This window comes from Elephas maximus, chromosome 10, assembly GCF_024166365.1.
Source record: "Elephas maximus indicus isolate mEleMax1 chromosome 10, mEleMax1 primary haplotype, whole genome shotgun sequence".
Taxonomy (NCBI): Eukaryota; Metazoa; Chordata; class Mammalia; order Proboscidea; family Elephantidae; genus Elephas; species Elephas maximus.
Genome location: NC_064828.1, coordinates 2,205,249 through 2,273,928, shown reverse-complemented (window position 1 = coordinate 2,273,928; position 68,680 = coordinate 2,205,249).

Here is a 68,680-nt window from a genome sequence, read left to right as displayed (position 1 = left end):
CACAGGAATGTATGTCACTTTCAGTTCTTTGCCAGCAACGGAGCTCAGAGGCAACGTCAGATTGTGTGTATCTCAGGGAGAGAAAGAACACTGTGACTTCCCCCGTTCCTCTGACGAAAGCGGTTAGAGGGAGAAAAGCGTCCTTTGCTTTCGCTTTCCCGCAATGAGCTCGGCAGATCTGCCCTTCGCGAAGGGCCGTTTTCCCCCGGAGAACGGCCTCGCCGTAGCCCGGTTCTGGAAGTGGAACGAGTATGCAGTGTTAGCGTTCAGCTATTGTGAAGGCTCGCTTTGGCCCAGGGCAAACGAAGCGCCGGGGGAAATCTTAGCAGAGCCCGGCGCCTTTCCACGGTTCAAAGCGTGGAACTGCAGACTCTTTTGCAAAGAAGAGAGCGCCCAGGCAACAGCAGCCCGCACGTTTCTCAGTGAAAGGGAGAACTCCCTGACTTCATCCGGTCCTCTGAGCAAAGCAGGCAGAGGGAGAGAAACTTTCTTTCCTTCCTCTTTCCTGCCACAAATTACTCATTTGCTCGTGCAAACGCAGGGCTTCTTCGGAAAAACTACGCCGCGGTGCAGGGATCCTTCCAGAGGAGCAACGACATAGTTTGAGCTGGAAGGGCTTGGCAGAGCAGCCGGGGAGAAAAGGCCTCTTGCTATTCTCTTTTCTTTCTGCCTGAATGCGGTCAATTCGCACTTGCCAAAGCAAGGTTTCCCAGCACAAACTACAAAGCAGCAGCTCTCTCCTGGCAGAGGAAATCCCATGCAGTTCTGCCCTGGCGAGCTCGTGTTGCTACAGTGAGGCCCAGGGAAATCACACTGCCTAGAGAAATCCTAGCAAAGCCCTGTGTTTCCCCACAGGAATGTATGTCACTTTCAGTTCTTTGCCAGCAACGGAGCTCAGAGGCAACGTCAGATTGTGTGTATCTCAGGGAGAGAAAGAACACTGTGACTTCCCCCGTTCCTCTGACGAAAGCGGTTAGAGGGAGAAAAGCGTCCTTTGCTTTCGCTTTCCCGCAATAAGCTCGGCAGATCTGCCCTTCGCGAAGGGCCGTTTTCCCCCGGAGAACGGCCTCGCCGTAGCCCGGTTCTGGAAGTGGAACGAGTATGCAGTGTTAGCGTTCAGCTATTGTGAAGGCTCGCTTTGGCCCAGGGCAAACGAAGCGCCGGGGGAAATCTTAGCAGAGCCCGGCGCCTTTCCACGGTTCAAAGCGTGGAACTGCAGACTCTTTTGCAAAGAAGAGAGCGCCCAGGCAACAGCAGCCCGCACGTTTCTCAGTGAAAGGGAGAACTCCCTGACTTCATCCGGTTCTCTGAGCAAAGCAGGCAGAGGGAGAGAAACTTTCTTTCCTTCCTCTTACCTGCCACGAATTCCTCATTTGCTCGTGCAAACGCAGGGCTTCTTCGGAAAAACTACGCCGCGGTGCAGGGATCCTTCCAGAGGAGCAACGACATAGTTTGAGCTGGAAGGGCTTGGCAGAGCAGCCGGGGACAAAAGGCCTCTTGCTATTCTCTTTTCTTTCTGCCTGAATGCGGTCAATTCGCACTTGCCAAAGCAAGGTTTCCCAGCACAAACTACAAAGCAGCAGCTCTCTCCTGGCAGAGGAAATCCCATGCAGTTCTGCCCTTGCGAGATCGTGTTGCTACAGTGAGGCCCAGGGAAAACACACTGCCTAGAGAAATCCTAGCAAAGCCCTGTGTTTCCCCACAGGAATGTATGTCACTTTCAGTTCTTTGCCAGCAACGGAGCTCAGAGGCAACGTCAGATTGTGTGTATCTCAGGGAGAGAAAGAACACTGTGACTTCCCCCGTTCCTCTGACGAAAGCGGTTAGAGGGAGAAAAGCGTCCTTTGCTTTCGCTTTCCCGCAATGAGCTCGGCAGATCTGCCCTTCGCGAAGGGCCGTTTTCCCCCGGAGAACGGCCTCGCCGTAGCCCGGTTCTGGAAGTGGAACGAGTATGCAGTGTTAGCGTTCAGCTATTGTGAAGGCTCGCTTTGGCCCAGGGCAAACGAAGCGCCGGGGGAAATCTTAGCAGAGCCCGGCGCCTTTCCACGGTTCAAAGCGTGGAACTGCAGACTCTTTTGCAAAGAAGAGAGCGCCCAGGCAACAGCAGCCCGCACGTTTCTCAGTGAAAGGGAGAACTCCCTGACTTCATCCGGTCCTCTGAGCAAAGCAGGCAGAGGGAGAGAAACTTTCTTTCCTTCCTCTTTCCTGCCACAAATTCCTCATTTGCTCGTGCAAACGCAGGGCTTCTTCGGAAAAACTACGCCGCGGTGCAGGGATCCTTCCAGAGGAGCAACGACATAGTTTGAGCTGGAAGGGCTTGGCAGAGCAGCCGGGGAGAAAAGGCCTCTTGCTATTCTCTTTTCTTTCTGCCTGAATGCGGTCAATTCGCACTTGCCAAAGCAAGGTTTCCCAGCACAAACTCCAAAGCAGCAGCTCTCTCCTGGCAGAGGAAATCCCACGCAGTTCTGCCCTTGCGAGATCGTGTTGCTACTGTGAGGCCCAGGGAAAACACACTGCCTAGAGAAATCCTAGCAAAGCCCTGTGTTTCCCCACAGGAATGTATGTCACTTTCAGTTCTTTGCCAGCAACGGAGCTCAGAGGCAACGTCAGATTGTGTGTATCTCAGGGAGAGAAAGAACACTGTGACTTCCCCCGTTCCTCTGACGAAAGCGGTTAGAGGGAGAAAAGCGTCCTTTGCTTTCGCTTTCCCGCAATGAGCTCGGCAGATCTGCCCTTCGCGAAGGGCCGTTTTCCCCCGGAGAACGGCCTCGCCGTAGCCCGGTTCTGGAAGTGGAACGAGTATGCAGTGTTAGCGTTCAGCTATTGTGAAGGCTCGCTTTGGCCCAGGGCAAACGAAGCGCCGGGGGAAATCTTAGCAGAGCCCGGCGCCTTTCCACGGTTCAAAGCGTGGAACTGCAGACTCTTTTGCAAAGAAGAGAGCGCCCAGGCAACAGCAGCCCGCACGTTTCTCAGTGAAAGGGAGAACTCCCTGACTTCATCCGGTCCTCTGAGCAAAGCAGGCAGAGGGAGAGAAACTTTCTTTCCTTCCTCTTTCCTGCCACAAATTCCTCATTTGCTCGTGCAAACGCAGGGCTTCTTCGGAAAAACTACGCCGCGGTGCAGGGATCCTTCCAGAGGAGCAACGACATAGTTTGAGCTGGAAGGGCTTGGCAGAGCAGCCGGGGAGAAAAGGCCTCTTGCTATTCTCTTTTCTTTCTGCCTGAATGCGGTCAATTCGCACTTGCCAAAGCAAGGTTTCCCAGCACAAACTACAAAGCAGCAGCTCTCTCCTGGCAGAGGAAATCCCATGCAGTTCTGCCCTGGCGAGATCGTGTTGCTACAGTGAGGCCCAGGGAAATCACACTGCCTAGAGAAATCCTAGCAAAGCCCTGTGTTTCCCCACAGGAATGTATGTCACTTTCAGTTCTTTGCCAGCAACGGAGCTCAGAGGCAACGTCAGATTGTGTGTATCTCAGGGAGAGAAAGAACACTGTGACTTCCCCCGTTCCTCTGACGAAAGCGGTTAGAGGGAGAAAAGCGTCCTTTGCTTTCGCTTTCCCGCAATAAGCTCGGCAGATCTGCCCTTCGCGAAGGGCCGTTTTCCCCCGGAGAACGGCCTCGCCGTAGCCCGGTTCTGGAAGTGGAACGAGTATGCAGTGTTAGCGTTCAGCTATTGTGAAGGCTCGCTTTGGCCCAGGGCAAACGAAGCGCCGGGGGAAATCTTAGCAGAGCCCGGCGCCTTTCCACGGTTCAAAGCGTGGAACTGCAGACTCTTTTGCAAAGAAGAGAGCGCCCAGGCAACAGCAGCCCGCACGTTTCTCAGTGAAAGGGAGAACTCCCTGACTTCATCCGGTTCTCTGAGCAAAGCAGGCAGAGGGAGAGAAACTTTCTTTCCTTCCTCTTACCTGCCACGAATTCCTCATTTGCTCGTGCAAACGCAGGGCTTCTTCGGAAAAACTACGCCGCGGTGCAGGGATCCTTCCAGAGGAGCAACGACATAGTTTGAGCTGGAAGGGCTTGGCAGAGCAGCCGGGGACAAAAGGCCTCTTGCTATTCTCTTTTCTTTCTGCCTGAATGCGGTCAATTCGCACTTGCCAAAGCAAGGTTTCCCAGCACAAACTACAAAGCAGCAGCTCTCTCCTGGCAGAGGAAATCCCATGCAGTTCTGCCCTTGCGAGATCGTGTTGCTACAGTGAGGCCCAGGGAAAACACACTGCCTAGAGAAATCCTAGCAAAGCCCTGTGTTTCCCCACAGGAATGTATGTCACTTTCAGTTCTTTGCCAGCAACGGAGCTCAGAGGCAACGTCAGATTGTGTGTATCTCAGGGAGAGAAAGAACACTGTGACTTCCCCCGTTCCTCTGACGAAAGCGGTTAGAGGGAGAAAAGCGTCCTTTGCTTTCGCTTTCCCGCAATGAGCTCGGCAGATCTGCCCTTCGCGAAGGGCCGTTTTCCCCCGGAGAACGGCCTCGCCGTAGCCCGGTTCTGGAAGTGGAACGAGTATGCAGTGTTAGCGTTCAGCTATTGTGAAGGCTCGCTTTGGCCCAGGGCAAACGAAGCGCCGGGGGAAATCTTAGCAGAGCCCGGCGCCTTTCCACGGTTCAAAGCGTGGAACTGCAGACTCTTTTGCAAAGAAGAGAGCGCCCAGGCAACAGCAGCCCGCACGTTTCTCAGTGAAAGGGAGAACTCCCTGACTTCATCCGGTCCTCTGAGCAAAGCAGGCAGAGGGAGAGAAACTTTCTTTCCTTCCTCTTTCCTGCCACAAATTCCTCATTTGCTCGTGCAAACGCAGGGCTTCTTCGGAAAAACTACGCCGCGGTGCAGGGATCCTTCCAGAGGAGCAACGACATAGTTTGAGCTGGAAGGGCTTGGCAGAGCAGCCGGGGAGAAAAGGCCTCTTGCTATTCTCTTTTCTTTCTGCCTGAATGCGGTCAATTCGCACTTGCCAAAGCAAGGTTTCCCAGCACAAACTCCAAAGCAGCAGCTCTCTCCTGGCAGAGGAAATCCCACGCAGTTCTGCCCTTGCGAGATCGTGTTGCTACTGTGAGGCCCAGGGAAAACACACTGCCTAGAGAAATCCTAGCAAAGCCCTGTGTTTCCCCACAGGAATGTATGTCACTTTCAGTTCTTTGCCAGCAACGGAGCTCAGAGGCAACGTCAGATTGTGTGTATCTCAGGGAGAGAAAGAACACTGTGACTTCCCCCGTTCCTCTGACGAAAGCGGTTAGAGGGAGAAAAGCGTCCTTTGCTTTCGCTTTCCCGCAATGAGCTCGGCAGATCTGCCCTTCGCGAAGGGCCGTTTTCCCCCGGAGAACGGCCTCGCCGTAGCCCGGTTCTGGAAGTGGAACGAGTATGCAGTGTTAGCGTTCAGCTATTGTGAAGGCTCGCTTTGGCCCAGGGCAAACGAAGCGCCGGGGGAAATCTTAGCAGAGCCCGGCGCCTTTCCACGGTTCAAAGCGTGGAACTGCAGACTCTTTTGCAAAGAAGAGAGCGCCCAGGCAACAGCAGCCCGCACGTTTCTCAGTGAAAGGGAGAACTCCCTGACTTCATCCGGTCCTCTGAGCAAAGCAGGCAGAGGGAGAGAAACTTTCTTTCCTTCCTCTTTCCTGCCACGAATTCCTCATTTGCTCGTGCAAACGCAGGGCTTCTTCGGAAAAACTACGCCGCGGTGCAGGGATCCTTCCAGAGGAGCAACGACATAGTTTGAGCTGGAAGGGCTTGGCAGAGCAGCCGGGGAGAAAAGGCCTCTTGCTATTCTCTTTTCTTTCTGCCTGAATGCGGTCAATTCGCACTTGCCAAAGCAAGGTTTCCCAGCACAAACTACAAAGCAGCAGCTCTCTCCTGGCAGAGGAAATCCCATGCAGTTCTGCCCTGGCGAGATCGTGTTGCTACAGTGAGGCCCAGGGAAAACACACTGCCTAGAGAAATCCTAGCAAAGCCCTGTGTTTCCCCACAGGAATGTATGTCACTTTCAGTTCTTTGCCAGCAACGGAGCTCAGAGGCAACGTCAGATTGTGTGTATCTCAGGGAGAGAAAGAACACTGTGACTTCCCCCGTTCCTCTGACGAAAGCGGTTAGAGGGAGAAAAGCGTCCTTTGCTTTCGCTTTCCCGCAATGAGCTCGGCAGATCTGCCCTTCGCGAAGGGCCGTTTTCCCCCGGAGAACGGCCTCGCCGTAGCCCGGTTCTGGAAGTGGAACGAGTATGCAGTGTTAGCGTTCAGCTATTGTGAAGGCTCGCTTTGGCCCAGGGCAAACGAAGCGCCGGGGGAAATCTTAGCAGAGCCCGGCGCCTTTCCACGGTTCAAAGCGTGGAACTGCAGACTCTTTTGCAAAGAAGAGAGCGCCCAGGCAACAGCAGCCCGCACGTTTCTCAGTGAAAGGGAGAACTCCCTGACTTCATCCGGTCCTCTGAGCAAAGCAGGCAGAGGGAGAGAAACTTTCTTTCCTTCCTCTTTCCTGCCACAAATTACTCATTTGCTCGTGCAAACGCAGGGCTTCTTCGGAAAAACTACGCCGCGGTGCAGGGATCCTTCCAGAGGAGCAACGACATAGTTTGAGCTGGAAGGGCTTGGCAGAGCAGCCGGGGAGAAAAGGCCTCTTGCTATTCTCTTTTCTTTCTGCCTGAATGCGGTCAATTCGCACTTGCCAAAGCAAGGTTTCCCAGCACAAACTCCAAAGCAGCAGCTCTCTCCTGGCAGAGGAAATCCCACGCAGTTCTGCCCTTGCGAGATCGTGTTGCTACTGTGAGGCCCAGGGAAAACACACTGCCTAGAGAAATCCTAGCAAAGCCCTGTGTTTCCCCACAGGAATGTATGTCACTTTCAGTTCTTTGCCAGCAACGGAGCTCAGAGGCAACGTCAGATTGTGTGTATCTCAGAGAGAGAAAGAACACTGTGACTTCCCCCGTTCCTCTGACGAAAGCGGTTAGAGGGAGAAAAGCGTCCTTTGCTTTCGCTTTCCCGCAATAAGCTCGGCAGATCTGCCCTTCGCGAAGGGCCGTTTTCCCCCGGAGAACGGCCTCGCCGTAGCCCGGTTCTGGAAGTGGAACGAGTATGCAGTGTTAGCGTTCAGCTATTGTGAAGGCTCGCTTTGGCCCAGGGCAAACGAAGCGCCGGGGGAAATCTTAGCAGAGCCCGGCGCCTTTCCACGGTTCAAAGCGTGGAACTGCAGACTCTTTTGCAAAGAAGAGAGCGCCCAGGCAACAGCAGCCCGCACGTTTCTCAGTGAAAGGGAGAACTCCCTGACTTCATCCGGTCCTCTGAGCAAAGCAGGCAGAGGGAGAGAAACTTTCTTTCCTTCCTCTTTCCTGCCACGAATTCCTCATTTGCTCGTGCAAACGCAGGGCTTCTTCGGAAAAACTACGCCGCGGTGCAGGGATCCTTCCAGAGGAGCAACGACATAGTTTGAGCTGGAAGGGCTTGGCAGAGCAGCCGGGGAGAAAAGGCCTCTTGCTATTCTCTTTTCTTTCTGCCTGAATGCGGTCAATTCGCACTTGCCAAAGCAAGGTTTCCCAGCACAAACTACAAAGCAGCAGCTCTCTCCTGGCAGAGGAAATCCCATGCAGTTCTGCCCTGGCGAGATCGTGTTGCTACAGTGAGGCCCAGGGAAAACACACTGCCTAGAGAAATCCTAGCAAAGCCCTGTGTTTCCCCACAGGAATGTATGTCACTTTCAGTTCTTTGCCAGCAACGGAGCTCAGAGGCAACGTCAGATTGTGTGTATCTCAGGGAGAGAAAGAACACTGTGACTTCCCCCGTTCCTCTGACGAAAGCGGTTAGAGGGAGAAAAGCGTCCTTTGCTTTCGCTTTCCCGCAATAAGCTCGGCAGATCTGCCCTTCGCGAAGGGCCGTTTTCCCCCGGAGAACGGCCTCGCCGTAGCCCGGTTCTGGAAGTGGAACGAGTATGCAGTGTTAGCGTTCAGCTATTGTGAAGGCTCGCTTTGGCCCAGGGCAAACGAAGCGCCGGGGGAAATCTTAGCAGAGCCCGGCGCCTTTCCACGGTTCAAAGCGTGGAACTGCAGACTCTTTTGCAAAGAAGAGAGCGCCCAGGCAACAGCAGCCCGCACGTTTCTCAGTGAAAGGGAGAACTCCCTGACTTCATCCGGTTCTCTGAGCAAAGCAGGCAGAGGGAGAGAAACTTTCTTTCCTTCCTCTTACCTGCCACGAATTCCTCATTTGCTCGTGCAAACGCAGGGCTTCTTCGGAAAAACTACGCCGCGGTGCAGGGATCCTTCCAGAGGAGCAACGACATAGTTTGAGCTGGAAGGGCTTGGCAGAGCAGCCGGGGAGAAAAGGCCTCTTGCTATTCTCTTTTCTTTCTGCCTGAATGCGGTCAATTCGCACTTGCCAAAGCAAGGTTTCCCAGCACAAACTACAAAGCAGCAGCTCTCTCCTGGCAGAGGAAATCCCATGCAGTTCTGCCCTTGCGAGATCGTGTTGCTACAGTGAGGCCCAGGGAAAACACACTGCCTAGAGAAATCCTAGCAAAGCCCTGTGTTTCCCCACAGGAATGTATGTCACTTTCAGTTCTTTGCCAGCAACGGAGCTCAGAGGCAACGTCAGATTGTGTGTATCTCAGGGAGAGAAAGAACACTGTGACTTCCCCCGTTCCTCTGACGAAAGCGGTTAGAGGGAGAAAAGCGTCCTTTGCTTTCGCTTTCCCGCAATGAGCTCGGCAGATCTGCCCTTCGCGAAGGGCCGTTTTCCCCCGGAGAACGGCCTCGCCGTAGCCCGGTTCTGGAAGTGGAACGAGTATGCAGTGTTAGCGTTCAGCTATTGTGAAGGCTCGCTTTGGCCCAGGGCAAACGAAGCGCCGGGGGAAATCTTAGCAGAGCCCGGCGCCTTTCCACGGTTCAAAGCGTGGAACTGCAGACTCTTTTGCAAAGAAGAGAGCGCCCAGGCAACAGCAGCCCGCACGTTTCTCAGTGAAAGGGAGAACTCCCTGACTTCATCCGGTCCTCTGAGCAAAGCAGGCAGAGGGAGAGAAACTTTCTTTCCTTCCTCTTTCCTGCCACAAATTCCTCATTTGCTCGTGCAAACGCAGGGCTTCTTCGGAAAAACTACGCCGCGGTGCAGGGATCCTTCCAGAGGAGCAACGACATAGTTTGAGCTGGAAGGGCTTGGCAGAGCAGCCGGGGAGAAAAGGCCTCTTGCTATTCTCTTTTCTTTCTGCCTGAATGCGGTCAATTCGCACTTGCCAAAGCAAGGTTTCCCAGCACAAACTCCAAAGCAGCAGCTCTCTCCTGGCAGAGGAAATCCCACGCAGTTCTGCCCTTGCGAGATCGTGTTGCTACTGTGAGGCCCAGGGAAAACACACTGCCTAGAGAAATCCTAGCAAAGCCCTGTGTTTCCCCACAGGAATGTATGTCACTTTCAGTTCTTTGCCAGCAACGGAGCTCAGAGGCAACGTCAGATTGTGTGTATCTCAGGGAGAGAAAGAACACTGTGACTTCCCCCGTTCCTCTGACGAAAGCGGTTAGAGGGAGAAAAGCGTCCTTTGCTTTCGCTTTCCCGCAATGAGCTCGGCAGATCTGCCCTTCGCGAAGGGCCGTTTTCCCCCGGAGAACGGCCTCGCCGTAGCCCGGTTCTGGAAGTGGAACGAGTATGCAGTGTTAGCGTTCAGCTATTGTGAAGGCTCGCTTTGGCCCAGGGCAAACGAAGCGCCGGGGGAAATCTTAGCAGAGCCCGGCGCCTTTCCACGGTTCAAAGCGTGGAACTGCAGACTCTTTTGCAAAGAAGAGAGCGCCCAGGCAACAGCAGCCCGCACGTTTCTCAGTGAAAGGGAGAACTCCCTGACTTCATCCGGTCCTCTGAGCAAAGCAGGCAGAGGGAGAGAAACTTTCTTTCCTTCCTCTTTCCTGCCACAAATTCCTCATTTGCTCGTGCAAACGCAGGGCTTCTTCGGAAAAACTACGCCGCGGTGCAGGGATCCTTCCAGAGGAGCAACGACATAGTTTGAGCTGGAAGGGCTTGGCAGAGCAGCCGGGGAGAAAAGGCCTCTTGCTATTCTCTTTTCTTTCTGCCTGAATGCGGTCAATTCGCACTTGCCAAAGCAAGGTTTCCCAGCACAAACTCCAAAGCAGCAGCTCTCTCCTGGCAGAGGAAATCCCACGCAGTTCTGCCCTTGCGAGATCGTGTTGCTACTGTGAGGCCCAGGGAAAACACACTGCCTAGAGAAATCCTAGCAAAGCCCTGTGTTTCCCCACAGGAATGTATGTCACTTTCAGTTCTTTGCCAGCAACGGAGCTCAGAGGCAACGTCAGATTGTGTGTATCTCAGGGAGAGAAAGAACACTGTGACTTCCCCCGTTCCTCTGACGAAAGCGGTTAGAGGGAGAAAAGCGTCCTTTGCTTTCGCTTTCCCGCAATAAGCTCGGCAGATCTGCCCTTCGCGAAGGGCCGTTTTCCCCCGGAGAACGGCCTCGCCGTAGCCCGGTTCTGGAAGTGGAACGAGTATGCAGTGTTAGCGTTCAGCTATTGTGAAGGCTCGCTTTGGCCCAGGGCAAACGAAGCGCCGGGGGAAATCTTAGCAGAGCCCGGCGCCTTTCCACGGTTCAAAGCGTGGAACTGCAGACTCTTTTGCAAAGAAGAGAGCGCCCAGGCAACAGCAGCCCGCACGTTTCTCAGTGAAAGGGAGAACTCCCTGACTTCATCCGGTCCTCTGAGCAAAGCAGGCAGAGGGAGAGAAACTTTCTTTCCTTCCTCTTTCCTGCCACGAATTCCTCATTTGCTCGTGCAAACGCAGGGCTTCTTCGGAAAAACTACGCCGCGGTGCAGGGATCCTTCCAGAGGAGCAACGACATAGTTTGAGCTGGAAGGGCTTGGCAGAGCAGCCGGGGAGAAAAGGCCTCTTGCTATTCTCTTTTCTTTCTGCCTGAATGCGGTCAATTCGCACTTGCCAAAGCAAGGTTTCCCAGCACAAACTACAAAGCAGCAGCTCTCTCCTGGCAGAGGAAATCCCATGCAGTTCTGCCCTGGCGAGATCGTGTTGCTACAGTGAGGCCCAGGGAAAACACACTGCCTAGAGAAATCCTAGCAAAGCCCTGTGTTTCCCCACAGGAATGTATGTCACTTTCAGTTCTTTGCCAGCAACGGAGCTCAGAGGCAACGTCAGATTGTGTGTATCTCAGGGAGAGAAAGAACACTGTGACTTCCCCCGTTCCTCTGACGAAAGCGGTTAGAGGGAGAAAAGCGTCCTTTGCTTTCGCTTTCCCGCAATAAGCTCGGCAGATCTGCCCTTCGCGAAGGGCCGTTTTCCCCCGGAGAACGGCCTCGCCGTAGCCCGGTTCTGGAAGTGGAACGAGTATGCAGTGTTAGCGTTCAGCTATTGTGAAGGCTCGCTTTGGCCCAGGGCAAACGAAGCGCCGGGGGAAATCTTAGCAGAGCCCGGCGCCTTTCCACGGTTCAAAGCGTGGAACTGCAGACTCTTTTGCAAAGAAGAGAGCGCCCAGGCAACAGCAGCCCGCACGTTTCTCAGTGAAAGGGAGAACTCCCTGACTTCATCCGGTTCTCTGAGCAAAGCAGGCAGAGGGAGAGAAACTTTCTTTCCTTCCTCTTACCTGCCACGAATTCCTCATTTGCTCGTGCAAACGCAGGGCTTCTTCGGAAAAACTACGCCGCGGTGCAGGGATCCTTCCAGAGGAGCAACGACATAGTTTGAGCTGGAAGGGCTTGGCAGAGCAGCCGGGGACAAAAGGCCTCTTGCTATTCTCTTTTCTTTCTGCCTGAATGCGGTCAATTCGCACTTGCCAAAGCAAGGTTTCCCAGCACAAACTCCAAAGCAGCAGCTCTCTCCTGGCAGAGGAAATCCCACGCAGTTCTGCCCTTGCGAGATCGTGTTGCTACTGTGAGGCCCAGGGAAAACACACTGCCTAGAGAAATCCTAGCAAAGCCCTGTGTTTCCCCACAGGAATGTATGTCACTTTCAGTTCTTTGCCAGCAACGGAGCTCAGAGGCAACGTCAGATTGTGTGTATCTCAGGGAGAGAAAGAACACTGTGACTTCCCCCGTTCCTCTGACGAAAGCGGTTAGAGGGAGAAAAGCGTCCTTTGCTTTCGCTTTCCCGCAATGAGCTCGGCAGATCTGCCCTTCGCGAAGGGCCGTTTTCCCCCGGAGAACGGCCTCGCCGTAGCCCGGTTCTGGAAGTGGAACGAGTATGCAGTGTTAGCGTTCAGCTATTGTGAAGGCTCGCTTTGGCCCAGGGCAAACGAAGCGCCGGGGGAAATCTTAGCAGAGCCCGGCGCCTTTCCACGGTTCAAAGCGTGGAACTGCAGACTCTTTTGCAAAGAAGAGAGCGCCCAGGCAACAGCAGCCCGCACGTTTCTCAGTGAAAGGGAGAACTCCCTGACTTCATCCGGTCCTCTGAGCAAAGCAGGCAGAGGGAGAGAAACTTTCTTTCCTTCCTCTTTCCTGCCACAAATTCCTCATTTGCTCGTGCAAACGCAGGGCTTCTTCGGAAAAACTACGCCGCGGTGCAGGGATCCTTCCAGAGGAGCAACGACATAGTTTGAGCTGGAAGGGCTTGGCAGAGCAGCCGGGGAGAAAAGGCCTCTTGCTATTCTCTTTTCTTTCTGCCTGAATGCGGTCAATTCGCACTTGCCAAAGCAAGGTTTCCCAGCACAAACTCCAAAGCAGCAGCTCTCTCCTGGCAGAGGAAATCCCACGCAGTTCTGCCCTTGCGAGATCGTGTTGCTACTGTGAGGCCCAGGGAAAACACACTGCCTAGAGAAATCCTAGCAAAGCCCTGTGTTTCCCCACAGGAATGTATGTCACTTTCAGTTCTTTGCCAGCAACGGAGCTCAGAGGCAACGTCAGATTGTGTGTATCTCAGGGAGAGAAAGAACACTGTGACTTCCCCCGTTCCTCTGACGAAAGCGGTTAGAGGGAGAAAAGCGTCCTTTGCTTTCGCTTTCCCGCAATAAGCTCGGCAGATCTGCCCTTCGCGAAGGGCCGTTTTCCCCCGGAGAACGGCCTCGCCGTAGCCCGGTTCTGGAAGTGGAACGAGTATGCAGTGTTAGCGTTCAGCTATTGTGAAGGCTCGCTTTGGCCCAGGGCAAACGAAGCGCCGGGGGAAATCTTAGCAGAGCCCGGCGCCTTTCCACGGTTCAAAGCGTGGAACTGCAGACTCTTTTGCAAAGAAGAGAGCGCCCAGGCAACAGCAGCCCGCACGTTTCTCAGTGAAAGGGAGAACTCCCTGACTTCATCCGGTCCTCTGAGCAAAGCAGGCAGAGGGAGAGAAACTTTCTTTCCTTCCTCTTTCCTGCCACGAATTCCTCATTTGCTCGTGCAAACGCAGGGCTTCTTCGGAAAAACTACGCCGCGGTGCAGGGATCCTTCCAGAGGAGCAACGACATAGTTTGAGCTGGAAGGGCTTGGCAGAGCAGCCGGGGAGAAAAGGCCTCTTGCTATTCTCTTTTCTTTCTGCCTGAATGCGGTCAATTCGCACTTGCCAAAGCAAGGTTTCCCAGCACAAACTACAAAGCAGCAGCTCTCTCCTGGCAGAGGAAATCCCATGCAGTTCTGCCCTGGCGAGATCGTGTTGCTACAGTGAGGCCCAGGGAAAACACACTGCCTAGAGAAATCCTAGCAAAGCCCTGTGTTTCCCCACAGGAATGTATGTCACTTTCAGTTCTTTGCCAGCAACGGAGCTCAGAGGCAACGTCAGATTGTGTGTATCTCAGGGAGAGAAAGAACACTGTGACTTCCCCCGTTCCTCTGACGAAAGCGGTTAGAGGGAGAAAAGCGTCCTTTGCTTTCGCTTTCCCGCAATAAGCTCGGCAGATCTGCCCTTCGCGAAGGGCCGTTTTCCCCCGGAGAACGGCCTCGCCGTAGCCCGGTTCTGGAAGTGGAACGAGTATGCAGTGTTAGCGTTCAGCTATTGTGAAGGCTCGCTTTGGCCCAGGGCAAACGAAGCGCCGGGGGAAATCTTAGCAGAGCCCGGCGCCTTTCCACGGTTCAAAGCGTGGAACTGCAGACTCTTTTGCAAAGAAGAGAGCGCCCAGGCAACAGCAGCCCGCACGTTTCTCAGTGAAAGGGAGAACTCCCTGACTTCATCCGGTTCTCTGAGCAAAGCAGGCAGAGGGAGAGAAACTTTCTTTCCTTCCTCTTACCTGCCACGAATTCCTCATTTGCTCGTGCAAACGCAGGGCTTCTTCGGAAAAACTACGCCGCGGTGCAGGGATCCTTCCAGAGGAGCAACGACATAGTTTGAGCTGGAAGGGCTTGGCAGAGCAGCCGGGGACAAAAGGCCTCTTGCTATTCTCTTTTCTTTCTGCCTGAATGCGGTCAATTCGCACTTGCCAAAGCAAGGTTTCCCAGCACAAACTACAAAGCAGCAGCTCTCTCCTGGCAGAGGAAATCCCATGCAGTTCTGCCCTTGCGAGATCGTGTTGCTACAGTGAGGCCCAGGGAAAACACACTGCCTAGAGAAATCCTAGCAAAGCCCTGTGTTTCCCCACAGGAATGTATGTCCGTTTCAGTTCTTTGCCAGCAACGGAGCTCAGAGGCAACGTCAGATTGTGTGTATCTCAGGGAGAGAAAGAACACTGTGACTTCCCCCGTTCCTCTGACGAAAGCGGTTAGAGGGAGAAAAGCGTCCTTTGCTTTCGCTTTCCCGCAATGAGCTCGGCAGATCTGCCCTTCGCGAAGGGCCGTTTTCCCCCGGAGAACGGCCTCGCCGTAGCCCGGTTCTGGAAGTGGAACGAGTATGCAGTGTTAGCGTTCAGCTATTGTGAAGGCTCGCTTTGGCCCAGGGCAAACGAAGCGCCGGGGGAAATCTTAGCAGAGCCCGGCGCCTTTCCACGGTTCAAAGCGTGGAACTGCAGACTCTTTTGCAAAGAAGAGAGCGCCCAGGCAACAGCAGCCCGCACGTTTCTCAGTGAAAGGGAGAACTCCCTGACTTCATCCGGTCCTCTGAGCAAAGCAGGCAGAGGGAGAGAAACTTTCTTTCCTTCCTCTTTCCTGCCACAAATTCCTCATTTGCTCGTGCAAACGCAGGGCTTCTTCGGAAAAACTACGCCGCGGTGCAGGGATCCTTCCAGAGGAGCAACGACATAGTTTGAGCTGGAAGGGCTTGGCAGAGCAGCCGGGGAGAAAAGGCCTCTTGCTATTCTCTTTTCTTTCTGCCTGAATGCGGTCAATTGGCACTTGCCAAAGCAAGGTTTCCCAGCACAAACTCCAAAGCAGCAGCTCTCTCCTGGCAGAGGAAATCCCATGCAGTTCTGCCCTTGCGAGATCGTGTTGCTACTGTGAGGCCCAGGGAAAACACACTGCCTAGAGAAATCCTAGCAAAGCCCTGTGTTTCCCCACAGGAATGTATGTCACTTTCAGTTCTTTGCCAGCAACGGAGCTCAGAGGCAACGTCAGATTGTGTGTATCTCAGGGAGAGAAAGAACACTGTGACTTCCCCCGTTCCTCTGACGAAAGCGGTTAGAGGGAGAAAAGCGTCCTTTGCTTTCGCTTTCCCGCAATAAGCTCGGCAGATCTGCCCTTCGCGAAGGGCCGTTTTCCCCCGGAGAACGGCCTCGCCGTAGCCCGGTTCTGGAAGTGGAACGAGTATGCAGTGTTAGCGTTCAGCTATTGTGAAGGCTCGCTTTGGCCCAGGGCAAACGAAGCGCCGGGGGAAATCTTAGCAGAGCCCGGCGCCTTTCCACGGTTCAAAGCGTGGAACTGCAGACTCTTTTGCAAAGAAGAGAGCGCCCAGGCAACAGCAGCCCGCACGTTTCTCAGTGAAAGGGAGAACTCCCTGACTTCATCCGGTCCTCTGAGCAAAGCAGGCAGAGGGAGAGAAACTTTCTTTCCTTCCTCTTTCCTGCCACGAATTCCTCATTTGCTCGTGCAAACGCAGGGCTTCTTCGGAAAAACTACGCCGCGGTGCAGGGATCCTTCCAGAGGAGCAACGACATAGTTTGAGCTGGAAGGGCTTGGCAGAGCAGCCGGGGAGAAAAGGCCTCTTGCTATTCTCTTTTCTTTCTGCCTGAATGCGGTCAATTCGCACTTGCCAAAGCAAGGTTTCCCAGCACAAACTCCAAAGCAGCAGCTCTCTCCTGGCAGAGGAAATCCCATGCAGTTCTGCCCTGGCGAGATCGTGTTGCTACAGTGAGGCCCAGGGAAAACACACTGCCTAGAGAAATCCTAGCAAAGCCCTGTGTTTCCCCACAGGAATGTATGTCACTTTCAGTTCTTTGCCAGCAACGGAGCTCAGAGGCAACGTCAGATTGTGTGTATCTCAGGGAGAGAAAGAACACTGTGACTTCCCCCGTTCCTCTGACGAAAGCGGTTAGAGGGAGAAAAGCGTCCTTTGCTTTCGCTTTCCCGCAATGAGCTCGGCAGATCTGCCCTTCGCGAAGGGCCGTTTTCCCCCGGAGAACGGCCTCGCCGTAGCCCGGTTCTGGAAGTGGAACGAGTATGGAGTGTTAGGGTTCAGCTATTGTGAAGGCTCGCTTTGGCCCAGGGCAAACGAAGCGCCGGGGGAAATCTTAGCAGAGCCCGGCGCCTTTCCACGGTTCAAAGCGTGGAACTGCAGACTCTTTTGCAAAGAAGAGAGCGCCCAGGCAACAGCAGCCCGCACGTTTCTCAGTGAAAGGGAGAACTCCCTGACTTCATCCGGTTCTCTGAGCAAAGCAGGCAGAGGGAGAGAAACTTTCTTTCCTTCCTCTTACCTGCCACGAATTCCTCATTTGCTCGTGCAAACGCAGGGCTTCTTCGGAAAAACTACGCCGCGGTGCAGGGATCCTTCCAGAGGAGCAACGACATAGTTTGAGCTGGAAGGGCTTGGCAGAGCAGCCGGGGACAAAAGGCCTCTTGCTATTCTCTTTTCTTTCTGCCTGAATGCGGTCAATTCGCACTTGCCAAAGCAAGGTTTCCCAGCACAAACTACAAAGCAGCAGCTCTCTCCTGGCAGAGGAAATCCCATGCAGTTCTGCCCTTGCGAGATCGTGTTGCTACAGTGAGGCCCAGGGAAAACACACTGCCTAGAGAAATCCTAGCAAAGCCCTGTGTTTCCCCACAGGAATGTATGTCACTTTCAGTTCTTTGCCAGCAACGGAGCTCAGAGGCAACGTCAGATTGTGTGTATCTCAGGGAGAGAAAGAACACTGTGACTTCCCCCGTTCCTCTGACGAAAGCGGTTAGAGGGAGAAAAGCGTCCTTTGCTTTCGCTTTCCCGCAATGAGCTCGGCAGATCTGCCCTTCGCGAAGGGCCGTTTTCCCCCGGAGAACGGCCTCGCCGTAGCCCGGTTCTGGAAGTGGAACGAGTATGCAGTGTTAGCGTTCAGCTATTGTGAAGGCTCGCTTTGGCCCAGGGCAAACGAAGCGCCGGGGGAAATCTTAGCAGAGCCCGGCGCCTTTCCACGGTTCAAAGCGTGGAACTGCAGACTCTTTTGCAAAGAAGAGAGCGTCCAGGCAACAGCAGCCCGCACGTTTCTCAGTGAAAGGGAGAACTCCCTGACTTCATCCGGTCCTCTGAGCAAAGCAGGCAGAGGGAAACTTTCTTTCCTTCCTCTTTCCTGCCACGAATTCCTCATTTGCTCGTGCAAACGCAGGGCTTCTTCGGAAAAACTACGCCGCGGTGCAGGGATCCTTCCAGAGGAGCAACGACATAGTTTGAGCTGGAAGGGCTTGGCAGAGCAGCCGGGGAGAAAAGGCCTCTTGCTATTCTCTTTTCTTTCTGCCTGAATGCGGTCAATTCGCACTTGCCAAAGCAAGGTTTCCCAGCACAAACTCCAAAGCAGCAGCTCTCTCCTGGCAGAGGAAATCCCATGCAGTTCTGCCCTGGCGAGATCGTGTTGCTACAGTGAGGCCCAGGGAAAACACACTGCCTAGAGAAATCCTAGCAAAGCCCTGTGTTTCCCCACAGGAATGTATGTCACTTTCAGTTCTTTGCCAGCAACGGAGCTCAGAGGCAACGTCAGATTGTGTGTATCTCAGGGAGAGAAAGAACACTGTGACTTCCCCCGTTCCTCTGACGAAAGCGGTTAGAGGGAGAAAAGCGTCCTTTGCTTTCGCTTTCCCGCAATGAGCTCGGCAGATCTACCCTTCGCGAAGGGCCGTTTTCCCCCGGAGAACGGCCTCGCCGTAGCCCGGTTCTGGAAGTGGAACGAGTATGCAGTGTTAGCGTTCAGCTATTGTGAAGGCTCGCTTTGGCCCAGGGCAAACGAAGCGCCGGGGGAAATCTTAGCAGAGCCCGGCGCCTTTCCACGGTTCAAAGCGTGGAACTGCAGACTCTTTTGCAAAGAAGAGAGCGCCCAGGCAACAGCAGCCCGCACGTTTCTCAGTGAAAGGGAGAACTCCCTGACTTCATCCGGTTCTCTGAGCAAAGCAGGCAGAGGGAGAGAAACTTTCTTTCCTTCCTCTTACCTGCCACGAATTCCTCATTTGCTCGTGCAAACGCAGGGCTTCTTCGGAAAAACTACGCCGCGGTGCAGGGATCCTTCCAGAGGAGCAACGACATAGTTTGAGCTGGAAGGGCTTGGCAGAGCAGCCGGGGACAAAAGGCCTCTTGCTATTCTCTTTTCTTTCTGCCTGAATGCGGTCAATTCGCACTTGCCAAAGCAAGGTTTCCCAGCACAAACTACAAAGCAGCAGCTCTCTCCTGGCAGAGGAAATCCCATGCAGTTCTGCCCTTGCGAGATCGTGTTGCTACAGTGAGGCCCAGGGAAAACACACTGCCTAGAGAAATCCTAGCAAAGCCCTGTGTTTCCCCACAGGAATGTATGTCACTTTCAGTTCTTTGCCAGCAACGGAGCTCAGAGGCAACGTCAGATTGTGTGTATCTCAGGGAGAGAAAGAACACTGTGACTTCCCCCGTTCCTCTGACGAAAGCGGTTAGAGGGAGAAAAGCGTCCTTTGCTTTCGCTTTCCCGCAATGAGCTCGGCAGATCTGCCCTTCGCGAAGGGCCGTTTTCCCCCGGAGAACGGCCTCGCCGTAGCCCGGTTCTGGAAGTGGAACGAGTATGCAGTGTTAGCGTTCAGCTATTGTGAAGGCTCGCTTTGGCCCAGGGCAAACGAAGCGCCGGGGGAAATCTTAGCAGAGCCCGGCGCCTTTCCACGGTTCAAAGCGTGGAACTGCAGACTCTTTTGCAAAGAAGAGAGCGTCCAGGCAACAGCAGCCCGCACGTTTCTCAGTGAAAGGGAGAACTCCCTGACTTCATCCGGTCCTCTGAGCAAAGCAGGCAGAGGGAGAGAAACTTTCTTTCCTTCCTCTTTCCTGCCACGAATTCCTCATTTGCTCGTGCAAACGCAGGGCTTCTTCGGAAAAACTACGCCGCGGTGCAGGGATCCTTCCAGAGGAGCAACGACATAGTTTGAGCTGGAAGGGCTTGGCAGAGCAGCCGGGGAGAAAAGGCCTCTTGCTATTCTCTTTTATTCTGCCTGAATGCGGTCAATTCGCACTTGCCAAAGCAAGGTTTCCCAGCACAAACTCCAAAGCAGCAGCTCTCTCCTGGCAGAGGAAGTGCCATGCAGTGTTGCCCTGGCGAGATAGTGTTGCTACAGTGAGGCCCAGGGAAATCACACTGCCTAGAGAAATCCTAGCAAAGCCCTGTGTTTCCCCACAGGAATGTATGTCACTTTCAGTTCTTTGCCAGCAACGGAGCTCAGAGGCAACGTCAGATTGTGTGTATCTCAGGGAGAGAAAGAACACTGTGACTTCCCCCGTTCCTCTGACGAAAGCGGTTAGAGGGAGAAAAGCGTCCTTTGCTTTCGCTTTCCCGCAATAAGCTCGGCAGATCTGCCCTTCGCGAAGGGCCGTTTTCCCCCGGAGAACGGCCTCGCCGTAGCCCGGTTCTGGAAGTGGAACGAGTATGCAGTGTTAGCGTTCAGCTATTGTGAAGGCTCGCTTTGGCCCAGGGCAAACGAAGCGCCGGGGGAAATCTTAGCAGAGCCCGGCGCCTTTCCACGGTTCAAAGCGTGGAACTGCAGACTCTTTTGCAAAGAAGAGAGCGCCCAGGCAACAGCAGCCCGCACGTTTCTCAGTGAAAGGGAGAACTCCCTGACTTCATCCGGTCCTCTGAGCAAAGCAGGCAGAGGGAGAGAAACTTTCTTTCCTTCCTCTTTCCTGCCACGAATTCCTCATTTGCTCGTGCAAACGCAGGGCTTCTTTGGAAAAACTACGCCGCGGTGCAGGGATCCTTCCAGAGGAGCAACGACATAGTTTGAGCTGGAAGGGCTTGGCAGAGCAGCCGGGGAGAAAAGGCCTCTTGCTATTCTCTTTTATTCTGCCTGAATGCGGTCATTTCGCACTTGCCAAAGCAAGGTTTCCCAGCACAAACTACAAAGCAGCAGCTCTCTCCTGGCAGAGGAAGTGCCATGCAGTGTTGCCCTGGCGAGATAGTGTTGCTACAGTGAGGCCCAGGGAAATCACACTGCCTAGAGAAATCCTAGCAAAGCCCTGTGTTTCCCCACAGGAATGTATGTCAGTTTCAGTTCTTTGCCAGCAACGGAGCTCAGAGGCAACGTCAGATTGTGTGTATCTCAGTGAGAGAAAGAACACTGTGACTTCCCCCGTTCCTCTGACGAAAGCGGTTAGAGGGAGAAAAGCGTCCTTTGCTTTCGCTTTCCCGCAATGAGCTCGGCAGATCTGCCCTTCGCGAAGGGCCGTTTTCCCCCGGAGAACTGCCTCGCCGTAGCCCGGTTCTGGAAGTGGAACGAGTATGCAGTGTTAGCGTTCAGCTATTGTGAAGGCTCGCTTTGGCCCAGGGCAAACGAAGCGCCGGGGGAAGTCTTAGCAGAGCCCGGCGCCTTTCCACGGTTCAAAGCGTGGAACTGCAGACTCTTTTGCAAAGAAGAGAGCGCACAGGCAACAGCAGCCCGCACGTTTCTCAGTGAAAGGGAGAACTCCCTGACTTCATCCAGTTCTCTGAGCAAAGCAGGCAGAGGGAGAGAAACTTTCTTTCCTTCCTCTTTCCTGCAACGAATTCCTCATTTGCTCTTGCAAACGCAGGGCTTCTTCTGAGAAACTACGTCGCGGTGCAGGGATCCTTCCAGAGGAGCAACGACATAGTTTGAGCTGGAAGGGCTTGGGAAAGCAGCCGGGGAGAAAAGGCCTCTTGCTGTTCTCTTTTCTTTCTGCCTGAATGCGGTCAATTCGCACTTGCCAAAGCAAGGTTTCCCAGCACAAACTCCAAAGCAGCAGCTCTCTCCTGGCAGAGGAAGTGCCATGCAGTGTTGCCCTGGCGAGATAGTGTTGCTACAGTGAGGCCCAGGGAAATCACACTGCCTAGAGAAATCCTAGCAAAGCCCTGTGTTTCCCCACAGGAATGTATGTCACTTTCAGTTCTTTGCCAGCAACGGAGCTCAGAGGCAACGTCAGATTGTGTGTATCTCAGGGAGAGAAAGAACACTGTGACTTCCCCCGTTCCTCTGACGAAAGCGGTTAGAGGGAGAAAAGCGTCCTTTGCTTTCGCTTTCCCGCAATAAGCTCGGCAGATCTGCCCTTCGCGAAGGGCCGTTTTCCCCCGGAGAATGGCCTCGCCGTAGCCCGGTTCTGGAAGTGGAACGAGTATGCAGTGTTAGCGTTCAGCTATTGTGAAGGCTCGCTTTGGCCCAGGGCAAACGAAGTGCCGGGGGAAATCTTAGCAGAGCCCGGCGCCTTTCCACGGTTCAAAGCGTGGAACTGCAGACTCTTTTGCAAAGAAGAGAGCGCCCAGGCAACAGCAGCCCGCACGTTTCTCAGTGAAAGGGAGAACTCCCTGACTTCATCCAGTCCTCTGAGCAAAGCAGGCAGAGGGAGAGAAACTTTCTTTCCTTCCTCTTACCTGCCATGAATTCCTCATTTGCTCGTGCAAACGCAGGGCTTCTTCGGAAAAACTACGCCGCGGTGCAGGGATCCTTCCAGAGGAGCAACGACATAGTTTGAGCTGGAAGGGCTTGGCAGAGCAGCCGGGGACAAAAGGCCTCTTGCTATTCTCTTTTCTTTCTGCCTGAATGCGGTCAATTCGCACTTGCCAAAGCAAGGTTTCCCAGCACAAACTACAAAGCAGCAGCTCTCTCCTGGCAGAGGAAATCCCATGCAGTTCTGCCCTTGCGAGATCGTGTTGCTACAGTGAGGCCCAGGGAAAACACACTGCCTAGAGAAATCCTAGCAAAGCCCTGTGTTTCCCCACAGGAATGTATGTCACTTTCAGTTCTTTGCCAGCAACGGAGCTCAGAGGCAACGTCAGATTGTGTGTATCTCAGGGAGAGAAAGAACACTGTGACTTCCCCCGTTCCTCTGAGGAAAGCGGTTAGAGGGAGAAAAGCGTCCTTTGCTTTCGCTTTCCCGCAATGAGCTCGGCAGATCTGCCCTTCGCGAAGGGCCGTTTTCCCCCGGAGAACGGCCTTGCCGTAGCCCGGTTCTGGAAGTGGAACGAGTATGCAGTGTTAGCGTTCAGCTATTGTGAAGGCTCGCTTTGGCCCAGGGCAAACGAAGCGCCGGGGGAAATCTTAGCAGAGCCCGGCGCCTTTCCACGGTTCAAAGCGTGGAACTGCAGACTCTTTTGCAAAGAAGAGAGCGCCCAGGCAACAGCAGCCCGCACGTTTCTCAGTGAAAGGGAGAACTCCCTGACTTCATCCGGTCCTCTGAGCAAAGCAGGCAGAGGGAGAGAAACTTTCTTTCCTTCCTCTTTCCTGCCACGAATTCCTCATTTGCTCGTGCAAACGCAGGGCTTCTTCGGAAAAACTACGCCGCGGTGCAGGGATCCTTCCAGAGGAGCAACGACATAGTTTGAGCTGGAAGGGCTTGGCAGAGCAGCCGGGGAGAAAAGGCCTCTTGCTATTCTCTTTTATTCTGCCTGAATGCGGTCATTTCGCACTTGCCAAAGCAAGGTTTCCCAGCACAAACTACAAAGCAGCAGCTCTCTCCTGGCAGAGGAAGTGCCATGCAGTGTTGCCCTGGCGAGATAGTGTTGCTACAGTGAGGCCCAGGGAAATCACACTGCCTAGAGAAATCCTAGCAAAGCCCTGTGTTTCCCCACAGGAATGTATGTCAGTTTCAGTTCTTTGCCAGCAACGGAGCTCAGAGGCAACGTCAGATTGTGTGTATCTCAGTGAGAGAAAGAACACTGTGACTTCCCCCGTTCCTCTGACGAAAGCGGTTAGAGGGAGAAAAGCGTCCTTTGCTTTCGCTTTCCCGCAATGAGCTCGGCAGATCTGCCCTTCGCGAAGGGCCGTTTTCCCCCGGAGAACTGCCTCGCCGTAGCCCGGTTCTGGAAGTGGAACGAGTATGCAGTGTTAGCGTTCAGCTATTGTGAAGGCTCGCTTTGGCCCAGGGCAAACGAAGCGCCGGGGGAAGTCTTAGCAGAGCCCGGCGCCTTTCCACGGTTCAAAGCGTGGAACTGCAGACTCTTTTGCAAAGAAGAGAGCGCACAGGCAACAGCAGCCCGCACGTTTCTCAGTGAAAGGGAGAACTCCCTGACTTCATCCAGTTCTCTGAGCAAAGCAGGCAGAGGGAGAGAAACTTTCTTTCCTTCCTCTTTCCTGCAACGAATTCCTCATTTGCTCTTGCAAACGCAGGGCTTCTTCTGAGAAACTACGTCGCGGTGCAGGGATCCTTCCAGAGGAGCAACGACATAGTTTGAGCTGGAAGGGCTTGGGAAAGCAGCCGGGGAGAAAAGGCCTCTTGCTGTTCTCTTTTCTTTCTGCCTGAATGCGGTCAATTCGCACTTGCCAAAGCAAGGTTTCCCAGCACAAACTACAAAGCAGCAGCTCTCTCCTGGCAGAGGAAATCCCACGCAGTGTTGCCCTGGCGAGATAGTGTTGCTACAGTGAGGCCCAGGGAAATCACACTGCCTAGAGAAATCCTAGCAAAGCCCTGTGTTTCCCCACAGGAATGTATGTCACTTTCAGTTCTTTGCCAGCAACGGAGCTCAGAGGCAACGTCAGATTGTGTGTATCTCAGTGAGAGAAAGAACACTGTGACTTCCCCCGTTCCTCTGACGAAAGCGGTTAGAGGGAGAAAAGCGTCCTTTGCTTTCGCTTTCCCGCAATGAGCTCGGCAGATCTGCCCTTCGCGAAGGGCCGTTTTCCCCCGGAGAACTGCCTCGCGGTAGCCCTGTTCTGGAAGTGGAACGAGTATGCAGTGTTAGCGTTCAGCTATTGTGAAGGCTCGCTTTGGCCCAGGGCAAACGAAGCGCCGGGGGAAGTCTTAGCAGAGCCCGGCGCCTTTCCACGGTTCAAAGCGTGGAACTGCAGACTCTTTTGCAAAGAAGAGAGCGCACAGGCAACAGCAGCCCGCACGTTTCTCAGTGAAAGGGAGAACTCCCTGACTTCATCCAGTTCTCTGAGCAAAGCAGGCAGAGGGAGAGAAACTTTCTTTCCTTCCTCTTTCCTGCAACGAATTGCTCCTTTGCTCTTGGAAACGCAGGGCTTCTTCTGAGAAACTACGTCGCGGTGCAGGGATCCTTCCAGAGGAGCAACGACATAGTTTGAGCTAGAAGGGCTTGGGAAAGCAGCCGGGGAAAAAAGGCCTCTTGCTGTTCTCTTTTCTTTCTGCCCGAATGCTGTCAATTCGCACTTGCCAAAGCAAGGTTTCCCAGCACAAACTACAAAGCAGCAGCTCTCTTGGAAGAGGAAATCCCACGCAGTGTTGCCCTGGCGAGATAGTGTTGCTGCGGTGAGGTCCAGGGAAAACACACTGCCTAGAGAAATCCTAGCAAAGCCCTGTGTTTCCCCACAGGAATGTATGTCAGTTTCAGTTCTTTGCCAGCAACGGAGCTCAGAGGCAACGTCAGATTGTGTGTATCTCAGTGAGAGAAAGAACACTGTGACTTCCCCCGTTCCTCTGACGAAAGCGGTTAGAGGGAGAAAAGCGTCCTTTGCTTTCGCTTTCCCGCAATGAGCTCGGCAGATCTGCCCTTCGCGAAGGGCCGTTTTCCCCCGGAGAACTGCCTCGCGGTAGCCCTGTTCTGGAAGTGGAACGAGTATGCAGTGTTAGCGTTCAGCTATTGTGAAGGCTCGCTCTGGCCCAGGGCAAACGAAGCGCCGGGGGAAGTCTTAGCAGAGCCCGGCGCCTTTCCACGGTTCAAAGCGTGGAACTGCAGACTCTTTTGCAAAGAAGAGAGCGCACAGGCAACAGCAGCCCGCACGTTTCTCAGTGAAAGGGAGAACTCCCTGACTACATCCAGTCCTCTGAGCAAAGCAGGCAGAGGGAGAGAAACTTTCTTTCCTTCCTCTTTCCTGCCACGAATTCCTCATTTGCTCTTGCAAAAGCAGGGCTTCTTCGGAAAAACTACGCCGCGCTGCAGGGATCCTTCCAGAGGAGCAACGACATAGTTTGAGCTGGAAGGGCTTGGCCAAGCAGCCGGGGACAAAAGGCCTCTTGCTATTCTCTTTTCTTTCTGCCTGAATGCGGTCAATTCGCACTTGCCAAAGCAAGGTTTCCCAGCACAAACTCCAAAGCAGCAGCTCTCTCCTGGCAGAGGAAGTGCCATGCAGTGTTGCCCTGGCGAGATAGTGTTGCTACAGTGAGGCCCAGGGAAATCACACTGCCTAGAGAAATGCTAGCAAAGGCCTGTGTTTCCCCACAGGAATGTATGTCACTTTCAGTTCTTTGCCAGCAACGGAGCTCAGAGGCAACGTCAGATTGTGTGTATCTCAGGGAGAGAAAGAACACTGTGACTTCCCCCGTTCCTCTGACGAAAGCGGTTAGAGGGAGAAAAGCGTCCTTTGCTTTCGCTTTCCCGCAATGAGCTCGGCAGATCTGCCCTTCGCGAAGGGCCGTTTTCCCCCGGAGAACTGCCTCGCCGTAGCCCGGTTCTGGAAGTGGAACGAGTATGCAGTGTTAGCGTTCAGCTATTGTGAAGGCTCGCTTTGGCCCAGGGCAAACGAAGCGCCGGGGGAAATCTTAGCAGAGCCCGGCGCCTTTCCACGGTTCAAAGCGTGGAACTGCAGACTCTTTTGCAAAGAAGAGAGCGCCCAGGCAACAGCAGCCCGCACGTTTCTCAGTGAAAGGGAGAACTCCCTGACTTCATCCGGTCCTCTGAGCAAAGCAGGCAGAGGGAGAGAAACTTTCTTTCCTTCCTCTTTCCTGCCACGAATTCCTCATTTGCTCGTGCAAACGCAGGGCTTCTTCGGAAAAACTACGCCGCGGTGCAGGGATCCTTCCAGAGGAGCAACGACATAGTTTGAGCTGGAAGGGCTTGGCAGAGCAGCCGGGGAGAAAAGGCCTCTTGCTATTCTCTTTTCTTTCTGCCTGAATGCGGTCAATTCGCACTTGCCAAAGCAAGGTTTCCCAGCACAAACTCCAAAGCAGCAGCTCTCTCCTGGCAGAGGAAATCCCACGCAGTTCTGCCCTTGCGAGATCGTGTTGCTACTGTGAGGCCCAGGGAAAACACACTGCCTAGAGAAATCCTAGCAAAGCCCTGTGTTTCCCCACAGGAATGTATGTCACTTTCAGTTCTTTGCCAGCAACGGAGCTCAGAGGCAACGTCAGATTGTGTGTATCTCAGGGAGAGAAAGAACACTGTGACTTCCCCCGTTCCTCTGACGAAAGCGGTTAGAGGGAGAAAAGCGTCCTTTGCTTTCGCTTTCCCGCAATGAGCTCGGCAGATCTGCCCTTCGCGAAGGGCCGTTTTCCCCCGGAGAACGGCCTCGCCGTAGCCCGGTTCTGGAAGTGGAACGAGTATGCAGTGTTAGCGTTCAGCTATTGTGAAGGCTCGCTTTGGCCCAGGGCAAACGAAGCGCCGGGGGAAATCTTAGCAGAGCCCGGCGCCTTTCCACGGTTCAAAGCGTGGAACTGCAGACTCTTTTGCAAAGAAGAGAGCGCCCAGGCAACAGCAGCCCGCACGTTTCTCAGTGAAAGGGAGAACTCCCTGACTTCATCCGGTCCTCTGAGCAAAGCAGGCAGAGGGAGAGAAACTTTCTTTCCTTCCTCTTTCCTGCCACAAATTCCTCATTTGCTCGTGCAAACGCAGGGCTTCTTCGGAAAAACTACGCCGCGGTGCAGGGATCCTTCCAGAGGAGCAACGACATAGTTTGAGCTGGAAGGGCTTGGCAGAGCAGCCGGGGAGAAAAGGCCTCTTGCTATTCTCTTTTCTTTCTGCCTGAATGCGGTCAATTCGCACTTGCCAAAGCAAGGTTTCCCAGCACAAACTCCAAAGCAGCAGCTCTCTCCTGGCAGAGGAAATCCCACGCAGTTCTGCCCTTGCGAGATCGTGTTGCTACTGTGAGGCCCAGGGAAAACACACTGCCTAGAGAAATCCTAGCAAAGCCCTGTGTTTCCCCACAGGAATGTATGTCACTTTCAGTTCTTTGCCAGCAACGGAGCTCAGAGGCAACGTCAGATTGTGTGTATCTCAGGGAGAGAAAGAACACTGTGACTTCCCCCGTTCCTCTGACGAAAGCGGTTAGAGGGAGAAAAGCGTCCTTTGCTTTCGCTTTCCCGCAATAAGCTCGGCAGATCTGCCCTTCGCGAAGGGCCGTTTTCCCCCGGAGAACGGCCTCGCCGTAGCCCGGTTCTGGAAGTGGAACGAGTATGCAGTGTTAGCGTTCAGCTATTGTGAAGGCTCGCTTTGGCCCAGGGCAAACGAAGCGCCGGGGGAAATCTTAGCAGAGCCCGGCGCCTTTCCACGGTTCAAAGCGTGGAACTGCAGACTCTTTTGCAAAGAAGAGAGCGCCCAGGCAACAGCAGCCCGCACGTTTCTCAGTGAAAGGGAGAACTCCCTGACTTCATCCGGTCCTCTGAGCAAAGCAGGCAGAGGGAGAGAAACTTTCTTTCCTTCCTCTTTCCTGCCACGAATTCCTCATTTGCTCGTGCAAACGCAGGGCTTCTTCGGAAAAACTACGCCGCGGTGCAGGGATCCTTCCAGAGGAGCAACGACATAGTTTGAGCTGGAAGGGCTTGGCAGAGCAGCCGGGGAGAAAAGGCCTCTTGCTATTCTCTTTTCTTTCTGCCTGAATGCGGTCAATTCGCACTTGCCAAAGCAAGGTTTCCCAGCACAAACTACAAAGCAGCAGCTCTCTCCTGGCAGAGGAAATCCCATGCAGTTCTGCCCTGGCGAGATCGTGTTGCTACAGTGAGGCCCAGGGAAAACACACTGCCTAGAGAAATCCTAGCAAAGCCCTGTGTTTCCCCACAGGAATGTATGTCACTTTCAGTTCTTTGCCAGCAACGGAGCTCAGAGGCAACGTCAGATTGTGTGTATCTCAGGGAGAGAAAGAACACTGTGACTTCCCCCGTTCCTCTGACGAAAGCGGTTAGAGGGAGAAAAGCGTCCTTTGCTTTCGCTTTCCCGCAATAAGCTCGGCAGATCTGCCCTTCGCGAAGGGCCGTTTTCCCCCGGAGAACGGCCTCGCCGTAGCCCGGTTCTGGAAGTGGAACGAGTATGCAGTGTTAGCGTTCAGCTATTGTGAAGGCTCGCTTTGGCCCAGGGCAAACGAAGCGCCGGGGGAAATCTTAGCAGAGCCCGGCGCCTTTCCACGGTTCAAAGCGTGGAACTGCAGACTCTTTTGCAAAGAAGAGAGCGTCCAGGCAACAGCAGCCCGCACGTTTCTCAGTGAAAGGGAGAACTCCCTGACTTCACCCGGTTCTCTGAGCAAAGCAGGCAGAGGGAGAGAAACTTTCTTTCCTTCCTCTTACCTGCCACGAATTCCTCATTTGCTCGTGCAAACGCAGGGCTTCTTCGGAAAAACTACGCCGCGGTGCAGGGATCCTTCCAGAGGAGCAACGACATAGTTTGAGCTGGAAGGGCTTGGCAGAGCAGCCGGGGACAAAAGGCCTCTTGCTATTCTCTTTTCTTTCTGCCTGAATGCGGTCAATTCGCACTTGCCAAAGCAAGGTTTCCCAGCACAAACTACAAAGCAGCAGCTCTCTCCTGGCAGAGGAAATCCCATGCAGTTCTGCCCTTGCGAGATCGTGTTGCTACAGTGAGGCCCAGGGAAAACACACTGCCTAGAGAAATCCTAGCAAAGCCCTGTGTTTCCCCACAGGAATGTATGTCACTTTCAGTTCTTTGCCAGCAACGGAGCTCAGAGGCAACGTCAGATTGTGTGTATCTCAGGGAGAGAAAGAACACTGTGACTTCCCCCGTTCCTCTGACGAAAGCGGTTAGAGGGAGAAAAGCGTCCTTTGCTTTCGCTTTCCCGCAATGAGCTCGGCAGATCTGCCCTTCGCGAAGGGCCGTTTTCCCCCGGAGAACGGCCTCGCCGTAGCCCGGTTCTGGAAGTGGAACGAGTATGCAGTGTTAGCGTTCAGCTATTGTGAAGGCTCGCTTTGGCCCAGGGCAAACGAAGCGCCGGGGGAAATCTTAGCAGAGCCCGGCGCCTTTCCACGGTTCAAAGCGTGGAACTGCAGACTCTTTTGCAAAGAAGAGAGCGCCCAGGCAACAGCAGCCCGCACGTTTCTCAGTGAAAGGGAGAACTCCCTGACTTCATCCGGTCCTCTGAGCAAAGCAGGCAGAGGGAGAGAAACTTTCTTTCCTTCCTCTTTCCTGCCACAAATTCCTCATTTGCTCGTGCAAACGCAGGGCTTCTTCGGAAAAACTACGCCGCGGTGCAGGGATCCTTCCAGAGGAGCAACGACATAGTTTGAGCTGGAAGGGCTTGGCAGAGCAGCCGGGGAGAAAAGGCCTCTTGCTATTCTCTTTTCTTTCTGCCTGAATGCGGTCAATTCGCACTTGCCAAAGCAAGGTTTCCCAGCACAAACTCCAAAGCAGCAGCTCTCTCCTGGCAGAGGAAATCCCACGCAGTTCTGCCCTTGCGAGATCGTGTTGCTACTGTGAGGCCCAGGGAAAACACACTGCCTAGAGAAATCCTAGCAAAGCCCTGTGTTTCCCCACAGGAATGTATGTCACTTTCAGTTCTTTGCCAGCAACGGAGCTCAGAGGCAACGTCAGATTGTGTGTATCTCAGGGAGAGAAAGAACACTGTGACTTCCCCCGTTCCTCTGACGAAAGCGGTTAGAGGGAGAAAAGCGTCCTTTGCTTTCGCTTTCCCGCAATGAGCTCGGCAGATCTGCCCTTCGCGAAGGGCCGTTTTCCCCCGGAGAACGGCCTCGCCGTAGCCCGGTTCTGGAAGTGGAACGAGTATGCAGTGTTAGCGTTCAGCTATTGTGAAGGCTCGCTTTGGCCCAGGGCAAACGAAGCGCCGGGGGAAATCTTAGCAGAGCCCGGCGCCTTTCCACGGTTCAAAGCGTGGAACTGCAGACTCTTTTGCAAAGAAGAGAGCGCCCAGGCAACAGCAGCCCGCACGTTTCTCAGTGAAAGGGAGAACTCCCTGACTTCATCCGGTCCTCTGAGCAAAGCAGGCAGAGGGAGAGAAACTTTCTTTCCTTCCTCTTTCCTGCCACAAATTCCTCATTTGCTCGTGCAAACGCAGGGCTTCTTCGGAAAAACTACGCCGCGGTGCAGGGATCCTTCCAGAGGAGCAACGACATAGTTTGAGCTGGAAGGGCTTGGCAGAGCAGCCGGGGAGAAAAGGCCTCTTGCTATTCTCTTTTCTTTCTGCCTGAATGCGGTCAATTCGCACTTGCCAAAGCAAGGTTTCCCAGCACAAACTCCAAAGCAGCAGCTCTCTCCTGGCAGAGGAAATCCCACGCAGTTCTGCCCTTGCGAGATCGTGTTGCTACTGTGAGGCCCAGGGAAAACACACTGCCTAGAGAAATCCTAGCAAAGCCCTGTGTTTCCCCACAGGAATGTATGTCACTTTCAGTTCTTTGCCAGCAACGGAGCTCAGAGGCAACGTCAGATTGTGTGTATCTCAGGGAGAGAAAGAACACTGTGACTTCCCCCGTTCCTCTGACGAAAGCGGTTAGAGGGAGAAAAGCGTCCTTTGCTTTCGCTTTCCCGCAATAAGCTCGGCAGATCTGCCCTTCGCGAAGGGCCGTTTTCCCCCGGAGAACGGCCTCGCCGTAGCCCGGTTCTGGAAGTGGAACGAGTATGCAGTGTTAGCGTTCAGCTATTGTGAAGGCTCGCTTTGGCCCAGGGCAAACGAAGCGCCGGGGGAAATCTTAGCAGAGCCCGGCGCCTTTCCACGGTTCAAAGCGTGGAACTGCAGACTCTTTTGCAAAGAAGAGAGCGCCCAGGCAACAGCAGCCCGCACGTTTCTCAGTGAAAGGGAGAACTCCCTGACTTCATCCGGTCCTCTGAGCAAAGCAGGCAGAGGGAGAGAAACTTTCTTTCCTTCCTCTTTCCTGCCACGAATTCCTCATTTGCTCGTGCAAACGCAGGGCTTCTTCGGAAAAACTACGCCGCGGTGCAGGGATCCTTCCAGAGGAGCAACGACATAGTTTGAGCTGGAAGGGCTTGGCAGAGCAGCCGGGGAGAAAAGGCCTCTTGCTATTCTCTTTTCTTTCTGCCTGAATGCGGTCAATTCGCACTTGCCAAAGCAAGGTTTCCCAGCACAAACTACAAAGCAGCAGCTCTCTCCTGGCAGAGGAAATCCCATGCAGTTCTGCCCTGGCGAGATCGTGTTGCTACAGTGAGGCCCAGGGAAAACACACTGCCTAGAGAAATCCTAGCAAAGCCCTGTGTTTCCCCACAGGAATGTATGTCACTTTCAGTTCTTTGCCAGCAACGGAGCTCAGAGGCAACGTCAGATTGTGTGTATCTCAGGGAGAGAAAGAACACTGTGACTTCCCCCGTTCCTCTGACGAAAGCGGTTAGAGGGAGAAAAGCGTCCTTTGCTTTCGCTTTCCCGCAATAAGCTCGGCAGATCTGCCCTTCGCGAAGGGCCGTTTTCCCCCGGAGAACGGCCTCGCCGTAGCCCGGTTCTGGAAGTGGAACGAGTATGCAGTGTTAGCGTTCAGCTATTGTGAAGGCTCGCTTTGGCCCAGGGCAAACGAAGCGCCGGGGGAAATCTTAGCAGAGCCCGGCGCCTTTCCACGGTTCAAAGCGTGGAACTGCAGACTCTTTTGCAAAGAAGAGAGCGCCCAGGCAACAGCAGCCCGCACGTTTCTCAGTGAAAGGGAGAACTCCCTGACTTCATCCGGTTCTCTGAGCAAAGCAGGCAGAGGGAGAGAAACTTTCTTTCCTTCCTCTTACCTGCCACGAATTCCTCATTTGCTCGTGCAAACGCAGGGCTTCTTCGGAAAAACTACGCCGCGGTGCAGGGATCCTTCCAGAGGAGCAACGACATAGTTTGAGCTGGAAGGGCTTGGCAGAGCAGCCGGGGACAAAAGGCCTCTTGCTATTCTCTTTTCTTTCTGCCTGAATGCGGTCAATTCGCACTTGCCAAAGCAAGGTTTCCCAGCACAAACTACAAAGCAGCAGCTCTCTCCTGGCAGAGGAAATCCCATGCAGTTCTGCCCTTGCGAGATCGTGTTGCTACAGTGAGGCCCAGGGAAAACACACTGCCTAGAGAAATCCTAGCAAAGCCCTGTGTTTCCCCACAGGAATGTATGTCCGTTTCAGTTCTTTGCCAGCAACGGAGCTCAGAGGCAACGTCAGATTGTGTGTATCTCAGGGAGAGAAAGAACACTGTGACTTCCCCCGTTCCTCTGACGAAAGCGGTTAGAGGGAGAAAAGCGTCCTTTGCTTTCGCTTTCCCGCAATGAGCTCGGCAGATCTGCCCTTCGCGAAGGGCCGTTTTCCCCCGGAGAACGGCCTCGCCGTAGCCCGGTTCTGGAAGTGGAACGAGTATGCAGTGTTAGCGTTCAGCTATTGTGAAGGCTCGCTTTGGCCCAGGGCAAACGAAGCGCCGGGGGAAATCTTAGCAGAGCCCGGCGCCTTTCCACGGTTCAAAGCGTGGAACTGCAGACTCTTTTGCAAAGAAGAGAGCGCCCAGGCAACAGCAGCCCGCACGTTTCTCAGTGAAAGGGAGAACTCCCTGACTTCATCCGGTCCTCTGAGCAAAGCAGGCAGAGGGAGAGAAACTTTCTTTCCTTCCTCTTTCCTGCCACAAATTCCTCATTTGCTCGTGCAAACGCAGGGCTTCTTCGGAAAAACTACGCCGCGGTGCAGGGATCCTTCCAGAGGAGCAACGACATAGTTTGAGCTGGAAGGGCTTGGCAGAGCAGCCGGGGAGAAAAGGCCTCTTGCTATTCTCTTTTCTTTCTGCCTGAATGCGGTCAATTGGCACTTGCCAAAGCAAGGTTTCCCAGCACAAACTCCAAAGCAGCAGCTCTCTCCTGGCAGAGGAAATCCCATGCAGTTCTGCCCTTGCGAGATCGTGTTGCTACTGTGAGGCCCAGGGAAAACACACTGCCTAGAGAAATCCTAGCAAAGCCCTGTGTTTCCCCACAGGAATGTATGTCACTTTCAGTTCTTTGCCAGCAACGGAGCTCAGAGGCAACGTCAGATTGTGTGTATCTCAGGGAGAGAAAGAACACTGTGACTTCCCCCGTTCCTCTGACGAAAGCGGTTAGAGGGAGAAAAGCGTCCTTTGCTTTCGCTTTCCCGCAATAAGCTCGGCAGATCTGCCCTTCGCGAAGGGCCGTTTTCCCCCGGAGAACGGCCTCGCCGTAGCCCGGTTCTGGAAGTGGAACGAGTATGCAGTGTTAGCGTTCAGCTATTGTGAAGGCTCGCTTTGGCCCAGGGCAAACGAAGCGCCGGGGGAAATCTTAGCAGAGCCCGGCGCCTTTCCACGGTTCAAAGCGTGGAACTGCAGACTCTTTTGCAAAGAAGAGAGCGCCCAGGCAACAGCAGCCCGCACGTTTCTCAGTGAAAGGGAGAACTCCCTGACTTCATCCGGTCCTCTGAGCAAAGCAGGCAGAGGGAGAGAAACTTTCTTTCCTTCCTCTTTCCTGCCACGAATTCCTCATTTGCTCGTGCAAACGCAGGGCTTCTTCGGAAAAACTACGCCGCGGTGCAGGGATCCTTCCAGAGGAGCAACGACATAGTTTGAGCTGGAAGGGCTTGGCAGAGCAGCCGGGGAGAAAAGGCCTCTTGCTATTCTCTTTTCTTTCTGCCTGAATGCGGTCAATTCGCACTTGCCAAAGCAAGGTTTCCCAGCACAAACTCCAAAGCAGCAGCTCTCTCCTGGCAGAGGAAATCCCATGCAGTTCTGCCCTTGCGAGATCGTGTTGCTACAGTGAGGCCCAGGGAAAACACACTGCCTAGAGAAATCCTAGCAAAGCCCTGTGTTTCCCCACAGGAATGTATGTCACTTTCAGTTCTTTGCCAGCAACGGAGCTCAGAGGCAACGTCAGATTGTGTGTATCTCAGGGAGAGAAAGAACACTGTGACTTCCCCCGTTCCTCTGACGAAAGCGGTTAGAGGGAGAAAAGCGTCCTTTGCTTTCGCTTTCCCGCAATGAGCTCGGCAGATCTGCCCTTCGCGAAGGGCCGTTTTCCCCCGGAGAACGGCCTCGCCGTAGCCCGGTTCTGGAAGTGGAACGAGTATGCAGTGTTAGCGTTCAGCTATTGTGAAGGCTCGCTTTGGCCCAGGGCAAACGAAGCGCCGGGGGAAATCTTAGCAGAGCCCGGCGCCTTTCCACGGTTCAAAGCGTGGAACTGCAGACTCTTTTGCAAAGAAGAGAGCGCCCAGGCAACAGCAGCCCGCACGTTTCTCAGTGAAAGGGAGAACTCCCTGACTTCATCCGGTTCTCTGAGCAAAGCAGGCAGAGGGAGAGAAACTTTCTTTCCTTCCTCTTACCTGCCACGAATTCCTCATTTGCTCGTGCAAACGCAGGGCTTCTTCGGAAAAACTACGCCGCGGTGCAGGGATCCTTCCAGAGGAGCAACGACATAGTTTGAGCTGGAAGGGCTTGGCAGAGCAGCCGGGGACAAAAGGCCTCTTGCTATTCTCTTTTCTTTCTGCCTGAATGCGGTCAATTCGCACTTGCCAAAGCAAGGTTTCCCAGCACAAACTACAAAGCAGCAGCTCTCTCCTGGCAGAGGAAATCCCATGCAGTTCTGCCCTTGCGAGATCGTGTTGCTACAGTGAGGCCCAGGGAAAACACACTGCCTAGAGAAATCCTAGCAAAGCCCTGTGTTTCCCCACAGGAATGTATGTCACTTTCAGTTCTTTGCCAGCAACGGAACTCAGAGGCAACGTCAGATTGTGTGTATCTCAGGGAGAGAAAGAACACTGTGACTTCCCCCGTTCCTCTGACGAAAGCGGTTAGAGGGAGAAAAGCGTCCTTTGCTTTCGCTTTCCCGCAATGAGCTCGGCAGATCTGCCCTTCGCGAAGGGCCGTTTTCCCCCGGAGAACGGCCTCGCCGTAGCCCGGTTCTGGAAGTGGAACGAGTATGCAGTGTTAGCGTTCAGCTATTGTGAAGGCTCGCTTTGGCCCAGGGCAAACGAAGCGCCGGGGGAAATCTTAGCAGAGCCCGGCGCCTTTCCACGGTTCAAAGCGTGGAACTGCAGACTCTTTTGCAAAGAAGAGAGCGTCCAGGCAACAGCAGCCCGCACGTTTCTCAGTGAAAGGGAGAACTCCCTGACTTCATCCGGTCCTCTGAGCAAAGCAGGCAGAGGGAGAGAAACTTTCTTTCCTTCCTCTTTCCTGCCACGAATTCCTCATTTGCTCGTGCAAACGCAGGGCTTCTTCGGAAAAACTACGCCGCGGTGCAGGGATCCTTCCAGAGGAGCAACGACATAGTTTGAGCTGGAAGGGCTTGGCAGAGCAGCCGGGGAGAAAAGGCCTCTTGCTATTCTCTTTTCTTTCTGCCTGAATGCGGTCAATTCGCACTTGCCAAAGCAAGGTTTCCCAGCACAAACTCCAAAGCAGCAGCTCTCTCCTGGCAGAGGAAATCCCATGCAGTTCTGCCCTGGCGAGATCGTGTTGCTACAGTGAGGCCCAGGGAAAACACACTGCCTAGAGAAATCCTAGCAAAGCCCTGTGTTTCCCCACAGGAATGTATGTCACTTTCAGTTCTTTGCCAGCAACGGAGCTCAGAGGCAACGTCAGATTGTGTGTATCTCAGGGAGAGAAAGAACACTGTGACTTCCCCCGTTCCTCTGACGAAAGCGGTTAGAGGGAGAAAAGCGTCCTTTGCTTTCGCTTTCCCGCAATGAGCTCGGCAGATCTACCCTTCGCGAAGGGCCGTTTTCCCCCGGAGAACGGCCTCGCCGTAGCCCGGTTCTGGAAGTGGAACGAGTATGCAGTGTTAGCGTTCAGCTATTGTGAAGGCTCGCTTTGGCCCAGGGCAAACGAAGCGCCGGGGGAAATCTTAGCAGAGCCCGGCGCCTTTCCACGGTTCAAAGCGTGGAACTGCAGACTCTTTTGCAAAGAAGAGAGCGCCCAGGCAACAGCAGCCCGCACGTTTCTCAGTGAAAGGGAGAACTCCCTGACTTCATCCGGTTCTCTGAGCAAAGCAGGCAGAGGGAGAGAAACTTTCTTTCCTTCCTCTTACCTGCCACGAATTCCTCATTTGCTCGTGCAAACGCAGGGCTTCTTCGGAAAAACTACGCCGCGGTGCAGGGATCCTTCCAGAGGAGCAACGACATAGTTTGAGCTGGAAGGGCTTGGCAGAGCAGCCGGGGAGAAAAGGCCTCTTGCTATTCTCTTTTCTTTCTGCCTGAATGCGGTCAATTCGCACTTGCCAAAGCAAGGTTTCCCAGCACAAACTACAAAGCAGCAGCTCTCTCCTGGCAGAGGAAATCCCATGCAGTTCTGCCCTTGCGAGATCGTGTTGCTACAGTGAGGCCCAGGGAAAACACACTGCCTAGAGAAATCCTAGCAAAGCCCTGTGTTTCCCCACAGGAATGTATGTCACTTTCAGTTCTTTGCCAGCAACGGAGCTCAGAGGCAACGTCAGATTGTGTGTATCTCAGGGAGAGAAAGAACACTGTGACTTCCCCCGTTCCTCTGACGAAAGCGGTTAGAGGGAGAAAAGCGTCCTTTGCTTTCGCTTTCCCGCAATGAGCTCGGCAGATCTGCCCTTCGCGAAGGGCCGTTTTCCCCCGGAGAACGGCCTCGCCGTAGCCCGGTTCTGGAAGTGGAACGAGTATGCAGTGTTAGCGTTCAGCTATTGTGAAGGCTCGCTTTGGCCCAGGGCAAACGAAGCGCCGGGGGAAATCTTAGCAGAGCCCGGCGCCTTTCCACGGTTCAAAGCGTGGAACTGCAGACTCTTTTGCAAAGAAGAGAGCGTCCAGGCAACAGCAGCCCGCACGTTTCTCAGTGAAAGGGAGAACTCCCTGACTTCATCCGGTCCTCTGAGCAAAGCAGGCAGAGGGAGAGAAACTTTCTTTCCTTCCTCTTTCCTGCCACGAATTCCTCATTTGCTCGTGCAAACGCAGGGCTTCTTCGGAAAAACTACGCCGCGGTGCAGGGATCCTTCCAGAGGAGCAACGACATAGTTTGAGCTGGAAGGGCTTGGCAGAGCAGCCGGGGAGAAAAGGCCTCTTGCTATTCTCTTTTATTCTGCCTGAATGCGGTCAATTCGCACTTGCCAAAGCAAGGTTTCCCAGCACAAACTCCAAAGCAGCAGCTCTCTCCTGGCAGAGGAAGTGCCATGCAGTGTTGCCCTGGCGAGATAGTGTTGCTACAGTGAGGCCCAGGGAAATCACACTGCCTAGAGAAATCCTAGCAAAGCCCTGTGTTTCCCCACAGGAATGTATGTCACTTTCAGTTCTTTGCCAGCAACGGAGCTCAGAGGCAACGTCAGATTGTGTGTATCTCAGGGAGAGGAAGAACACTGTGACTTCCCCCGTTCCTCTGACGAAAGCGGTTAGAGGGAGAAAAGCGTCCTTTGCTTTCGCTTTCCCGCAATGAGCTCGGCAGATCTGCCCTTCGCGAAGGGCCGTTTTCCCCCGGAGAACGGCCTCGCCGTAGCCCGGTTCTGGAAGTGGAACGAGTATGCAGTGTTAGCGTTCAGCTATTGTGAAGGCTCGCTTTGGCCCAGGGCAAACGAAGCGCCGGGGGAAATCTTAGCAGAGCCCGGCGCCTTTCCACGGTTCAAAGCGTGGAACTGCAGACTCTTTTGCAAAGAAGAGAGCGCCCAGGCAACAGCAGCCCGCACGTTTCTCAGTGAAAGGGAGAACTCCCTGACTTCATCCGGTCCTCTGAGCAAAGCAGGCAGAGGGAGAGAAACTTTCTTTCCTTCCTCTTTCCTGCCACGAATTCCTCATTTGCTCGTGCAAACGCAGGGCTTCTTTGGAAAAACTACGCCGCGGTGCAGGGATCCTTCCAGAGGAGCAACGACATAGTTTGAGCTGGAAGGGCTTGGCAGAGCAGCCGGGGAGAAAAGGCCTCTTGCTATTCTCTTTTATTCTGCCTGAATGCGGTCATTTCGCACTTGCCAAAGCAAGGTTTCCCAGCACAAACTACAAAGCAGCAGCTCTCTCCTGGCAGAGGAAGTGCCATGCAGTGTTGCCCTGGCGAGATAGTGTTGCTACAGTGAGGCCCAGGGAAATCACACTGCCTAGAGAAATCCTAGCAAAGCCCTGTGTTTCCCCACAGGAATGTATGTCAGTTTCAGTTCTTTGCCAGCAACGGAGCTCAGAGGCAACGTCAGATTGTGTGTATCTCAGTGAGAGAAAGAACACTGTGACTTCCCCCGTTCCTCTGACGAAAGCGGTTAGAGGGAGAAAAGCGTCCTTTGCTTTCGCTTTCCCGCAATGAGCTCGGCAGATCTGCCCTTCGCGAAGGGCCGTTTTCCCCCGGAGAACTGCCTCGCCGTAGCCCGGTTCTGGAAGTGGAACGAGTATGCAGTGTTAGCGTTCAGCTATTGTGAAGGCTCGCTTTGGCCCAGGGCAAACGAAGCGCCGGGGGAAGTCTTAGCAGAGCCCGGCGCCTTTCCACGGTTCAAAGCGTGGAACTGCAGACTCTTTTGCAAAGAAGAGAGCGCACAGGCAACAGCAGCCCGCACGTTTCTCAGTGAAAGGGAGAACTCCCTGACTTCATCCAGTTCTCTGAGCAAAGCAGGCAGAGGGAGAGAAACTTTCTTTCCTTCCTCTTTCCTGCAACGAATTCCTCATTTGCTCTTGCAAACGCAGGGCTTCTTCTGAGAAACTACGTCGCGGTGCAGGGATCCTTCCAGAGGAGCAACGACATAGTTTGAGCTGGAAGGGCTTGGGAAAGCAGCCGGGGAGAAAAGGCCTCTTGCTGTTCTCTTTTCTTTCTGCCTGAATGCGGTCAATTCGCACTTGCCAAAGCAAGGTTTCCCAGCACAAACTCCAAAGCAGCAGCTCTCTCCTGGCAGAGGAAGTGCCATGCAGTGTTGCCCTGGCGAGATAGTGTTGCTACAGTGAGGCCCAGGGAAATCACACTGCCTAGAGAAATCCTAGCAAAGCCCTGTGTTTCCCCACAGGAATGTATGTCACTTTCAGTTCTTTGCCAGCAACGGAGCTCAGAGGCAACGTCAGATTGTGTGTATCTCAGGGAGAGAAAGAACACTGTGACTTCCCCCGTTCCTCTGACGAAAGCGGTTAGAGGGAGAAAAGCGTCCTTTGCTTTCGCTTTCCCGCAATAAGCTCGGCAGATCTGCCCTTCGCGAAGGGCCGTTTTCCCCCGGAGAATGGCCTCGCCGTAGCCCGGTTCTGGAAGTGGAACGAGTATGCAGTGTTAGCGTTCAGCTATTGTGAAGGCTCGCTTTGGCCCAGGGCAAACGAAGTGCCGGGGGAAATCTTAGCAGAGCCCGGCGCCTTTCCACGGTTCAAAGCGTGGAACTGCAGACTCTTTTGCAAAGAAGAGAGCGCCCAGGCAACAGCAGCCCGCACGTTTCTCAGTGAAAGGGAGAACTCCCTGACTTCATCCAGTCCTCTGAGCAAAGCAGGCAGAGGGAGAGAAACTTTCTTTCCTTCCTCTTACCTGCCATGAATTCCTCATTTGCTCGTGCAAACGCAGGGCTTCTTCGGAAAAACTACGCCGCGGTGCAGGGATCCTTCCAGAGGAGCAACGACATAGTTTGAGCTGGAAGGGCTTGGCAGAGCAGCCGGGGACAAAAGGCCTCTTGCTATTCTCTTTTCTTTCTGCCTGAATGCGGTCAATTCGCACTTGCCAAAGCAAGGTTTCCCAGCACAAACTACAAAGCAGCAGCTCTCTCCTGGCAGAGGAAATCCCATGCAGTTCTGCCCTTGCGAGATCGTGTTGCTACAGTGAGGCCCAGGGAAAACACACTGCCTAGAGAAATCCTAGCAAAGCCCTGTGTTTCCCCACAGGAATGTATGTCACTTTCAGTTCTTTGCCAGCAACGGAGCTCAGAGGCAACGTCAGATTGTGTGTATCTCAGGGAGAGAAAGAACACTGTGACTTCCCCCGTTCCTCTGAGGAAAGCGGTTAGAGGGAGAAAAGCGTCCTTTGCTTTCGCTTTCCCGCAATGAGCTCGGCAGATCTGCCCTTCGCGAAGGGCCGTTTTCCCCCGGAGAACGGCCTTGCCGTAGCCCGGTTCTGGAAGTGGAACGAGTATGCAGTGTTAGCGTTCAGCTATTGTGAAGGCTCGCTTTGGCCCAGGGCAAACGAAGCGCCGGGGGAAATCTTAGCAGAGCCCGGCGCCTTTCCACGGTTCAAAGCGTGGAACTGCAGACTCTTTTGCAAAGAAGAGAGCGCCCAGGCAACAGCAGCCCGCACGTTTCTCAGTGAAAGGGAGAACTCCCTGACTTCATCCGGTCCTCTGAGCAAAGCAGGCAGAGGGAGAGAAACTTTCTTTCCTTCCTCTTTCCTGCCACGAATTCCTCATTTGCTCGTGCAAACGCAGGGCTTCTTCGGAAAAACTACGCCGCGGTGCAGGGATCCTTCCAGAGGAGCAACGACATAGTTTGAGCTGGAAGGGCTTGGCAGAGCAGCCGGGGAGAAAAGGCCTCTTGCTATTCTCTTTTATTCTGCCTGAATGCGGTCATTTCGCACTTGCCAAAGCAAGGTTTCCCAGCACAAACTACAAAGCAGCAGCTCTCTCCTGGCAGAGGAAGTGCCATGCAGTGTTGCCCTGGCGAGATAGTGTTGCTACAGTGAGGCCCAGGGAAATCACACTGCCTAGAGAAATCCTAGCAAAGCCCTGTGTTTCCCCACAGGAATGTATGTCAGTTTCAGTTCTTTGCCAGCAACGGAGCTCAGAGGCAACGTCAGATTGTGTGTATCTCAGTGAGAGAAAGAACACTGTGACTTCCCCCGTTCCTCTGACGAAAGCGGTTAGAGGGAGAAAAGCGTCCTTTGCTTTCGCTTTCCCGCAATGAGCTCGGCAGATCTGCCCTTCGCGAAGGGCCGTTTTCCCCCGGAGAACTGCCTCGCCGTAGCCCGGTTCTGGAAGTGGAACGAGTATGCAGTGTTAGCGTTCAGCTATTGTGAAGGCTCGCTTTGGCCCAGGGCAAACGAAGCGCCGGGGGAAGTCTTAGCAGAGCCCGGCGCCTTTCCACGGTTCAAAGCGTGGAACTGCAGACTCTTTTGCAAAGAAGAGAGCGCACAGGCAACAGCAGCCCGCACGTTTCTCAGTGAAAGGGAGAACTCCCTGACTTCATCCAGTTCTCTGAGCAAAGCAGGCAGAGGGAGAGAAACTTTCTTTCCTTCCTCTTTCCTGCAACGAATTCCTCATTTGCTCTTGCAAACGCAGGGCTTCTTCTGAGAAACTACGTCGCGGTGCAGGGATCCTTCCAGAGGAGCAACGACATAGTTTGAGCTGGAAGGGCTTGGGAAAGCAGCCGGGGAGAAAAGGCCTCTTGCTGTTCTCTTTTCTTTCTGCCTGAATGCGGTCAATTCGCACTTGCCAAAGCAAGGTTTCCCAGCACAAACTACAAAGCAGCAGCTCTCTCCTGGCAGAGGAAATCCCACGCAGTGTTGCCCTGGCGAGATAGTGTTGCTACAGTGAGGCCCAGGGAAATCACACTGCCTAGAGAAATCCTAGCAAAGCCCTGTGTTTCCCCACAGGAATGTATGTCACTTTCAGTTCTTTGCCAGCAACGGAGCTCAGAGGCAACGTCAGATTGTGTGTATCTCAGTGAGAGAAAGAACACTGTGACTTCCCCCGTTCCTCTGACGAAAGCGGTTAGAGGGAGAAAAGCGTCCTTTGCTTTCGCTTTCCCGCAATGAGCTCGGCAGATCTGCCCTTCGCGAAGGGCCGTTTTCCCCCGGAGAACTGCCTCGCGGTAGCCCTGTTCTGGAAGTGGAACGAGTATGCAGTGTTAGCGTTCAGCTATTGTGAAGGCTCGCTTTGGCCCAGGGCAAACGAAGCGCCGGGGGAAGTCTTAGCAGAGCCCGGCGCCTTTCCACGGTTCAAAGCGTGGAACTGCAGACTCTTTTGCAAAGAAGAGAGCGCACAGGCAACAGCAGCCCGCACGTTTCTCAGTGAAAGGGAGAACTCCCTGACTTCATCCAGTTCTCTGAGCAAAGCAGGCAGAGGGAGAGAAACTTTCTTTCCTTCCTCTTTCCTGCAACGAATTGCTCCTTTGCTCTTGGAAACGCAGGGCTTCTTCTGAGAAACTACGTCGCGGTGCAGGGATCCTTCCAGAGGAGCAACGACATAGTTTGAGCTAGAAGGGCTTGGGAAAGCAGCCGGGGAAAAAAGGCCTCTTGCTGTTCTCTTTTCTTTCTGCCTGAATGCTGTCAATTCGCACTTGCCAAAGCAAGGTTTCCCAGCACAAACTACAAAGCAGCAGCTCTCTTGGAAGAGGAAATCCCACGCAGTGTTGCCCTGGCGAGATAGTGTTGCTGCGGTGAGGTCCAGGGAAAACACACTGCCTAGAGAAATCCTAGCAAAGCCCTGTGTTTCCCCACAGGAATGTATGTCAGTTTCAGTTCTTTGCCAGCAACGGAGCTCAGAGGCAACGTCAGATTGTGTGTATCTCAGTGAGAGAAAGAACACTGTGACTTCCCCCGTTCCTCTGACGAAAGCGGTTAGAGGGAGAAAAGCGTCCTTTGCTTTCGCTTTCCCGCAATGAGCTCGGCAGATCTGCCCTTCGCGAAGGGCCGTTTTCCCCCGGAGAACTGCCTCGCGGTAGCCCTGTTCTGGAAGTGGAACGAGTATGCAGTGTTAGCGTTCAGCTATTGTGAAGGCTCGCTCTGGCCCAGGGCAAACGAAGCGCCGGGGGAAGTCTTAGCAGAGCCCGGCGCCTTTCCACGGTTCAAAGCGTGGAACTGCAGACTCTTTTGCAAAGAAGAGAGCGCACAGGCAACAGCAGCCCGCACGTTTCTCAGTGAAAGGGAGAACTCCCTGACTACATCCAGTCCTCTGAGCAAAGCAGGCAGAGGGAGAGAAACTTTCTTTCCTTCCTCTTTCCTGCCACGAATTCCTCATTTGCTCTTGCAAAAGCAGGGCTTCTTCGGAAAAACTACGCCGCGCTGCAGGGATCCTTCCAGAGGAGCAACGACATAGTTTGAGCTGGAAGGGCTTGGCCAAGCAGCCGGGGACAAAAGGCCTCTTGCTATTCTCTTTTCTTTCTGCCTGAATGCGGTCAATTCGCACTTGCCAAAGCAAGGTTTCCCAGCACAAACTCCAAAGCAGCAGCTCTCTCCTGGCAGAGGAAGTGCCATGCAGTGTTGCCCTGGCGAGATAGTGTTGCTACAGTGAGGCCCAGGGAAATCACACTGCCTAGAGAAATGCTAGCAAAGGCCTGTGTTTCCCCACAGGAATGTATGTCACTTTCAGTTCTTTGCCAGCAACGGAGCTCAGAGGCAACGTCAGATTGTGTGTATCTCAGGGAGAGAAAGAACACTGTGACTTCCCCCGTTCCTCTGACGAAAGCGGTTAGAGGGAGAAAAGCGTCCTTTGCTTTCGCTTTCCCGCAATGAGCTCGGCAGATCTGCCCTTCGCGAAGGGCCGTTTTCCCCCGGAGAACTGCCTCGCCGTAGCCCGGTTCTGGAAGTGGAACGAGTATGCAGTGTTAGCGTTCAGCTATTGTGAAGGCTCGCTTTGGCCCAGGGCAAACGAAGCGCCGGGGGAAATCTTAGCAGAGCCCGGCGCCTTTCCACGGTTCAAAGCGTGGAACTGCAGACTCTTTTGCAAAGAAGAGAGCGCCCAGGCAACAGCAGCCCGCACGTTTCTCAGTGAAAGGGAGAACTCCCTGACTTCATCCGGTCCTCTGAGCAAAGCAGGCAGAGGGAGAGAAACTTTCTTTCCTTCCTCTTTCCTGCCACGAATTCCTCATTTGCTCGTGCAAACGCAGGGCTTCTTCGGAAAAACTACGCCGCGGTGCAGGGATCCTTCCAGAGGAGCAACGACATAGTTTGAGCTGGAAGGGCTTGGCAGAGCAGCCGGGGAGAAAAGGCCTCTTGCTATTCTCTTTTCTTTCTGCCTGAATGCGGTCAATTCGCACTTGCCAAAGCAAGGTTTCCCAGCACAAACTCCAAAGCAGCAGCTCTCTCCTGGCAGAGGAAATCCCATGCAGTTCTGCCCTGGCGAGATCGTGTTGCTACAGTGAGGCCCAGGGAAAACACACTGCCTAGAGAAATCCTAGCAAAGCCCTGTGTTTCCCCACAGGAATGTATGTCACTTTCAGTTCTTTGCCAGCAACGGAGCTCAGAGGCAACGTCAGATTGTGTGTATCTCAGGGAGAGAAAGAACACTGTGACTTCCCCCGTTCCTCTGACGAAAGCGGTTAGAGGGAGAAAAGCGTCCTTTGCTTTCGCTTTCCCGCAATGAGCTCGGCAGATCTGCCCTTCGCGAAGGGCCGTTTTCCCCCGGAGAACGGCCTCGCCGTAGCCCGGTTCTGGAAGTGGAACGAGTATGCAGTGTTAGCGTTCAGCTATTGTGAAGGCTCGCTTTGGCCCAGGGCAAACGAAGCGCCGGGGGAAATCTTAGCAGAGCCCGGCGCCTTTCCACGGTTCAAAGCGTGGAACTGCAGACTCTTTTGCAAAGAAGAGAGCGCCCAGGCAACAGCAGCCCGCATGTTTCTCAGTGAAAGGGAGAACTCCCTGACTTCATCCGGTTCTCTGAGCAAAGCAGGCAGAGGGAGAGAAACTTTCTTTCCTTCCTCTTACCTGCCACGAATTCCTCATTTGCTCGTGCAAACGCAGGGCTTCTTCGGAAAAACTACGCCGCGGTGCAGGGATCCTTCCAGAGGAGCAACGACATAGTTTGAGCTGGAAGGGCTTGGCAGAGCAGCCGGGGACAAAAGGCCTCTTGCTATTCTCTTTTCTTTCTGCCTGAATGCGGTCAATTCGCACTTGCCAAAGCAAGGTTTCCCAGCACAAACTACAAAGCAGCAGCTCTCTCCTGGCAGAGGAAATCCCATGCAGTTCTGCCCTTGCGAGATCGTGTTGCTACAGTGAGGCCCAGGGAAAACACACTGCCTAGAGAAATCCTAGCAAAGCCCTGTGTTTCCCCACAGGAATGTATGTCACTTTCAGTTCTTTGCCAGCAACGGAGCTCAGAGGCAACGTCAGATTGTGTGTATCTCAGGGAGAGAAAGAACACTGTGACTTCCCCCGTTCCTCTGACGAAAGCGGTTAGAGGGAGAAAAGCGTCCTTTGCTTTCGCTTTCCCGCAATGAGCTCGGCAGATCTGCCCTTCGCGAAGGGCCGTTTTCCCCCGGAGAACGGCCTCGCCGTAGCCCGGTTCTGGAAGTGGAACGAGTATGCAGTGTTAGCGTTCAGCTATTGTGAAGGCTCGCTTTGGCCCAGGGCAAACGAAGCGCCGGGGGAAATCTTAGCAGAGCCCGGCGCCTTTCCACGGTTCAAAGCGTGGAACTGCAGACTCTTTTGCAAAGAAGAGAGCGTCCAGGCAACAGCAGCCCGCACGTTTCTCAGTGAAAGGGAGAACTCCCTGACTTCATCCGGTCCTCTGAGCAAAGCAGGCAGAGGGAGAGAAACTTTCTTTCCTTCCTCTTTCCTGCCACGAATTCCTCATTTGCTCGTGCAAACGCAGGGCTTCTTCGGAAAAACTACGCCGCGGTGCAGGGATCCTTCCAGAGGAGCAACGACATAGTTTGAGCTGGAAGGGCTTGGCAGAGCAGCCGGGGAGAAAAGGCCTCTTGCTATTCTCTTTTATTCTGCCTGAATGCGGTCAATTCGCACTTGCCAAAGCAAGGTTTCCCAGCACAAACTCCAAAGCAGCAGCTCTCTCCTGGCAGAGGAAGTGCCATGCAGTGTTGCCCTGGCGAGATAGTGTTGCTACAGTGAGGCCCAGGGAAATCACACTGCCTAGAGAAATCCTAGCAAAGCCCTGTGTTTCCCCACAGGAATGTATGTCACTTTCAGTTCTTTGCCAGCAACGGAGCTCAGAGGCAACGTCAGATTGTGTGTATCTCAGGGAGAGAAAGAACACTGTGACTTCCCCCGTTCCTCTGACGAAAGCGGTTAGAGGGAGAAAAGCGTCCTTTGCTTTCGCTTTCCCGCAATGAGCTCGGCAGATCTACCCTTCGCGAAGGGCCGTTTTCCCCCGGAGAACGGCCTCGCCGTAGCCCGGTTCTGGAAGTGGAACGAGTATGCAGTGTTAGCGTTCAGCTATTGTGAAGGCTCGCTTTGGCCCAGGGCAAACGAAGCGCCGGGGGAAATCTTAGCAGAGCCCGGCGCCTTTCCACGGTTCAAAGCGTGGAACTGCAGACTCTTTTGCAAAGAAGAGAGCGCCCAGGCAACAGCAGCCCGCACGTTTCTCAGTGAAAGGGAGAACTCCCTGACTTCATCCGGTTCTCTGAGCAAAGCAGGCAGAGGGAGAGAAACTTTCTTTCCTTCCTCTTACCTGCCACGAATTCCTCATTTGCTCGTGCAAACGCAGGGCTTCTTCGGAAAAACTACGCCGCGGTGCAGGGATCCTTCCAGAGGAGCAACGACATAGTTTGAGCTGGAAGGGCTTGGCAGAGCAGCCGGGGACAAAAGGCCTCTTGCTATTCTCTTTTCTTTCTGCCTGAATGCGGTCAATTCGCACTTGCCAAAGCAAGGTTTCCCAGCACAAACTACAAAGCAGCAGCTCTCTCCTGGCAGAGGAAATCCCATGCAGTTCTGCCCTTGCGAGATCGTGTTGCTACAGTGAGGCCCAGGGAAAACACACTGCCTAGAGAAATCCTAGCAAAGCCCTGTGTTTCCCCACAGGAATGTATGTCACTTTCAGTTCTTTGCCAGCAACGGAGCTCAGAGGCAACGTCAGATTGTGTGTATCTCAGGGAGAGAAAGAACACTGTGACTTCCCCCGTTCCTCTGACGAAAGCGGTTAGAGGGAGAAAAGCGTCCTTTGCTTTCGCTTTCCCGCAATGAGCTCGGCAGATCTGCCCTTCGCGAAGGGCCGTTTTCCCCCGGAGAACGGCCTCGCCGTAGCCCGGTTCTGGAAGTGGAACGAGTATGCAGTGTTAGCGTTCAGCTATTGTGAAGGCTCGCTTTGGCCCAGGGCAAACGAAGCGCCGGGGGAAATCTTAGCAGAGCCCGGCGCCTTTCCACGGTTCAAAGCGTGGAACTGCAGACTCTTTTGCAAAGAAGAGAGCGTCCAGGCAACAGCAGCCCGCACGTTTCTCAGTGAAAGGGAGAACTCCCTGACTTCATCCGGTCCTCTGAGCAAAGCAGGCAGAGGGAGAGAAACTTTCTTTCCTTCCTCTTTCCTGCCACGAATTCCTCATTTGCTCGTGCAAACGCAGGGCTTCTTCGGAAAAACTACGCCGCGGTGCAGGGATCCTTCCAGAGGAGCAACGACATAGTTTGAGCTGGAAGGGCTTGGCAGAGCAGCCGGGGAGAAAAGGCCTCTTGCTATTCTCTTTTATTCTGCCTGAATGCGGTCAATTCGCACTTGCCAAAGCAAGGTTTCCCAGCACAAACTCCAAAGCAGCAGCTCTCTCCTGGCAGAGGAAGTGCCATGCAGTGTTGCCCTGGCGAGATAGTGTTGCTACAGTGAGGCCCAGGGAAATCACACTGCCTAGAGAAATCCTAGCAAAGCCCTGTGTTTCCCCACAGGAATGTATGTCACTTTCAGTTCTTTGCCAGCAACGGAGCTCAGAGGCAACGTCAGATTGTGTGTATCTCAGGGAGAGAAAGAACACTGTGACTTCCCCCGTTCCTCTGACGAAAGCGGTTAGAGGGAGAAAAGCGTCCTTTGCTTTCGCTTTCCCGCAATAAGCTCGGCAGATCTGCCCTTCGCGAAGGGCCGTTTTCCCCCGGAGAACGGCCTCGCCGTAGCCCGGTTCTGGAAGTGGAACGAGTATGCAGTGTTAGCGTTCAGCTATTGTGAAGGCTCGCTTTGGCCCAGGGCAAACGAAGCGCCGGGGGAAATCTTAGCAGAGCCCGGCGCCTTTCCACGGTTCAAAGCGTGGAACTGCAGACTCTTTTGCAAAGAAGAGAGCGCCCAGGCAACAGCAGCCCGCACGTTTCTCAGTGAAAGGGAGAACTCCCTGACTTCATCCGGTCCTCTGAGCAAAGCAGGCAGAGGGAGAGAAACTTTCTTTCCTTCCTCTTTCCTGCCACGAATTCCTCATTTGCTCGTGCAAACGCAGGGCTTCTTTGGAAAAACTACGCCGCGGTGCAGGGATCCTTCCAGAGGAGCAACGACATAGTTTGAGCTGGAAGGGCTTGGCAGAGCAGCCGGGGAGAAAAGGCCTCTTGCTATTCTCTTTTATTCTGCCTGAATGCGGTCATTTCGCACTTGCCAAAGCAAGGTTTCCCAGCACAAACTACAAAGCAGCAGCTCTCTCCTGGCAGAGGAAGTGCCATGCAGTGTTGCCCTGGCGAGATAGTGTTGCTACAGTGAGGCCCAGGGAAATCACACTGCCTAGAGAAATCCTAGCAAAGCCCTGTGTTTCCCCACAGGAATGTATGTCAGTTTCAGTTCTTTGCCAGCAACGGAGCTCAGAGGCAACGTCAGATTGTGTGTATCTCAGTGAGAGAAAGAACACTGTGACTTCCCCCGTTCCTCTGACGAAAGCGGTTAGAGGGAGAAAAGCGTCCTTTGCTTTCGCTTTCCCGCAATGAGCTCGGCAGATCTGCCCTTCGCGAAGGGCCGTTTTCCCCCGGAGAACTGCCTCGCCGTAGCCCGGTTCTGGAAGTGGAACGAGTATGCAGTGTTAGCGTTCAGCTATTGTGAAGGCTCGCTTTGGCCCAGGGCAAACGAAGCGCCGGGGGAAGTCTTAGCAGAGCCCGGCGCCTTTCCACGGTTCAAAGCGTGGAACTGCAGACTCTTTTGCAAAGAAGAGAGCGCACAGGCAACAGCAGCCCGCACGTTTCTCAGTGAAAGGGAGAACTCCCTGACTTCATCCAGTTCTCTGAGCAAAGCAGGCAGAGGGAGAGAAACTTTCTTTCCTTCCTCTTTCCTGCAACGAATTCCTCATTTGCTCTTGCAAACGCAGGGCTTCTTCTGAGAAACTACGTCGCGGTGCAGGGATCCTTCCAGAGGAGCAACGACATAGTTTGAGCTGGAAGGGCTTGGGAAAGCAGCCGGGGAGAAAAGGCCTCTTGCTGTTCTCTTTTCTTTCTGCCTGAATGCGGTCAATTCGCACTTGCCAAAGCAAGGTTTCCCAGCACAAACTCCAAAGCAGCAGCTCTCTCCTGGCAGAGGAAGTGCCATGCAGTGTTGCCCTGGCGAGATAGTGTTGCTACAGTGAGGCCCAGGGAAATCACACTGCCTAGAGAAATCCTAGCAAAGCCCTGTGTTTCCCCACAGGAATGTATGTCACTTTCAGTTCTTTGCCAGCAACGGAGCTCAGAGGCAACGTCAGATTGTGTGTATCTCAGGGAGAGAAAGAACACTGTGACTTCCCCCGTTCCTCTGACGAAAGCGGTTAGAGGGAGAAAAGCGTCCTTTGCTTTCGCTTTCCCGCAATAAGCTCGGCAGATCTGCCCTTCGCGAAGGGCCGTTTTCCCCCGGAGAATGGCCTCGCCGTAGCCCGGTTCTGGAAGTGGAACGAGTATGCAGTGTTAGCGTTCAGCTATTGTGAAGGCTCGCTTTGGCCCAGGGCAAACGAAGTGCCGGGGGAAATCTTAGCAGAGCCCGGCGCCTTTCCACGGTTCAAAGCGTGGAACTGCAGACTCTTTTGCAAAGAAGAGAGCGCCCAGGCAACAGCAGCCCGCACGTTTCTCAGTGAAAGGGAGAACTCCCTGACTTCATCCAGTCCTCTGAGCAAAGCAGGCAGAGGGAGAGAAACTTTCTTTCCTTCCTCTTACCTGCCATGAATTCCTCATTTGCTCGTGCAAACGCAGGGCTTCTTCGGAAAAACTACGCCGCGGTGCAGGGATCCTTCCAGAGGAGCAACGACATAGTTTGAGCTGGAAGGGCTTGGCAGAGCAGCCGGGGACAAAAGGCCTCTTGCTATTCTCTTTTCTTTCTGCCTGAATGCGGTCAATTCGCACTTGCCAAAGCAAGGTTTCCCAGCACAAACTACAAAGCAGCAGCTCTCTCCTGGCAGAGGAAATCCCATGCAGTTCTGCCCTTGCGAGATCGTGTTGCTACAGTGAGGCCCAGGGAAAACACACTGCCTAGAGAAATCCTAGCAAAGCCCTGTGTTTCCCCACAGGAATGTATGTCACTTTCAGTTCTTTGCCAGCAACGGAGCTCAGAGGCAACGTCAGATTGTGTGTATCTCAGGGAGAGAAAGAACACTGTGACTTCCCCCGTTCCTCTGAGGAAAGCGGTTAGAGGGAGAAAAGCGTCCTTTGCTTTCGCTTTCCCGCAATGAGCTCGGCAGATCTGCCCTTCGCGAAGGGCCGTTTTCCCCCGGAGAACGGCCTTGCCGTAGCCCGGTTCTGGAAGTGGAACGAGTATGCAGTGTTAGCGTTCAGCTATTGTGAAGGCTCGCTTTGGCCCAGGGCAAACGAAGCGCCGGGGGAAATCTTAGCAGAGCCCGGCGCCTTTCCACGGTTCAAAGCGTGGAACTGCAGACTCTTTTGCAAAGAAGAGAGCGCCCAGGCAACAGCAGCCCGCACGTTTCTCAGTGAAAGGGAGAACTCCCTGACTTCATCCGGTCCTCTGAGCAAAGCAGGCAGAGGGAGAGAAACTTTCTTTCCTTCCTCTTTCCTGCCACGAATTCCTCATTTGCTCGTGCAAACGCAGGGCTTCTTCGGAAAAACTACGCCGCGGTGCAGGGATCCTTCCAGAGGAGCAACGACATAGTTTGAGCTGGAAGGGCTTGGCAGAGCAGCCGGGGAGAAAAGGCCTCTTGCTATTCTCTTTTATTCTGCCTGAATGCGGTCATTTCGCACTTGCCAAAGCAAGGTTTCCCAGCACAAACTACAAAGCAGCAGCTCTCTCCTGGCAGAGGAAGTGCCATGCAGTGTTGCCCTGGCGAGATAGTGTTGCTACAGTGAGGCCCAGGGAAATCACACTGCCTAGAGAAATCCTAGCAAAGCCCTGTGTTTCCCCACAGGAATGTATGTCAGTTTCAGTTCTTTGCCAGCAACGGAGCTCAGAGGCAACGTCAGATTGTGTGTATCTCAGTGAGAGAAAGAACACTGTGACTTCCCCCGTTCCTCTGACGAAAGCGGTTAGAGGGAGAAAAGCGTCCTTTGCTTTCGCTTTCCCGCAATGAGCTCGGCAGATCTGCCCTTCGCGAAGGGCCGTTTTCCCCCGGAGAACTGCCTCGCCGTAGCCCGGTTCTGGAAGTGGAACGAGTATGCAGTGTTAGCGTTCAGCTATTGTGAAGGCTCGCTTTGGCCCAGGGCAAACGAAGCGCCGGGGGAAGTCTTAGCAGAGCCCGGCGCCTTTCCACGGTTCAAAGCGTGGAACTGCAGACTCTTTTGCAAAGAAGAGAGCGCACAGGCAACAGCAGCCCGCACGTTTCTCAGTGAAAGGGAGAACTCCCTGACTTCATCCAGTTCTCTGAGCAAAGCAGGCAGAGGGAGAGAAACTTTCTTTCCTTCCTCTTTCCTGCAACGAATTCCTCATTTGCTCTTGCAAACGCAGGGCTTCTTCTGAGAAACTACGTCGCGGTGCAGGGATCCTTCCAGAGGAGCAACGACATAGTTTGAGCTGGAAGGGCTTGGGAAAGCAGCCGGGGAGAAAAGGCCTCTTGCTGTTCTCTTTTCTTTCTGCCTGAATGCGGTCAATTCGCACTTGCCAAAGCAAGGTTTCCCAGCACAAACTACAAAGCAGCAGCTCTCTCCTGGCAGAGGAAATCCCACGCAGTGTTGCCCTGGCGAGATAGTGTTGCTACAGTGAGGCCCAGGGAAATCACACTGCCTAGAGAAATCCTAGCAAAGCCCTGTGTTTCCCCACAGGAATGTATGTCACTTTCAGTTCTTTGCCAGCAACGGAGCTCAGAGGCAACGTCAGATTGTGTGTATCTCAGTGAGAGAAAGAACACTGTGACTTCCCCCGTTCCTCTGACGAAAGCGGTTAGAGGGAGAAAAGCGTCCTTTGCTTTCGCTTTCCCGCAATGAGCTCGGCAGATCTGCCCTTCGCGAAGGGCCGTTTTCCCCCGGAGAACTGCCTCGCGGTAGCCCTGTTCTGGAAGTGGAACGAGTATGCAGTGTTAGCGTTCAGCTATTGTGAAGGCTCGCTTTGGCCCAGGGCAAACGAAGCGCCGGGGGAAGTCTTAGCAGAGCCCGGCGCCTTTCCACGGTTCAAAGCGTGGAACTGCAGACTCTTTTGCAAAGAAGAGAGCGCACAGGCAACAGCAGCCCGCACGTTTCTCAGTGAAAGGGAGAACTCCCTGACTTCATCCAGTTCTCTGAGCAAAGCAGGCAGAGGGAGAGAAACTTTCTTTCCTTCCTCTTTCCTGCAACGAATTGCTCCTTTGCTCTTGGAAACGCAGGGCTTCTTCTGAGAAACTACGTCGCGGTGCAGGGATCCTTCCAGAGGAGCAACGACATAGTTTGAGCTAGAAGGGCTTGGGAAAGCAGCCGGGGAAAAAAGGCCTCTTGCTGTTCTCTTTTCTTTCTGCCTGAATGCTGTCAATTCGCACTTGCCAAAGCAAGGTTTCCCAGCACAAACTACAAAGCAGCAGCTCTCTTGGAAGAGGAAATCCCACGCAGTGTTGCCCTGGCGAGATAGTGTTGCTGCGGTGAGGTCCAGGGAAAACACACTGCCTAGAGAAATCCTAGCAAAGCCCTGTGTTTCCCCACAGGAATGTATGTCAGTTTCAGTTCTTTGCCAGCAACGGAGCTCAGAGGCAACGTCAGATTGTGTGTATCTCAGTGAGAGAAAGAACACTGTGACTTCCCCCGTTCCTCTGACGAAAGCGGTTAGAGGGAGAAAAGCGTCCTTTGCTTTCGCTTTCCCGCAATGAGCTCGGCAGATCTGCCCTTCGCGAAGGGCCGTTTTCCCCCGGAGAACTGCCTCGCGGTAGCCCTGTTCTGGAAGTGGAACGAGTATGCAGTGTTAGCGTTCAGCTATTGTGAAGGCTCGCTCTGGCCCAGGGCAAACGAAGCGCCGGGGGAAGTCTTAGCAGAGCCCGGCGCCTTTCCACGGTTCAAAGCGTGGAACTGCAGACTCTTTTGCAAAGAAGAGAGCGCACAGGCAACAGCAGCCCGCACGTTTCTCAGTGAAAGGGAGAACTCCCTGACTACATCCAGTCCTCTGAGCAAAGCAGGCAGAGGGAGAGAAACTTTCTTTCCTTCCTCTTTCCTGCCACGAATTCCTCATTTGCTCTTGCAAAAGCAGGGCTTCTTCGGAAAAACTACGCCGCGCTGCAGGGATCCTTCCAGAGGAGCAACGACATAGTTTGAGCTGGAAGGGCTTGGCCAAGCAGCCGGGGACAAAAGGCCTCTTGCTATTCTCTTTTATTCTGCCTGAATGCGGTCATTTCGCACTTGCCAAAGCAAGGTTTCCCAGCACAAACTCCAAAGCAGCAGCTCTCTCCTGGCAGAGGAAGTGCCATGCAGTGTTGCCCTGGCGAGATAGTGTTGCTACAGTGAGGCCCAGGGAAATCACACTGCCTAGAGAAATGCTAGCAAAGGCCTGTGTTTCCCCACAGGAATGTATGTCACTTTCAGTTCTTTGCCAGCAACGGAGCTCAGAGGCAACGTCAGATTGTGTGTATCTCAGGGAGAGAAAGAACACTGTGACTTCCCCCGTTCCTCTGACGAAAGCGGTTAGAGGGAGAAAAGCGTCCTTTGCTTTCGCTTTCCCGCAATGAGCTCGGCAGATCTGCCCTTCGCGAAGGGCCGTTTTCCCCCGGAGAACTGCCTCGCCGTAGCCCGGTTCTGGAAGTGGAACGAGTATGCAGTGTTAGCGTTCAGCTATTGTGAAGGCTCGCTTTGGCCCAGGGCAAACGAAGCGCCGGGGGAAATCTTAGCAGAGCCCGGCGCCTTTCCACGGTTCAAAGCGTGGAACTGCAGACTCTTTTGCAAAGAAGAGAGCGCCCAGGCAACAGCAGCCCGCACGTTTCTCAGTGAAAGGGAGAACTCCCTGACTTCATCCGGTCCTCTGAGCAAAGCAGGCAGAGGGAGAGAAACTTTCTTTCCTTCCTCTTTCCTGCCACGAATTCCTCATTTGCTCGTGCAAACGCAGGGCTTCTTTGGAAAAACTACGCCGCGGTGCAGGGATCCTTCCAGAGGAGCAACGACATAGTTTGAGCTGGAAGGGCTTGGCAGAGCAGCCGGGGAGAAAAGGCCTCTTGCTATTCTCTTTTATTCTGCCTGAATGCGGTCATTTCGCACTTGCCAAAGCAAGGTTTCCCAGCACAAACTACAAAGCAGCAGCTCTCTCCTGGCAGAGGAAGTGCCATGCAGTGTTGCCCTGGCGAGATAGTGTTGCTACAGTGAGGCCCAGGGAAATCACACTGCCTAGAGAAATCCTAGCAAAGCCCTGTGTTTCCCCACAGGAATGTATGTCAGTTTCAGTTCTTTGCCAGCAACGGAGCTCAGAGGCAACGTCAGATTGTGTGTATCTCAGTGAGAGAAAGAACACTGTGACTTCCCCCGTTCCTCTGACGAAAGCGGTTAGAGGGAGAAAAGCGTCCTTTGCTTTCGCTTTCCCGCAATGAGCTCGGCAGATCTGCCCTTCGCGAAGGGCCGTTTTCCCCCGGAGAACTGCCTCGCCGTAGCCCGGTTCTGGAAGTGGAACGAGTATGCAGTGTTAGCGTTCAGCTATTGTGAAGGCTCGCTTTGGCCCAGGGCAAACGAAGCGCCGGGGGAAGTCTTAGCAGAGCCCGGCGCCTTTCCACGGTTCAAAGCGTGGAACTGCAGACTCTTTTGCAAAGAAGAGAGCGCACAGGCAACAGCAGCCCGCACGTTTCTCAGTGAAAGGGAGAACTCCCTGACTTCATCCAGTTCTCTGAGCAAAGCAGGCAGAGGGAGAGAAACTTTCTTTCCTTCCTCTTTCCTGCAACGAATTCCTCATTTGCTCTTGCAAACGCAGGGCTTCTTCTGAGAAACTACGTCGCGGTGCAGGGATCCTTCCAGAGGAGCAACGACATAGTTTGAGCTGGAAGGGCTTGGGAAAGCAGCCGGGGAGAAAAGGCCTCTTGCTGTTCTCTTTTCTTTCTGCCTGAATGCGGTCAATTCGCACTTGCCAAAGCAAGGTTTCCCAGCACAAACTCCAAAGCAGCAGCTCTCTCCTGGCAGAGGAAGTGCCATGCAGTGTTGCCCTGGCGAGATAGTGTTGCTACAGTGAGGCCCAGGGAAATCACACTGCCTAGAGAAATCCTAGCAAAGCCCTGTGTTTCCCCACAGGAATGTATGTCACTTTCAGTTCTTTGCCAGCAACGGAGCTCAGAGGCAACGTCAGATTGTGTGTATCTCAGGGAGAGAAAGAACACTGTGACTTCCCCCGTTCCTCTGACGAAAGCGGTTAGAGGGAGAAAAGCGTCCTTTGCTTTCGCTTTCCCGCAATAAGCTCGGCAGATCTGCCCTTCGCGAAGGGCCGTTTTCCCCCGGAGAATGGCCTCGCCGTAGCCCGGTTCTGGAAGTGGAACGAGTATGCAGTGTTAGCGTTCAGCTATTGTGAAGGCTCGCTTTGGCCCAGGGCAAACGAAGTGCCGGGGGAAATCTTAGCAGAGCCCGGCGCCTTTCCACGGTTCAAAGCGTGGAACTGCAGACTCTTTTGCAAAGAAGAGAGCGCCCAGGCAACAGCAGCCCGCACGTTTCTCAGTGAAAGGGAGAACTCCCTGACTTCATCCAGTCCTCTGAGCAAAGCAGGCAGAGGGAGAGAAACTTTCTTTCCTTCCTCTTACCTGCCATGAATTCCTCATTTGCTCGTGCAAACGCAGGGCTTCTTCGGAAAAACTACGCCGCGGTGCAGGGATCCTTCCAGAGGAGCAACGACATAGTTTGAGCTGGAAGGGCTTGGCAGAGCAGCCGGGGACAAAAGGCCTCTTGCTATTCTCTTTTCTTTCTGCCTGAATGCGGTCAATTCGCACTTGCCAAAGCAAGGTTTCCCAGCACAAACTACAAAGCAGCAGCTCTCTCCTGGCAGAGGAAATCCCATGCAGTTCTGCCCTTGCGAGATCGTGTTGCTACAGTGAGGCCCAGGGAAAACACACTGCCTAGAGAAATCCTAGCAAAGCCCTGTGTTTCCCCACAGGAATGTATGTCACTTTCAGTTCTTTGCCAGCAACGGAGCTCAGAGGCAACGTCAGATTGTGTGTATCTCAGGGAGAGAAAGAACACTGTGACTTCCCCCGTTCCTCTGAGGAAAGCGGTTAGAGGGAGAAAAGCGTCCTTTGCTTTCGCTTTCCCGCAATGAGCTCGGCAGATCTGCCCTTCGCGAAGGGCCGTTTTCCCCCGGAGAACGGCCTTGCCGTAGCCCGGTTCTGGAAGTGGAACGAGTATGCAGTGTTAGCGTTCAGCTATTGTGAAGGCTCGCTTTGGCCCAGGGCAAACGAAGCGCCGGGGGAAATCTTAGCAGAGCCCGGCGCCTTTCCACGGTTCAAAGCGTGGAACTGCAGACTCTTTTGCAAAGAAGAGAGCGCCCAGGCAACAGCAGCCCGCACGTTTCTCAGTGAAAGGGAGAACTCCCTGACTTCATCCGGTCCTCTGAGCAAAGCAGGCAGAGGGAGAGAAACTTTCTTTCCTTCCTCTTTCCTGCCACGAATTCCTCATTTGCTCGTGCAAACGCAGGGCTTCTTCGGAAAAACTACGCCGCGGTGCAGGGATCCTTCCAGAGGAGCAACGACATAGTTTGAGCTGGAAGGGCTTGGCAGAGCAGCCGGGGAGAAAAGGCCTCTTGCTATTCTCTTTTATTCTGCCTGAATGCGGTCATTTCGCACTTGCCAAAGCAAGGTTTCCCAGCACAAACTACAAAGCAGCAGCTCTCTCCTGGCAGAGGAAGTGCCATGCAGTGTTGCCCTGGCGAGATAGTGTTGCTACAGTGAGGCCCAGGGAAATCACACTGCCTAGAGAAATCCTAGCAAAGCCCTGTGTTTCCCCACAGGAATGTATGTCAGTTTCAGTTCTTTGCCAGCAACGGAGCTCAGAGGCAACGTCAGATTGTGTGTATCTCAGTGAGAGAAAGAACACTGTGACTTCCCCCGTTCCTCTGACGAAAGCGGTTAGAGGGAGAAAAGCGTCCTTTGCTTTCGCTTTCCCGCAATGAGCTCGGCAGATCTGCCCTTCGCGAAGGGCCGTTTTCCCCCGGAGAACTGCCTCGCCGTAGCCCGGTTCTGGAAGTGGAACGAGTATGCAGTGTTAGCGTTCAGCTATTGTGAAGGCTCGCTTTGGCCCAGGGCAAACGAAGCGCCGGGGGAAGTCTTAGCAGAGCCCGGCGCCTTTCCACGGTTCAAAGCGTGGAACTGCAGACTCTTTTGCAAAGAAGAGAGCGCACAGGCAACAGCAGCCCGCACGTTTCTCAGTGAAAGGGAGAACTCCCTGACTTCATCCAGTTCTCTGAGCAAAGCAGGCAGAGGGAGAGAAACTTTCTTTCCTTCCTCTTTCCTGCAACGAATTCCTCATTTGCTCTTGCAAACGCAGGGCTTCTTCTGAGAAACTACGTCGCGGTGCAGGGATCCTTCCAGAGGAGCAACGACATAGTTTGAGCTGGAAGGGCTTGGGAAAGCAGCCGGGGAGAAAAGGCCTCTTGCTGTTCTCTTTTCTTTCTGCCTGAATGCGGTCAATTCGCACTTGCCAAAGCAAGGTTTCCCAGCACAAACTACAAAGCAGCAGCTCTCTCCTGGCAGAGGAAATCCCACGCAGTGTTGCCCTGGCGAGATAGTGTTGCTACAGTGAGGCCCAGGGAAATCACACTGCCTAGAGAAATCCTAGCAAAGCCCTGTGTTTCCCCACAGGAATGTATGTCACTTTCAGTTCTTTGCCAGCAACGGAGCTCAGAGGCAACGTCAGATTGTGTGTATCTCAGTGAGAGAAAGAACACTGTGACTTCCCCCGTTCCTCTGACGAAAGCGGTTAGAGGGAGAAAAGCGTCCTTTGCTTTCGCTTTCCCGCAATGAGCTCGGCAGATCTGCCCTTCGCGAAGGGCCGTTTTCCCCCGGAGAACTGCCTCGCGGTAGCCCTGTTCTGGAAGTGGAACGAGTATGCAGTGTTAGCGTTCAGCTATTGTGAAGGCTCGCTTTGGCCCAGGGCAAACGAAGCGCCGGGGGAAGTCTTAGCAGAGCCCGGCGCCTTTCCACGGTTCAAAGCGTGGAACTGCAGACTCTTTTGCAAAGAAGAGAGCGCACAGGCAACAGCAGCCCGCACGTTTCTCAGTGAAAGGGAGAACTCCCTGACTTCATCCAGTTCTCTGAGCAAAGCAGGCAGAGGGAGAGAAACTTTCTTTCCTTCCTCTTTCCTGCAACGAATTGCTCCTTTGCTCTTGGAAACGCAGGGCTTCTTCTGAGAAACTACGTCGCGGTGCAGGGATCCTTCCAGAGGAGCAACGACATAGTTTGAGCTAGAAGGGCTTGGGAAAGCAGCCGGGGAAAAAAGGCCTCTTGCTGTTCTCTTTTCTTTCTGCCTGAATGCTGTCAATTCGCACTTGCCAAAGCAAGGTTTCCCAGCACAAACTACAAAGCAGCAGCTCTCTTGGAAGAGGAAATCCCACGCAGTGTTGCCCTGGCGAGATAGTGTTGCTGCGGTGAGGTCCAGGGAAAACACACTGCCTAGAGAAATCCTAGCAAAGCCCTGTGTTTCCCCACAGGAATGTATGTCAGTTTCAGTTCTTTGCCAGCAACGGAGCTCAGAGGCAACGTCAGATTGTGTGTATCTCAGTGAGAGAAAGAACACTGTGACTTCCCCCGTTCCTCTGACGAAAGCGGTTAGAGGGAGAAAAGCGTCCTTTGCTTTCGCTTTCCCGCAATGAGCTCGGCAGATCTGCCCTTCGCGAAGGGCCGTTTTCCCCCGGAGAACTGCCTCGCGGTAGCCCTGTTCTGGAAGTGGAACGAGTATGCAGTGTTAGCGTTCAGCTATTGTGAAGGCTCGCTCTGGCCCAGGGCAAACGAAGCGCCGGGGGAAGTCTTAGCAGAGCCCGGCGCCTTTCCACGGTTCAAAGCGTGGAACTGCAGACTCTTTTGCAAAGAAGAGAGCGCACAGGCAACAGCAGCCCGCACGTTTCTCAGTGAAAGGGAGAACTCCCTGACTACATCCAGTCCTCTGAGCAAAGCAGGCAGAGGGAGAGAAACTTTCTTTCCTTCCTCTTTCCTGCCACGAATTCCTCATTTGCTCTTGCAAAAGCAGGGCTTCTTCGGAAAAACTACGCCGCGCTGCAGGGATCCTTCCAGAGGAGCAACGACATAGTTTGAGCTGGAAGGGCTTGGCCAAGCAGCCGGGGACAAAAGGCCTCTTGCTATTCTCTTTTATTCTGCCTGAATGCGGTCATTTCGCACTTGCCAAAGCAAGGTTTCCCAGCACAAACTCCAAAGCAGCAGCTCTCTCCTGGCAGAGGAAGTGCCATGCAGTGTTGCCCTGGCGAGATAGTGTTGCTACAGTGAGGCCCAGGGAAATCACACTGCCTAGAGAAATGCTAGCAAAGGCCTGTGTTTCCCCACAGGAATGTATGTCACTTTCAGTTCTTTGCCAGCAACGGAGCTCAGAGGCAACGTCAGATTGTGTGTATCTCAGGGAGAGAAAGAACACTGTGACTTCCCCCGTTCCTCTGACGAAAGCGGTTAGAGGGAGAAAAGCGTCCTTTGCTTTCGCTTTCCCGCAATGAGCTCGGCAGATCTGCCCTTCGCGAAGGGCCGTTTTCCCCCGGAGAACTGCCTCGCCGTAGCCCGGTTCTGGAAGTGGAACGAGTATGCAGTGTTAGCGTTCAGCTATTGTGAAGGCTCGCTTTGGCCCAGGGCAAACGAAGCGCCGGGGGAAATCTTAGCAGAGCCCGGCGCCTTTCCACGGTTCAAAGCGTGGAACTGCAGACTCTTTTGCAAAGAAGAGAGCGCCCAGGCAACAGCAGCCCGCACGTTTCTCAGTGAAAGGGAGAACTCCCTGACTTCATCCGGTCCTCTGAGCAAAGCAGGCAGAGGGAGAGAAACTTTCTTTCCTTCCTCTTTCCTGCCACGAATTCCTCATTTGCTCGTGCAAACGCAGGGCTTCTTCGGAAAAACTACGCCGCGGTGCAGGGATCCTTCCAGAGGAGCAACGACATAGTTTGAGCTGGAAGGGCTTGGCAGAGCAGCCGGGGAGAAAAGGCCTCTTGCTATTCTCTTTTCTTTCTGCCTGAATGCGGTCAATTCGCACTTGCCAAAGCAAGGTTTCCCAGCACAAACTCCAAAGCAGCAGCTCTCTCCTGGCAGAGGAAATCCCATGCAGTTCTGCCCTGGCGAGATCGTGTTGCTACAGTGAGGCCCAGGGAAAACACACTGCCTAGAGAAATCCTAGCAAAGCCCTGTGTTTCCCCACAGGAATGTATGTCACTTTCAGTTCTTTGCCAGCAACGGAGCTCAGAGGCAACGTCAGATTGTGTGTATCTCAGGGAGAGAAAGAACACTGTGACTTCCCCCGTTCCTCTGACGAAAGCGGTTAGAGGGAGAAAAGCGTCCTTTGCTTTCGCTTTCCCGCAATGAGCTCGGCAGATCTGCCCTTCGCGAAGGGCCGTTTTCCCCCGGAGAACGGCCTCGCCGTAGCCCGGTTCTGGAAGTGGAACGAGTATGCAGTGTTAGCGTTCAGCTATTGTGAAGGCTCGCTTTGGCCCAGGGCAAACGAAGCGCCGGGGGAAATCTTAGCAGAGCCCGGCGCCTTTCCACGGTTCAAAGCGTGGAACTGCAGACTCTTTTGCAAAGAAGAGAGCGTCCAGGCAACAGCAGCCCGCACGTTTCTCAGTGAAAGGGAGAACTCCCTGACTTCATCCGGTCCTCTGAGCAAAGCAGGCAGAGGGAGAGAAACTTTCTTTCCTTCCTCTTTCCTGCCACGAATTCCTCATTTGCTCGTGCAAACGCAGGGCTTCTTCGGAAAAACTACGCCACGGTGCAGGGATCCTTCCAGAGGAGCAACGACATAGTTTGAGCTGGAAGGGCTTGGCAGAGCAGCCGGGGAGAAAAGGCCTCTTGCTATTCTCTTTTATTCTGCCTGAATGCGGTCAATTCGCACTTGCCAAAGCAAGGTTTCCCAGCACAAACTCCAAAGCAGCAGCTCTCTCCTGGCAGAGGAAGTGCCATGCAGTGTTGCCCTGGCGAGATAGTGTTGCTACAGTGAGGCCCAGGGAAATCACACTGCCTAGAGAAATCCTAGCAAAGCCCTGTGTTTCCCCACAGGAATGTATGTCACTTTCAGTTCTTTGCCAGCAACGGAGCTCAGAGGCAACGTCAGATTGTGTGTATCTCAGGGAGAGAAAGAACACTGTGACTTCCCCCGTTCCTCTGACGAAAGCGGTTAGAGGGAGAAAAGCGTCCTTTGCTTTCGCTTTCCCGCAATAAGCTCGGCAGATCTGCCCTTCGCGAAGGGCCGTTTTCCCCCGGAGAATGGCCTCGCCGTAGCCCGGTTCTGGAAGTGGAACGAGTATGCAGTGTTAGCGTTCAGCTATTGTGAAGGCTCGCTTTGGCCCAGGGCAAACGAAGCGCCGGGGGAAATCTTAGCAGAGCCCGGCGCCTTTCCACGGTTCAAAGCGTGGAACTGCAGACTCTTTTGCAAAGAAGAGAGCGCCCAGGCAACAGCAGCCCGCACGTTTCTCAGTGAAAGGGAGAACTCCCTGACTTCATCCGGTCCTCTGAGCAAAGCAGGCAGAGGGAGAGAAACTTTCTTTCCTTCCTCTTTCCTGCCACGAATTCCTCATTTGCTCGTGCAAACGCAGGGCTTCTTCGGAAAAACTACGCCGCGGTGCAGGGATCCTTCCAGAGGAGCAACGACATAGTTTGAGCTGGAAGGGCTTGGCAGAGCAGCCGGGGAGAAAAGGCCTCTTGCTATTCTCTTTTATTCTGCCTGAATGCGGTCATTTCGCACTTGCCAAAGCAAGGTTTCCCAGCACAAACTACAAAGCAGCAGCTCTCTCCTGGCAGAGGAAGTGCCATGCAGTGTTGCCCTGGCGAGATAGTGTTGCTACAGTGAGGCCCAGGGAAATCACACTGCCTAGAGAAATCCTAGCAAAGCCCTGTGTTTCCCCACAGGAATGTATGTCAGTTTCAGTTCTTTGCCAGCAACGGAGCTCAGAGGCAACGTCAGATTGTGTGTATCTCAGTGAGAGAAAGAACACTGTGACTTCCCCCGTTCCTCTGACGAAAGCGGTTAGAGGGAGAAAAGCGTCCTTTGCTTTCGCTTTCCCGCAATGAGCTCGGCAGATCTGCCCTTCGCGAAGGGCCGTTTTCCCCCGGAGAACTGCCTCGCCGTAGCCCGGTTCTGGAAGTGGAACGAGTATGCAGTGTTAGCGTTCAGCTATTGTGAAGGCTCGCTTTGGCCCAGGGCAAACGAAGCGCCGGGGGAAGTCTTAGCAGAGCCCGGCGCCTTTCCACGGTTCAAAGCGTGGAACTGCAGACTCTTTTGCAAAGAAGAGAGCGCACAGGCAACAGCAGCCCGCACGTTTCTCAGTGAAAGGGAGAACTCCCTGACTTCATCCAGTTCTCTGAGCAAAGCAGGCAGAGGGAGAGAAACTTTCTTTCCTTCCTCTTTCCTGCAACGAATTCCTCATTTGCTCTTGCAAACGCAGGGCTTCTTCTGAGAAACTACGTCGCGGTGCAGGGATCCTTCCAGAGGAGCAACGACATAGTTTGAGCTGGAAGGGCTTGGGAAAGCAGCCGGGGAGAAAAGGCCTCTTGCTGTTCTCTTTTCTTTCTGCCTGAATGCGGTCAATTCGCACTTGCCAAAGCAAGGTTTCCCAGCACAAACTCCAAAGCAGCAGCTCTCTCCTGGCAGAGGAAGTGCCATGCAGTGTTGCCCTGGCGAGATAGTGTTGCTACAGTGAGGCCCAGGGAAATCACACTGCCTAGAGAAATCCTAGCAAAGCCCTGTGTTTCCCCACAGGAATGTATGTCACTTTCAGTTCTTTGCCAGCAACGGAGCTCAGAGGCAACGTCAGATTGTGTGTATCTCAGGGAGAGAAAGAACACTGTGACTTCCCCCGTTCCTCTGACGAAAGCGGTTAGAGGGAGAAAAGCGTCCTTTGCTTTCGCTTTCCCGCAATAAGCTCGGCAGATCTGCCCTTCGCGAAGGGCCGTTTTCCCCCGGAGAATGGCCTCGCCGTAGCCCGGTTCTGGAAGTGGAACGAGTATGCAGTGTTAGCGTTCAGCTATTGTGAAGGCTCGCTTTGGCCCAGGGCAAACGAAGTGCCGGGGGAAATCTTAGCAGAGCCCGGCGCCTTTCCACGGTTCAAAGCGTGGAACTGCAGACTCTTTTGCAAAGAAGAGAGCGCCCAGGCAACAGCAGCCCGCACGTTTCTCAGTGAAAGGGAGAACTCCCTGACTTCATCCGGTTCTCTGAGCAAAGCAGGCAGAGGGAGAGAAACTTTCTTTCCTTCCTCTTACCTGCCATGAATTCCTCATTTGCTCGTGCAAACGCAGGGCTTCTTCGGAAAAACTACGCCGCGGTGCAGGGATCCTTCCAGAGGAGCAACGACATAGTTTGAGCTGGAAGGGCTTGGCAGAGCAGCCGGGGAGAAAAGGCCTCTTGCTATTCTCTTTTCTTTCTGCCTGAATGCGGTCAATTCGCACTTGCCAAAGCAAGGTTTCCCAGCACAAACTACAAAGCAGCAGCTCTCTCCTGGCAGAGGAAATCCCATGCAGTTCTGCCCTTGCGAGATCGTGTTGCTACAGTGAGGCCCAGGGAAAACACACTGCCTAGAGAAATCCTAGCAAAGCCCTGTGTTTCCCCACAGGAATGTATGTCACTTTCAGTTCTTTGCCAGCAACGGAGCTCAGAGGCAACGTCAGATTGTGTGTATCTCAGGGAGAGAAAGAACACTGTGACTTCCCCCGTTCCTCTGAGGAAAGCGGTTAGAGGGAGAAAAGCGTCCTTTGCTTTCGCTTTCCCGCAATGAGCTCGGCAGATCTGCCCTTCGCGAAGGGCCGTTTTCCCCCGGAGAACGGCCTTGCCGTAGCCCGGTTCTGGAAGTGGAACGAGTATGCAGTGTTAGCGTTCAGCTATTGTGAAGGCTCGCTTTGGCCCAGGGCAAACGAAGCGCCGGGGGAAATCTTAGCAGAGCCCGGCGCCTTTCCACGGTTCAAAGCGTGGAACTGCAGACTCTTTTGCAAAGAAGAGAGCGCCCAGGCAACAGCAGCCCGCACGTTTCTCAGTGAAAGGGAGAACTCCCTGACTTCATCCGGTCCTCTGAGCAAAGCAGGCAGAGGGAGAGAAACTTTCTTTCCTTCCTCTTTCCTGCCACGAATTCCTCATTTGCTCGTGCAAACGCAGGGCTTCTTCGGAAAAACTACGCCGCGGTGCAGGGATCCTTCCAGAGGAGCAACGACATAGTTTGAGCTGGAAGGGCTTGGCAGAGCAGCCGGGGAGAAAAGGCCTCTTGCTATTCTCTTTTATTCTGCCTGAATGCGGTCATTTCGCACTTGCCAAAGCAAGGTTTCCCAGCACAAACTACAAAGCAGCAGCTCTCTCCTGGCAGAGGAAGTGCCATGCAGTGTTGCCCTGGCGAGATAGTGTTGCTACAGTGAGGCCCAGGGAAATCACACTGCCTAGAGAAATCCTAGCAAAGCCCTGTGTTTCCCCACAGGAATGTATGTCAGTTTCAGTTCTTTGCCAGCAACGGAGCTCAGAGGCAACGTCAGATTGTGTGTATCTCAGTGAGAGAAAGAACACTGTGACTTCCCCCGTTCCTCTGACGAAAGCGGTTAGAGGGAGAAAAGCGTCCTTTGCTTTCGCTTTCCCGCAATGAGCTCGGCAGATCTGCCCTTGGCGAAGGGCCGTTTTCCCCCGGAGAACTGCCTCGCCGTAGCCCGGTTCTGGAAGTGGAACGAGTATGCAGTGTTAGCGTTCAGCTATTGTGAAGGCTCGCTTTGGCCCAGGGCAAACGAAGCGCCGGGGGAAGTCTTAGCAGAGCCCGGCGCCTTTCCACGGTTCAAAGCGTGGAACTGCAGACTCTTTTGCAAAGAAGAGAGCGCACAGGCAACAGCAGCCCGCACGTTTCTCAGTGAAAGGGAGAACTCCCTGACTTCATCCAGTTCTCTGAGCAAAGCAGGCAGAGGGAGAGAAACTTTCTTTCCTTCCTCTTTCCTGCAACGAATTCCTCATTTGCTCTTGCAAACGCAGGGCTTCTTCTGAGAAACTACGTCGCGGTGCAGGGATCCTTCCAGAGGAGCAACGACATAGTTTGAGCTGGAAGGGCTTGGGAAAGCAGCCGGGGAGAAAAGGCCTCTTGCTGTTCTCTTTTCTTTCTGCCTGAATGCGGTCAATTCGCACTTGCCAAAGCAAGGTTTCCCAGCACAAACTCCAAAGCAGCAGCTCTCTCCTGGCAGAGGAAGTGCCATGCAGTGTTGCCCTGGCGAGATAGTGTTGCTACAGTGAGGCCCAGGGAAATCACACTGCCTAGAGAAATCCTAGCAAAGCCCTGTGTTTCCCCACAGGAATGTATGTCACTTTCAGTTCTTTGCCAGCAACGGAGCTCAGAGGCAACGTCAGATTGTGTGTATCTCAGGGAGAGAAAGAACACTGTGACTTCCCCCGTTCCTCTGACGAAAGCGGTTAGAGGGAGAAAAGCGTCCTTTGCTTTCGCTTTCCCGCAATAAGCTCGGCAGATCTGCCCTTCGCGAAGGGCCGTTTTCCCCCGGAGAATGGCCTCGCCGTAGCCCGGTTCTGGAAGTGGAACGAGTATGCAGTGTTAGCGTTCAGCTATTGTGAAGGCTCGCTTTGGCCCAGGGCAAACGAAGTGCCGGGGGAAATCTTAGCAGAGCCCGGCGCCTTTCCACGGTTCAAAGCGTGGAACTGCAGACTCTTTTGCAAAGAAGAGAGCGCCCAGGCAACAGCAGCCCGCACGTTTCTCAGTGAAAGGGAGAACTCCCTGACTTCATCCGGTTCTCTGAGCAAAGCAGGCAGAGGGAGAGAAACTTTCTTTCCTTCCTCTTACCTGCCATGAATTCCTCATTTGCTCGTGCAAACGCAGGGCTTCTTCGGAAAAACTACGCCGCGGTGCAGGGATCCTTCCAGAGGAGCAACGACATAGTTTGAGCTGGAAGGGCTTGGCAGAGCAGCCGGGGAGAAAAGGCCTCTTGCTATTCTCTTTTCTTTCTGCCTGAATGCGGTCAATTCGCACTTGCCAAAGCAAGGTTTCCCAGCACAAACTACAAAGCAGCAGCTCTCTCCTGGCAGAGGAAATCCCATGCAGTTCTGCCCTTGCGAGATCGTGTTGCTACAGTGAGGCCCAGGGAAAACACACTGCCTAGAGAAATCCTAGCAAAGCCCTGTGTTTCCCCACAGGAATGTATGTCACTTTCAGTTCTTTGCCAGCAACGGAGCTCAGAGGCAACGTCAGATTGTGTGTATCTCAGGGAGAGAAAGAACACTGTGACTTCCCCCGTTCCTCTGAGGAAAGCGGTTAGAGGGAGAAAAGCGTCCTTTGCTTTCGCTTTCCCGCAATGAGCTCGGCAGATCTGCCCTTCGCGAAGGGCCGTTTTCCCCCGGAGAACGGCCTTGCCGTAGCCCGGTTCTGGAAGTGGAACGAGTATGCAGTGTTAGCGTTCAGCTATTGTGAAGGCTCGCTTTGGCCCAGGGCAAACGAAGCGCCGGGGGAAATCTTAGCAGAGCCCGGCGCCTTTCCACGGTTCAAAGCGTGGAACTGCAGACTCTTTTGCAAAGAAGAGAGCGCCCAGGCAACAGCAGCCCGCACGTTTCTCAGTGAAAGGGAGAACTCCCTGACTTCATCCGGTCCTCTGAGCAAAGCAGGCAGAGGGAGAGAAACTTTCTTTCCTTCCTCTTTCCTGCCACGAATTCCTCATTTGCTCGTGCAAACGCAGGGCTTCTTCGGAAAAACTACGCCGCGGTGCAGGGATCCTTCCAGAGGAGCAACGACATAGTTTGAGCTGGAAGGGCTTGGCAGAGCAGCCGGGGAGAAAAGGCCTCTTGCTATTCTCTTTTATTCTGCCTGAATGCGGTCATTTCGCACTTGCCAAAGCAAGGTTTCCCAGCACAAACTCCAAAGCAGCAGCTCTCTCCTGGCAGAGGAAGTGCCATGCAGTGTTGCCCTGGCGAGATAGTGTTGCTACAGTGAGGCCCAGGGAAATCACACTGCCTAGAGAAATCCTAGCAAAGCCCTGTGTTTCCCCACAGGAATGTATGTCAGTTTCAGTTCTTTGCCAGCAACGGAGCTCAGAGGCAACGTCAGATTGTGTGTATCTCAGTGAGAGAAAGAACACTGTGACTTCCCCCGTTCCTCTGACGAAAGCGGTTAGAGGGAGAAAAGCGTCCTTTGCTTTCGCTTTCCCGCAATGAGCTCGGCAGATCTGCCCTTCGCGAAGGGCCGTTTTCCCCCGGAGAACTGCCTCGCCGTAGCCCGGTTCTGGAAGTGGAACGAGTATGCAGTGTTAGCGTTCAGCTATTGTGAAGGCTCGCTTTGGCCCAGGGCAAACGAAGCGCCGGGGGAAGTCTTAGCAGAGCCCGGCGCCTTTCCACGGTTCAAAGCGTGGAACTGCAGACTCTTTTGCAAAGAAGAGAGCGCACAGGCAACAGCAGCCCGCACGTTTCTCAGTGAAAGGGAGAACTCCCTGACTTCATCCAGTTCTCTGAGCAAAGCAGGCAGAGGGAGAGAAACTTTCTTTCCTTCCTCTTTCCTGCAACGAATTCCTCATTTGCTCTTGCAAACGCAGGGCTTCTTCTGAGAAACTACGTCGCGGTGCAGGGATCCTTCCAGAGGAGCAACGACATAGTTTGAGCTGGAAGGGCTTGGGAAAGCAGCCGGGGAGAAAAGGCCTCTTGCTGTTCTCTTTTCTTTCTGCCTGAATGCGGTCAATTCGCACTTGCCAAAGCAAGGTTTCCCAGCACAAACTCCAAAGCAGCAGCTCTCTCCTGGCAGAGGAAGTGCCATGCAGTGTTGCCCTGGCGAGATAGTGTTGCTACAGTGAGGCCCAGGGAAATCACACTGCCTAGAGAAATCCTAGCAAAGCCCTGTGTTTCCCCACAGGAATGTATGTCACTTTCAGTTCTTTGCCAGCAACGGAGCTCAGAGGCAACGTCAGATTGTGTGTATCTCAGGGAGAGAAAGAACACTGTGACTTCCCCCGTTCCTCTGACGAAAGCGGTTAGAGGGAGAAAAGCGTCCTTTGCTTTCGCTTTCCCGCAATAAGCTCGGCAGATCTGCCCTTCGCGAAGGGCCGTTTTCCCCCGGAGAATGGCCTCGCCGTAGCCCGGTTCTGGAAGTGGAACGAGTATGCAGTGTTAGCGTTCAGCTATTGTGAAGGCTCGCTTTGGCCCAGGGCAAACGAAGTGCCGGGGGAAATCTTAGCAGAGCCCGGCGCCTTTCCACGGTTCAAAGCGTGGAACTGCAGACTCTTTTGCAAAGAAGAGAGCGCCCAGGCAACAGCAGCCCGCACGTTTCTCAGTGAAAGGGAGAACTCCCTGACTTCATCCGGTTCTCTGAGCAAAGCAGGCAGAGGGAGAGAAACTTTCTTTCCTTCCTCTTACCTGCCATGAATTCCTCATTTGCTCGTGCAAACGCAGGGCTTCTTCGGAAAAACTACGCCGCGGTGCAGGGATCCTTCCAGAGGAGCAACGACATAGTTTGAGCTGGAAGGGCTTGGCAGAGCAGCCGGGGAGAAAAGGCCTCTTGCTATTCTCTTTTCTTTCTGCCTGAATGCGGTCAATTCGCACTTGCCAAAGCAAGGTTTCC